The following is a 69685-nucleotide window of genomic DNA, read 5'->3' on the forward strand; positions in this document are numbered from 1 at the left end:
TTGAGGTGTTTGGGCCGGTCTCCAGTCCCTTCTATGTGTTGAGGTTTAACTCTCTCCTCCTCCAGGTATTTGAGGTGTTTGGGCCGGTCTCCAGTCCCTTCTATGTGTTGAGGTTTAACTCTCTCCTCCTCCAGGTATTTGAGGTGTTTGGGCCGGTCTCCAGTCCCTTCTATGTGTTGAGGTTTAACTCTCTCCTCCAGGTATTTGAGGTGTTTGGGCCGGTCTCCAGTCCCTTCTATGTGTTGAGGTTTAACTCTCTCCTCCTCCAGGTATTTGAGGTGTTTGGGCCGGTCTCCAGTCCCTTCTATGTGTTGAGGTTTAACGGTCTCCTCCCTCCTCCTCCAGGTATTTGAGGTGTTTGGGCCGGTCTCCAGTCCCTTCTATGTGTTGAGGTTTAACTCTCTCCTCCTCCAGGTATTTGAGGTGTTTGGGCCGGTCTCCAGTCCCTTCTATGTGTTGAGGTTTAACTCTCTCCTCCTCCAGGTATTTGAGGTGTTTGGGCCGGTCTCCAGTCCCTTCTATGTGTTGAGGTTTAACTCTCTCCTCCTCCAGGTATTTGAGGTGTTTGGGCCGGTCTCCAGTCCCTTCTATGTGTTGAGGTTTAACTCTCTCCTCCTCCAGGTATTTGAGGTGTTTGGGCCGGTCTCCAGTCCCTTCTATGTGTTGAGGTTTAACTCTCTCCTCCTCCAGGTATTTGAGGTGTTTGGGCCGGTCTCCAGTCCCTTCTATGTGTTGAGGTTTAACTCTCTCCTCCTCCAGGTATTTGAGGTGTTTGGGCCGGTCTCCAGTCCCTTCTATGTGTTGAGGTTTAACTCTCTCCTCCTCCAGGTATTTGAGGTGTTTGGGCCGGTCTCCAGTCCCTTCTATGTGTTGAGGTTTAACTCTCTCCTCCTCCAGGTATTTGAGGTGTTTGGGCCGGTCTCCAGTCCCTTCTATGTGTTGAGGTTTAACTCTCTCTCCTCCTCCAGGTATTTGAGGTGTTTGGGCCGGTCTCCAGTCCCTTCTATGTGTTGAGGTTTAACTCTCTCTCCTCCTCCAGGTATTTGAGGTGTTTGGGCCGGTCTCCAGTCCCTTCTATGTGTTGAGGTTTAACTCTCTCCTCCTCCAGGTATTTGAGGTGTTTGGGCCGGTCTCCAGTCCCTTCTATGTGTTGAGGTTTAACTCTCTCCTCCTCCAGGTATTTGAGGTGTTTGGGCCGGTCTCCAGTCCCTTCTATGTGTTGAGGTTTAACTCTCTCTCCTCCTCCAGGTATTTGAGGTGTTTGGGCCGGTCTCCAGTCCCTTCTATGTGTTGAGGTTTAACTCTCTCTCCTCCTCCAGGTATTTGAGGTGTTTGGGCCGGTCTCCAGTCCCTTCTATGTGTTGAGGTTTAACTCTCTCCTCCTCCAGGTATTTGAGGTGTTTGGGCCGGTCTCCAGTCCCTTCTATGTGTTGAGGTTTAACTCTCTCCTCCTCCAGGTATTTGAGGTGTTTGGGCCGGTCTCCAGTCCCTTCTATGTGTTGAGGTTTAAGTCCCTTCTATGTGTTGAGGTTTAACTCTCTCTCCTCCAGGTATTTGAGGTGTTTGGGCCGGTCTCCAGTCCCTTCTATGTGTTGAGGTTTAACTCTCTCCTCCTCCAGGTATTTGAGGTGTTTGGGCCGTTCTCCAGTCCCCTCTATGTGTTGAGGTTTAACTCTCTCTCCTCCAGGTATTTGAGGTGTTTGGGCCGGTCTCCAGTCCCTTCTATGTGTTGAGGTTTAACTCTCTCCTCCTCCAGGTATTTGAGGTGTTTGGGCTGGTCTCCAGTCCCTTCTATGTGTTGAGGTTTAACTCTCTCTCCTCCTCCAGGTATTTGAGGTGTTTGGGCCGGTCTCCAGTCCCTTCTATGTGTTGAGGTTTAACTCTCTCCTCCTCCAGGTATTTGAGGTGTTTGGGCCGGTCTCCAGTCCCTTCTATGTGTTGAGGTTTAACTCTCTCCTCCTCCAGGTATTTGAGGTGTTTGGGCCGGTCTCCAGTCCCTTCTATGTGTTGAGGTTTAACTCTCTCCTCCTCCAGGTATTTGAGGTGTTTGGGCCGGTCTCCAGTCCCTTCTATGTGTTGAGGTTTAACTCTCTCCTCCTCCAGGTATTTGAGGTGTTTGGGCCGGTCTCCAGTCCCTTCTATGTGTTGAGGTTTAACTCTCTCTCCTCCTCCAGGTATTTGAGGTGTTTGGGCCGGTCTCCAGTCCCTTCTATGTGTTGAGGTTTAACTCTCTCCTCCTCCAGGTATTTGAGGTGTTTGGGCCGGTCTCCAGTCCCTTCTATGTGTTGAGGTTTAACTCTCTCCTCCTCCAGGTATTTGAGGTGTTTGGGCCGGTCTCCAGTCCCTTCTATGTGTTGAGGTTTAACTCTCTCCTCCTCCAGGTATTTGAGGTGTTTGGGCCGGTCTCCAGTCCCTTCTATGTGTTGAGGTTTAACTCTCTCCTCCTCCAGGTATTTGAGGTGTTTGGGCCGGTCTCCAGTCCCTTCTATGTGTTGAGGTTTAACTCTCTCCTCCTCCAGGTATTTGAGGTGTTTGGGCCGGTCTCCAGTCCCTTCTATGTGTTGAGGTTTAACTCTCTCCTCCTCCAGGTATTTGAGGTGTTTGGGCCGGTCTCCAGTCCCTTCTATGTGTTGAGGTTTAACTCTCTCCTCCTCCAGGTATTTGAGGTGTTTGGGCAGTCCCTTCGGTCTCCAGTCCCTTCTATGTGTTGAGGTTTAACTCTCTCCTCCTCCAGGTATTTGAGGTGTTTGGGCCGGTCTCCAGTCCCTTCTATGTGTTGAGGTTTAACTCTCTCCTCCTCCAGGTATTTGAGGTGTTTGGGCCGGTCTCCAGTCCCTTCTATGTGTTGAGGTTTAACTCTCTCCTCCTCCAGGTATTTGAGGTGTTTGGGCCGGTCTCCAGTCCCTTCTATGTGTTGAGGTTTAACTCTCTCCTCCTCCAGGTATTTGAGGTGTTTGGGCCGGTCTCCAGTCCCTTCTATGTGTTGAGGTTTAACTCTCTCCTCCTCCAGGTATTTGAGGTGTTTGGGCCGGTCTCCAGTCCCTTCTATGTGTTGAGGTTTAACTCTCTCCTCCTCCAGGTATTTGAGGTGTTTGGGCCGGTCTCCAGTCCCTTCTATGTGTTGAGGTTTAACTCTCTCCTCCTCCAGGTATTTGAGGTGTTTGGGCCGGTCTCCAGTCCCTTCTATGTGTTGAGGTTTAACTCTCTCCTCCTCCAGGTATTTGAGGTGTTTGGGCCGGTCTCCAGTCCCTCCAGTCCCTTCAGGTATTTGATGTGTTGAGGTTTAACTCTCTCCTCCTCCAGGTATTTGAGGTGTTTGGGCCGGTCTCCAGTCCCTTCTATGTGTTGAGGTTTAACTCTCTCCTCCTCCAGGTATTTGAGGTGTTTGGGCCGGTCTCCAGTCCCTTCTATGTGTTGAGGTTTAACTCTCTCCTCCTCCAGGTATTTGAGGTGTTTGGGCCGGTCTCCAGTCCCTTCTATGTGTTGAGGTTTAACTCTCTCCTCCTCCAGGTATTTGAGGTGTTTGGGCCGGTCTCCAGTCCCTTCTATGTGTTGAGGTTTAACTCTCTCTCCTCCTCCAGGTATTTGAGGTGTTTGGGCCGGTCTCCAGTCCCTTCTATGTGTTGAGGTTTAACTCTCTCTCCTCCAGGTATTTGAGGTGTTTGGGCCGGTCTCCAGTCCCTTCTATGTGTTGAGGTTTAACTCTCTCCTCCTCCAGGTATTTGAGGTGTTTGGGCCGGTCTCCAGTCCCTTCTATGTGTTGAGGTTTAACTCTCTCCTCCAGGTATTTGAGGTGTTTGGGCCGGTCTCCAGTCCCTTCTATGTGTTGAGGTTTAACTCTCTCTCCTCCAGGTATTTGAGGTGTTTGGGCCGGTCTCCAGTCCCTTCTATGTGTTGAGGTTTAACTCTCTCCTCCTCCAGGTATTTGAGGTGTTTGGGCCGGTCTCCAGTCCCTTCTATGTGTTGAGGTTTAACTCTCTCCTCCTCCAGGTATTTGAGGTGTTTGGGCCGGTCTCCAGTCCCTTCTATGTGTTGAGGTTTAACTCTCTCCTCCTCCAGGTATTTGAGGTGTTTGGGCCGGTCTCCAGTCCCTTCTATGTGTTGAGGTTTAACTCTCTCCTCCTCCAGGTATTTGAGGTGTTTGGGCCGGTCTCCAGTCCCTTCTATGTGTTGAGGTTTAACTCTCTCTCCTCCTCCAGGTATTTGAGGTGTTTGGGCCGGTCTCCAGTCCCTTCTATGTGTTGAGGTTTAACTCTCTCCTCCTCCAGGTATTTGAGGTGTTTGGGCCGGTCTCCAGTCCCTTCTATGTGTTGAGGTTTAACTCTCTCTCCTCCTCCAGGTATTTGAGGTGTTTGGGCCGGTCTCCAGTCCCTTCTATGTGTTGAGGTTTAACTCTCTCCTCCTCCAGGTATTTGAGGTGTTTGGGCCGGTCTCCAGTCCCTTCTATGTGTTGAGGTTTAACTCTCTCCTCCTCCAGGTATTTGAGGTGTTTGGGCCGGTCTCCAGTCCCTTCTATGTGTTGAGGTTTAACTCTCTCTCCTCCAGGTATTTGAGGTGTTTGGGCCGGTCTCCAGTCCCTTCTATGTGTTGAGGTTTAACTCTCTCCTCCTCCAGGTATTTGAGGTGTTTGGGCCGGTCTCCAGTCCCTTCTATGTGTTGAGGTTTAACTCTCTCCTCCTCCAGGTATTTGAGGTGTTTGGGCCGGTCTCCAGTCCCTTCTATGTGTTGAGGTTTAACTCTCTCCTCCTCCAGGTATTTGAGGTGTTTGGGCCGGTCTCCAGTCCCTTCTATGTGTTGAGGTTTAACTCTCTCCTCCTCCAGGTATTTGAGGTGTTTGGGCCGGTCTCCAGTCCCTTCTATGTGTTGAGGTTTAACTCTCTCCTCCTCCAGGTATTTGAGGTGTTTGGGCCGGTCTCCAGTCCCTTCTATGTGTTGAGGTTTAACTCTCTCCTCCTCCAGGTATTTGAGGTGTTTGGGCCGGTCTCCAGTCCCTTCTATGTGTTGAGGTTTAACTCTCTCCTCCTCCAGGTATTTGAGGTGTTTGGGCCGGTCTCCAGTCCCTTCTATGTGTTGAGGTTTAACTCTCTCCTCCTCCAGGTATTTGAGGTGTTTGGGCCGGTCTCCAGTCCCTTCTATGTGTTGAGGTTTAACTCTCTCCTCCTCCAGGTATTTGAGGTGTTTGGGCCGGTCTCCAGTCCCTTCTATGTGTTGAGGTTTAACTCTCTCTCCTCCTCCAGGTATTTGAGGTGTTTGGGCCGGTCTCCAGTCCCTTCTATGTGTTGAGGTTTAACTCTCTCCTCCTCCAGGTATTTGAGGTGTTTGGGCCGGTCTCCAGTCCCTTCTATGTGTTGAGGTTTAACTCTCTCCTCCTCCAGGTATTTGAGGTGTTTGGGCCGGTCTCCAGTCCCTTCTATGTGTTGAGGTTTAACTCTCTCTCCTCCTCCAGGTATTTGAGGTGTTTGGGCCGGTCTCCCCAGTCCCTTCTATGTGTTGAGGTTTAACTCTCTCCTCCTCCAGGTATTTGAGGTGTTTGGGCCGGTCTCCAGTCCCTTCTATGTGTTGAGGTTTAACTCTCTCCTCCTCCAGGTATTTGAGGTGTTTGGGCCGGTCTCCAGTCCCTTCTATGTGTTGAGGTTTAACTCTCTCCTCCTCCAGGTATTTGAGGTGTTTGGGCCGGTCTCCAGTCCCTTCTATGTGTTGAGGTTTAACTCTCTCCTCCTCCAGGTATTTGAGGTGTTTGGGCCGGTCTCCAGTCCCTTCTATGTGTTGAGGTTTAACTCTCTCCTCCTCCAGGTATTTGAGGTGTTTGGGCCGGTCTCCAGTCCCTTCTATGTGTTGAGGTTTAACTCTCTCCTCCTCCAGGTATTTGAGGTGTTTGGGCCGGTCTCCAGTCCCTTCTATGTGTTGAGGTTTAACTCTCTCTCCTCCTCCAGGTATTTGAGGTGTTTGGGCCGGTCTCCAGTCCCTTCTATGTGTTGAGGTTTAACTCTCTCCTCCTCCAGGTATTTGAGGTGTTTGGGCCGGTCTCCAGTCCCTTCTATGTGTTGAGGTTTAACTCTCTCCTCCTCCAGGTATTTGAGGTGTTTGGGCCGGTCTCCAGTCCCTTCTATGTGTTGAGGTTTAACTCTCTCCTCCTCCAGGTATTTGAGGTGTTTGGGCCGGTCTCCAGTCCCTTCTATGTGTTGAGGTTTAACTCTCTCCTCCTCCAGGTATTTGAGGTGTTTGGGCCGGTCTCCAGTCCCTTCTATGTGTTGAGGTTTAACTCTCTCTCCTCCTCCAGGTATTTGAGGTGTTTGGGCCGGTCTCCAGTCCCTTCTATGTGTTGAGGTTTAACTCTCTCCTCCTCCAGGTATTTGAGGTGTTTGGGCCGGTCTCCAGTCCCTTCTATGTGTTGAGGTTTAACTCTCTCTCCTCCAGGTATTTGAGGTGTTTGGGCCGGTCTCCAGTCCCTTCTATGTGTTGAGGTTTAACTCTCTCCTCCTCCAGGTATTTGAGGTGTTTGGGCCGGTCTCCAGTCCCTTCTATGTGTTGAGGTTTAACTCTCTCTCCTCCAGGTATTTGAGGTGTTTGGGCCGGTCTCCAGTCCCTTCTATGTGTTGAGGTTTAACTCTCTCTCCTCCTCCAGGTATTTGAGGTGTTTGGGCTGGTCTCCAGTCCCTTCTATGTGTTGAGGTTTAACTCTCTCTCTCCTCCAGGTATTTGAGGTGTTTGGGCCGGTCTCCAGTCCCTTCTATGTGTTGAGGTTTAACTCTCTCCTCCTCCAGGTATTTGAGGTGTTTGGGCTGGTCTCCAGTCCCTTCTATGTGTTGAGGTTTAACTCTCTCCTCCCCCAGGTATTTGAGGTGTTTGGGCCGGTCTCCAGTCCCTTCTATGTGTTGAGGTTTAACTCTCTCCTCCTCCAGGTATTTGAGGTGTTTGGGCCGGTCTCCAGTCCCTTCTATGTGTTGAGGTTTAACTCTCTCCTCCTCCAGGTATTTGAGGTGTTTGGGCCGGTCTCCAGTCCCTTCTATGTGTTGAGGTTTAACTCTCTCTCCTCCTCCAGGTATTTGAGGTGTTTGGGCCGGTCTCCAGTCCCTTCTATGTGTTGAGGTTTAACTCTCTCCTCCTCCAGGTATTTGAGGTGTTTGGGCCGGTCTCCAGTCCCTTCTATGTGTTGAGGTTTAACTCTCTCCTCCTCCAGGTATTTGAGGTGTTTGGGCCGGTCTCCAGTCCCTTCTATGTGTTGAGGTTTAACTCTCTCTCCTCCTCCAGGTATTTGAGGTGTTTGGGCCGGTCTCCAGTCCCTTCTATGTGTTGAGGTTTAACTCTCTCCTCCTCCAGGTATTTGAGGTGTTTGGGCCGGTCTCCAGTCCCTTCTATGTGTTGAGGTTTAACTCTCTCCTCCTCCAGGTATTTGAGGTGTTTGGGCCGGTCTCCAGTCCCTTCTATGTGTTGAGGTTTAACTCTCTCCTCCTCCAGGTATTTGAGGTGTTTGGGCCGGTCTCCAGTCCCTTCTATGTGTTGAGGTTTAACTCTCTCCTCCTCCAGGTATTTGAGGTGTTTGGGCCGGTCTCCAGTCCCTTCTATGTGTTGAGGTTTAACTCTCTCCTCCTCCAGGTATTTGAGGTGTTTGGGCCGGTCTCCAGTCCCTTCTATGTGTTGAGGTTTAACTCTCTCCTCCTCCAGGTATTTGAGGTGTTTGGGCCGGTCTCCAGTCTCCAGTCCCTTCTATGTGTTGAGGTTTAACTCTCTCTCCTCCTCCAGGTATTTGAGGTGTTTGGGCCGGTCTCCAGTCCCTTCTATGTGTTGAGGTTTAACTCTCTCCTCCTCCAGGTATTTGAGGTGTTTGGGCCGGTCTCCAGTCCCTTCTATGTGTTGAGGTTTAACTCTCTCCTCCTCCAGGTATTTGAGGTGTTTGGGCCGGTCTCCAGTCCCTTCTATGTGTTGAGGTTTAACTCTCTCCTCCTCCAGGTATTTGAGGTGTTTGGGCCGGTCTCCAGTCCCTTCTATGTGTTGAGGTTTAACTCTCTCCTCCTCCAGGTATTTGAGGTGTTTGGGCCGGTCTCCAGTCCCTTCTATGTGTTGAGGTTTAACTCTCTCTCCTCCTCCAGGTATTTGAGGTGTTTGGGCCGGTCTCCAGTCCCTTCTATGTGTTGAGGTTTAACTCTCTCCTCCTCCAGGTATTTGAGGTGTTTGGGCCGGTCTCCAGTCCCTTCTATGTGTTGAGGTTTAACTCCTCTCTCCTCCTCCAGGTATTTGAGGTGTTTGGGCCGGTCTCCAGTCCCTTCTATGTGTTGAGGTTTAACTCTCTCCTCCTCCAGGTATTTGAGGTGTTTGGGCCGGTCTCCAGTCCCTTCTATGTGTTGAGGTTTAACTCTCTCCTCCTCCAGGTATTTGAGGTGTTTGGGCCGGTCTCCAGTCCCTTCTATGTGTTGAGGTTTAACTCTCTCTCCTCCTCCAGGTATTTGAGGTGTTTGGGCGGTCTCCGGTCCCCAGTCCCTTCTATGTGTTGAGGTTTAACTCTCTCCTCCTCCAGGTATTTGAGGTGTTTGGGCCGGTCTCCAGTCCCTTCTATGTGTTGAGGTTTAACTCTCTCCTCCTCCAGGTATTTGAGGTGTTTGGGCCGGTCTCCAGTCCCTTCTATGTGTTGAGGTTTAACTCTCTCCTCCTCCAGGTATTTGAGGTGTTTGGGCCGGTCTCCAGTCCCTTCTATGTGTTGAGGTTTAACTCTCTCTCCTCCTCCAGGTATTTGAGGTGTTTGGGCCGGTCTCCAGTCCCTTCTATGTGTTGAGGTTTAACTCTCTCCTCCTCCAGGTATTTGAGGTGTTTGGGCCGGTCTCCAGTCCCTTCTATGTGTTGAGGTTTAACTCTCTCTCCTCCAGGTATTTGAGGTGTTTGGGCCGGTCTCCAGTCCCTTCTATGTGTTGAGGTTTAACTCTCTCTCCTCCTCCAGGTATTTGAGGTGTTTGGGCCGGTCTCCAGTCCCTTCTATGTGTTGAGGTTCCAGGTAAGGTGTTTGGGCCGGTCTCCAGTCCCTTCTATGTGTTGAGGTTTAACTCTCTCCTCCTCCAGGTATTTGAGGTGTTTGGGCCGGTCTCCAGTCCCTTCTATGTGTTGAGGTTTAACTCTCTCCTCCTCCAGGTATTTGAGGTGTTTGGGCCGGTCTCCAGTCCCTTCTATGTGTTGAGGTTTAACTCTCTCCTCCTCCAGGTATTTGAGGTGTTTGGGCCGGTCTCCAGTCCCTTCTATGTGTTGAGGTTTAACTCTCTCCTCCTCCAGGTATTTGAGGTGTTTGGGCCGGTCTCCAGTCCCTTCTATGTGTTGAGGTTTAACTCTCTCCTCCTCCAGGTATTTGAGGTGTTTGGGCCGGTCTCCAGTCCCTTCTATGTGTTGAGGTTTAACTCTCTCCTCCTCCAGGTATTTGAGGTGTTTGGGCCGGTCTCCAGTCCCTTCTATGTGTTGAGGTTTAACTCTCTCCTCCTCCAGGTATTTGAGGTGTTTGGGCCGGTCTCCAGTCCCTTCTATGTGTTGAGGTTTAACTCTCTCCTCCTCCAGGTATTTGAGGTGTTTGGGCCGGTCTCCAGTCCCTTCTATGTGTTGAGGTTTAACTCTCTCCTCCTCCAGGTATTTGAGGTGTTTGGGCTCCAGGTATTTGAGGTGTCTCCAGTCCCTTCTATGTGTTGAGGTTTAACTCTCTCCTCCTCCAGGTATTTGAGGTGTTTGGGCCGGTCTCCAGTCCCTTCTATGTGTTGAGGTTTAACTCTCTCCTCCTCCAGGTATTTGAGGTGTTTGGGCCGGTCTCCAGTCCCTTCTATGTGTTGAGGTTTAACTCTCTCCTCCTCCAGGTATTTGAGGTGTTTGGGCCGGTCTCCAGTCCCTTCTATGTGTTGAGGTTTAACTCTCTCCTCCTCCAGGTATTTGAGGTGTTTGGGCCGGTCTCCAGTCCCTTCTATGTGTTGAGGTTTAACTCTCTCCTCCTCCAGGTATTTGAGGTGTTTGGGCCAGTCCCTTCCAGTCCCTTCTATGTGTTGAGGTTTAACTCTCTCCTCCTCCAGGTATTTGAGGTGTTTCCAGGGCCGGTCTGGGCCGGTCCAGTCCCTTCTATGTGTTGAGGTTTAACTCTCTCTCTCCTCCAGGTATTTGAGGTGTTTGGGCCGGTCTCCAGTCCCTTCTATGTGTTGAGGTTTAACTCTCTCCTCCTCCAGGTATTTGAGGTGTTTGGGCCGGTCTCCAGTCCCTTCTATGTGTTGAGGTTTAACTCTCTCCTCCTCCAGGTATTTGAGGTGTTTGGGCCGGTCTCCAGTCCCTTCTATGTGTTGAGGTTTAACTCTCTCCTCCTCCAGGTATTTGAGGTGTTTGGGCCGGTCTCCAGTCCCTTCTATGTGTTGAGGTTTAACTCTCTCTCCTCCTCCAGGTATTTGAGGTGTTTGGGCCGGTCTCCAGTCCCTTCTATGTGTTGAGGTTTAACTCTCTCCTCCTCCAGGTATTTGAGGTGTTTGGGCCGGTCTCCAGTCCCTTCTATGTGTTGAGGTTTAACTCTCTCCTCCTCCAGGTATTTGAGGTGTTTGGGCCGGTCTCCAGTCCCTTCTATGTGTTGAGGTTTAACTCTCTCCTCCTCCAGGTATTTGAGGTGTTTGGGCCGGTCTCCAGTCCCTTCTATGTGTTGAGGTTTAACTCTCTCCTCCTCCAGGTATTTGAGGTGTTTGGGCCGGTCTCCAGTCCCTTCTATGTGTTGAGGTTTAACTCTCTCCTCCTCCAGGTATTTGAGGTGTTTGGGCCGGTCTCCAGTCCCTTCTATGTGTTGAGGTTTAACTCTCTCCTCCTCCAGGTATTTGAGGTGTTTGGGCCGGTCTCCAGTCCCTTCTATGTGTTGAGGTTTCTCTCTCCTCCAGGTATTTGAGGTGTTTGGGCCGGTCTCCAGTCCCTTCTATGTGTTGAGGTTTAACTCTCCTCCTCCAGGTATTTGAGTGTTTGGGCCGGTTCCAGTCCCTTCTATGTGTTGAGGTTCTCTCTCCTCCTCCAGGTATTTGAGGTGTTTGGGCCGGTCTCCAGTCCCTTCTATGTGTTGAGGTTTAACTCTCTCCTCCTCCAGGTATTTGAGGTGTTTGGGCCGGTCTCCAGTCCCTTCTATGTGTTGAGGTTTAACTCTCTCCTCCTCCAGGTATTTGAGGTGTTTGGGCCGGTCTCCAGTCCCTTCTATGTGTTGAGGTTTAACTCTCTCCTCCTCCAGGTATTTGAGGTGTTTGGGCCGGTCTCCAGTCCCTTCTATGTGTTGAGGTTTAACTCTCTCTCTCCTCCAGGTATTTGAGGTGTTTGGGCCGGTCTCCAGTCCCTTCTATGTGTTGAGGTTTAACTCTCTCCTCCTCCAGGTATTTGAGGTGTTTGGGCCGGTCTCCAGTCCCTTCTATGTGTTGAGGTTTAACTCTCTCCTCCTCCAGGTATTTGAGGTGTTTGGGCCGGTCTCCAGTCCCTTCTATGTGTTGAGGTTTAACTCTCTCCTCCTCCAGGTATTTGAGGTGTTTGGGCCGGTCTCCAGTCCCTTCTATGTGTTGAGGTTTAACTCTCTCCTCCTCCAGGTATTTGAGGTGTTTGGGCCGGTCTCCAGTCCCTTCTATGTGTTGAGGTTTAACTCTCTCCTCCTCCAGGTATTTGAGGTGTTTGGGCCGGTCTCCAGTCCCTTCTATGTGTTGAGGTTTAACTCTCTCCTCCTCCAGGTATTTGAGGTGTTTGGGCCGGTCTCCAGTCCCTTCTATGTGTTGAGGTTTAACTCTCTCCTCCTCCAGGTATTTGAGGTGTTTGGGCCGGTCTCCAGTCCCTTCTATGTGTTGAGGTTTAACTCTCTCCTCCTCCAGGTATTTGAGGTGTTTGGGCCGGTCTCCAGTCCCTTCTATGTGTTGAGGTTTAACTCTCTCCTCCTCCAGGTATTTGAGGTGTTTGGGCCGGTCTCCAGTCCCTTCTATGTGTTGAGGTTTAACTCTCTCCTCCTCCAGGTATTTGAGGTGTTTGGGCCGGTCTCCAGTCCCTTCTATGTGTTGAGGTTTAACTCTCTCCTCCTCCAGGTATTTGAGGTGTTTGGGCCGGTCTCCAGTCCCTTCTATGTGTTGAGGTTTAACTCTCTCCTCCTCCAGGTATTTGAGGTGTTTGGGCCGGTCTCCAGTCCCTTCTATGTGTTGAGGTTTAACTCTCTCCTCCTCCAGGTATTTGAGGTGTTTGGGCCGGTCTCCAGTCCCTTCTATGTGTTGAGGTTTAACTCTCTCCTCCTCCAGGTATTTGAGGTGTTTGGGCCGGTCTCCAGTCCCTTCTATGTGTTGAGGTTTAACTCTCTCTCCTCCTCCAGGTATTTGAGGTGTTTGGGCCGGTCTCCAGTCCCTTCTATGTGTTGAGGTTTAACTCTCTCCTCCTCCAGGTATTTGAGGTGTTTGGGCCGGTCTCCAGTCCCTTCTATGTGTTGAGGTTTAACTCTCTCCTCCTCCAGGTATTTGAGGTGTTTGGGCCGGTCTCCAGTCCCTTCTATGTGTTGAGGTTTAACTCTCTCCTCCTCCAGGTATTTGAGGTGTTTGGGCCGGTCTCCAGTCCCTTCTATGTGTTGAGGTTTAACTCTCTCCTCCTCCAGGTATTTGAGGTGTTTGGGCCGGTCTCCAGTCCCTTCTATGTGTTGAGGTTTAACTCTCTCTCCTCCTCCAGGTATTTGAGGTGTTTGGGCCGGTCTCCAGTCCCTTCTATGTGTTGAGGTTTAACTCTCTCCTCCTCCAGGTATTTGAGGTGTTTGGGCCGGTCTCCAGTCCCTTCTATGTGTTGAGGTTTAACTCTCTCCTCCTCCAGGTATTTGAGGTGTTTGGGCCGGTCTCCAGTCCCTTCTATGTGTTGAGGTTTAACTCTCTCCTCCTCCAGGTATTTGAGGTGTTTGGGCCGGTCTCCAGTCCCTTCTATGTGTTGAGGTTTAACTCTCTCCTCCTCCAGGTATTTGAGGTGTTTGGGCCGGTCTCCAGTCCCTTCTATGTGTTGAGGTTTAACTCTCTCCTCCTCCAGGTATTTGAGGTGTTTGGGCCGGTCTCCAGTCCCTTCTATGTGTTGAGGTTTAACTCTCTCCTCCTCCAGGTATTTGAGGTGTTTGGGCCGGTCTCCAGTCCCTTCTATGTGTTGAGGTTTAACTCTCTCCTCCTCCAGGTATTTGAGGTGTTTGGGCCGGTCTCCAGTCCCTTCTATGTGTTGAGGTTTAACTCTCTCCTCCTCCAGGTATTTGAGGTGTTTGGGCCGGTCTCCAGTCCCTTCTATGTGTTGAGGTTTAACTCTCTCTCCTCCTCCAGGTATTTGAGGTGTTTGGGCCGGTCTCCAGTCCCTTCTATGTGTTGAGGTTTAACTCTCTCCTCCTCCAGGTATTTGAGGTGTTTGGGCCGGTCTCCAGTCCCTTCTATGTGTTGAGGTTTAACTCTCTCCTCCTCCAGGTATTTGAGGTGTTTGGGCCGGTCTCCAGTCCCTTCTATGTGTTGAGGTTTAACTCTCTCTCCTCCTCCAGGTATTTGAGGTGTTTGGGCCGGTCTCCAGTCCCTTCTATGTGTTGAGGTTTAACTCTCTCCTCCTCCAGGTATTTGAGGTGTTTGGGCCGGTCTCCAGTCCCTTCTATGTGTTGAGGTTTAACTCTCTCCTCCTCCAGGTATTTGAGGTGTTTGGGCCGGTCTCCAGTCCCTTCTATGTGTTGAGGTTTAACTCTCTCCTCCTCCAGGTATTTGAGGTGTTTGGGCCGGTCTCCAGTCCCTTCTATGTGTTGAGGTTTAACTCTCTCCTCCTCCAGGTATTTGAGGTGTTTGGGCCGGTCTCCAGTCCCTTCTATGTGTTGAGGTTTAACTCTCTCTCCTCCTCCTCCAGGTATTTGAGGTGTTTGGGCCGGTCTCCAGTCCCTTCTATGTGTTGAGGTTTAACTCTCTCTCTCCTCCAGGTATTTGAGGTGTTTGGGCCGGTCTCCAGTCCCTTCTATGTGTTGAGGTTTAACTCTCTCTCCTCCTCCAGGTATTTCCTCCAGTCCCTTCTATGTGTTGAGGTTTAACTCTCTCCTCCTCCTCCAGGTATTTGAGGTGTTTGGGCCGGTCTCCAGTCCCTTCTATGTGTTGAGGTTTAACTCTCTCCTCCTCCAGGTATTTGAGGTGTTTGGGCCGGTCTCCAGTCCCTTCTATGTGTTGAGGTTTAACTCTCTCTCCTCCTCCAGGTATTTGAGGTGTTTGGGCCGGTCTCCAGTCCCTTCTATGTGTTGAGGTTTAACTCTCTCCTCCTCCAGGTATTTGAGGTGTTTGGGCCGGTCTCCAGTCCCTTCTATGTGTTGAGGTTTAACTCTCTCCTCCTCCAGGTATTTGAGGTGTTTGGGCCGGTCTCCAGTCCCTTCTATGTGTTGAGGTTTAACTCTCTCCTCCTCCAGGTATTTGAGGTGTTTGGGCCGGTCTCCAGTCCCTTCTATGTGTTGAGGTTTAACTCTCTCTCCTCCTCCAGGTATTTGAGGTGTTTGGGCCGGTCTCCAGTCCCTTCTATGTGTTGAGGTTTAACTCTCTCCTCCTCCAGGTATTTGAGGTGTTTGGGCCGGTCTCCAGTCCCTTCTATGTGTTGAGGTTTAACTCTCTCCTCCTCCAGGTATTTGAGGTGTTTGGGCCGGTCTCCAGTCCCTTCTATGTGTTGAGGTTTAACTCTCTCCTCCTCCAGGTATTTGAGGTGTTTGGGCCGGTCTCCAGTCCCTTCTATGTGTTGAGGTTTAACTCTCTCTCTCCTCCTCCAGGTATTTGAGGTGTTTGGGCCGGTCTCCAGTCCCTTCTATGTGTTGAGGTTTAACTCTCTCCTCCTCCAGGTATTTGAGGTGTTTGGGCCGGTCTCCAGTCCCTTCTATGTGTTGAGGTTTAACTCTCTCTCCTCCTCCAGGTATTTGAGGTGTTTGGGCCGGTCTCCAGTCCCTTCTATGTGTTGAGGTTTAACTCTCTCCTCCTCCAGGTATTTGAGGTGTTTGGGCCGGTCTCCAGTCCCTTCTATGTGTTGAGGTTTAACTCTCTCCTCCTCCAGGTATTTGAGGTGTTTGGGCCGGTCTCCAGTCCCTTCTATGTGTTGAGGTTTAACTCTCTCTCTCCTCCAGGTATTTGAGGTGTTTGGGCCGGTCTCCAGTCCCTTCTATGTGTTGAGGTTTAACTCTCTCCTCCTCCTCCTCCAGGTATTTCCAGGTATTTGGTGCCGGTCTCCAGTCCCTTCTATGTGTTGAGGTTTAACTCTCTCCTCCTCCAGGTATTTGAGGTGTTTGGGCCGGTCTCCAGTCCCTTCTATGTGTTGAGGTTTAACTCTCTCCTCCTCCAGGTATTTGAGGTGTTTGGGCCGGTCTCCAGTCCCTTCTATGTGTTGAGGTTTAACTCTCTCCTCCTCCAGGTATTTGAGGTGTTTGGGCCGGTCTCCAGTCCCTTCTATGTGTTGAGGTTTAACTCTCTCCTCCTCCAGGTATTTGAGGTGTTTGGGCCGGTCTCCAGTCCCTTCTATGTGTTGAGGTTTAACTCTCTCCTCCTCCAGGTATTTGAGGTGTTTGGGCCGGTCTCCAGTCCCTTCTATGTGTTGAGGTTTAACTCTCTCCTCCTCCAGGTATTTGAGGTGTTTGGGCCGGTCTCCAGTCCCTTCTATGTGTTGAGGTTTAACTCTCTCTCCTCCTCCAGGTATTTGAGGTGTTTGGGCCGGTCTCCAGTCCCTTCTATGTGTTGAGGTTTAACTCTCTCCTCCTCCAGGTATTTGAGGTGTTTGGGCCGGTCTCCAGTCCCTTCTATGTGTTGAGGTTTAACTCTCTCCTCCTCCAGGTATTTGAGGTGTTTGGGCCGGTCTCCAGTCCCTTCTATGTGTTGAGGTTTAACTCTCTCCTCCTCCAGGTATTTGAGGTGTTTGGGCCGGTCTCCAGTCCCTTCTATGTGTTGAGGTTTAACTCTCTCTCCTCCTCCAGGTATTTGAGGTGTTTGGGCCGGTCTCCAGTCCCTTCTATGTGTTGAGGTTTAACTCTCTCTCCTCCTCCAGGTATTTGAGGTGTTTGGGCCGGTCTCCAGTCCCTTCTATGTGTTGAGGTTTAACTCTCTCCTCCTCCAGGTATTTGAGGTGTTTGGGCCGGTCTCCAGTCCCTTCTATGTGTTGAGGTTTAACTCTCTCTCTCCTCCAGGTATTTGAGGTGTTTGGGCCGGTCTCCAGTCCCTTCTATGTGTTGAGGTTTAACTCTCTCTCCTCCAGGTATTTGAGGTGTTTGGGCCGGTCTCCAGTCCCTTCTATGTGTTGAGGTTTAACTCTCTCCTCCTCCAGGTATTTGAGGTGTTTGGGCCGGTCTCCAGTCCCTTCTATGTGTTGAGGTTTAACTCTCTCTCTCCTCCAGGTATTTGAGGTGTTTGGGCCGGTCTCCAGTCCCTTCTATGTGTTGAGGTTTAACTCTCTCCTCCTCCAGGTATTTGAGGTGTTTGGGCCGGTCTCCAGTCCCTTCTTAACTCTCTCCTCCTCCAGGTATTTGAGGTGTTTGGGCCGGTCTCCAGTCCCTTCTATGTGTTGAGGTTTAACTCTCTCCTCCTCCAGGTATTTGAGGTGTTTGGGCCGGTCTCCAGTCCCTTCTATGTGTTGAGGTTTAACTCTCTCTCCTCCTCCAGGTATTTGAGGTGTTTGGGCCGGTCTCCAGTCCCTTCTATGTGTTGAGGTTTAACTCAGAGAGTGACATCGCAGAGAGAGGAGTGAAGCTGAAGGACTCCATGTTCTACGCCCCGTCTCTCACCGACTACACCCTCTACATCCTCACTGAGCAGCTACGACGGTCAGTACACTGACTACACCCTCTACATCCTCACTGAGCAGCTACGACGGTCAGTACACACTGACTACACCCTCTATATCCTCACTGAGCAGCTACGACGGTCAGTACACTGACTACACCCTCTATATCCTCACTGAGCAGCTACGACGGTCAGTACACTGACTACACCCTCTACTGAGCAGCTACGACGGTCAGTACACACTGACTACACCCTCTATATCCTCACTGAGCAGCTACGACGGTCAGTACACTGACTACACCCTCTATATCCTCACTGAGCAGCTACGACGGTCAGTACACTGACTACACCCTCTACATCCTCACTGAGCAGCTACGACGGTCAGTACACACTGACTACACCCTCTACATCCTCACTGAGCAGCTACGACGGTCAGTACACTGACTACACCCTCTACATCCTCACTGAGCAGCTACGACGGTCAGTACACTGACTACACCCTCTACATCCTCACTGAGCAGCTACGACGGTCAGTACACACTGACTACACCCTCTATATCCTCACTGAGCAGCTACGACGGTCAGTACACTGACTACACCCTCTACATCCTCACTGAGCAGCTACGACGGTCAGTACACTGACTACACCCTCTATATCCTCACTGAGCAGCTACGACGGTCAGTACACTGACTACACCCTCTATATCCTCACTGAGCAGCTACGACGGTCAGTACACTGACTACACCCTCTACATCCTCACTGAGCAGCTACGACGGTCAGTACACACTGACTACACCCTCTACTATCCTCACTGAGCAGCTACGACGGTCAGTACACTGACTACACCCTCTACATCCTCACTGAGCAGCTACGACGGTCAGTACACACTGACTACACCCTCTACATCCTCACTGAGCAGCTACGACGGTCAGTACACTGACTACACCCTCTATATCCTCACTGAGCAGCTACGACGGTCAGTACACTGACTACACCCTCTACATCCTCACTGAGCAGCTACGACGGTCAGTACACTGACTACACCCTCTACATCCTCACTGAGCAGCTACGACGGTCAGTACACTGACTACACCCTCTATATCCTCACTGAGCAGCTACGACGGTCAGTACACACATGTATAATTGAAGCTGATGTGTGTGTGTGTGTGTGTGTGTGTGTGTGGTGTGTGTGTGTGTGTGTGTGTGTGTGTGTTTAGGTTGAAAGGCTCCGACGCCTCCTGGAAGAACGACCAGGAACCACCACCAGAGGTGAGGAACACACATTACCCATAATGCCACACCGGCCCTAGGCTACCTGCCGCCCAACGCTCTAACCGCTAGGCTACCTGCCGCCCAACGCTCTAACCGCTAGGCTACCTGCCGCCCAACGCTCTAACCGCTAGGCTACCTGCCCCCAACGCTCTAACCGCTAGGCTACCTGCCGCCCAACGCTCTAACCGCTAGGCTACCTGCCGCCCAACGCTCTAACCGCTAGGCTACCTGCCCCCCAACGCTCTAACCGCTAGGCTACCTGCCCCCAACGCTCTAACCGCTAGGCTACCTGCCGCCCAACGCTCTAACCGCTAGGCTACCTGCCCCCCAACGCTCTAACCGCTAGGCTACCTGCCGCCCAACGCTCTAACCGCTAGGCTACCTGCCGCCCAACGCTCTAACCGCTAGGCTACCTGCCCCCAACGCTCTAACCGCTAGGCTACCTGCCGCCCAACGCTCTAACCGCTAGGCTACCTGCCGCCCAAAGGCTTCTCAGTGTGGATGAGGGTAGGATGTTGATGTGTTGCTTATTGAATATATTTATACTAAACAGTATGTAGTATGATTAGTACAAAGTGCATATAATTTTTGTAAGATTTCAGGGACACACACACTTGTATTGTGATGGTGCATCTAAGATGTCAAGACATGTCCTGTCCCCTCTTGTTTCTCCTCTGTCCTGTGTCTCCTCTGCCCTGTCCTCTCGTCTCCCCTCTGTCCCCTCTCTGTCCTGTCCCCTCTCGTTTCTCCTCTGTCCTGTCCCCTCTCGTTTCTCCTCTGTCCCCTCTCGTTTCTCCTCTGTCCCCTCTCGTCTCTCCTCTGTCCTGTCCTCTGTCCTGTCCTCTTGTGTCCCCTCTCTCCAGGCGTTAGACTTCAGTGATGATGAGGCAGAACAGAAGATGAAAAGGAAGAAGAAGAAGGGGAATGTTCAGAAGAGTGAGAGAGAAAGAGGACAGAGAGCTGACCAACAACCAGGTCAGACACACAACACACACTGTTTCTGGCCAACTCTGAATCCTCACAACCAGGTCAGACACACAACACACACTGTTTCTGGCCAACTCTGAATCCTCACAACCAGGTCAGACACACTGTTTCTGGCCAACTCTGAATCCTCACAACCAGGTCAGACACACAACACACACTGTTTCTGGCCAACTCTGAATCCTCACAACCAGGTCAGAGACACAACACACACTGTTTCTGGCCAACTCTGAATCCTCACAACCAGGTCAGACACACAACACACACTGTTTCTGGCCAACTCTGAAACCTGTGAATTTCGTTCGGTTCATGTCAGGACGATGTCTGGGGTGTGTTGAAGGCCATTGGTGGAACCCGGAGAATCTGATGGTCTCGTCGGCTTGACCTCCTTTTGACACCAGCAATTCGAGCCAATCACCACAGAGCACAGGGGCGTTCCCAAAGCATATTGTTGGTGACCACGTGGACAGAAAGCACACAGTCTGTATTCGATGGGAAGGAAATGTTGTGGGTGACAGTGCAAAGCATCAGATAAGGGGAGAATGGGGCTGTGTCACACTGTCAACACCAGTAGGGCCATAGGTTATCTTATCATAGATAACTATGATGCTAATTTCCACATGACTTGACCTAGCAAACCATGATGCTAATTTCCACATGACTTGACCTAGCAAACTATGATGCTAATTTCCACATGACTTGACCTAGCAAACTCTGATGCTAATTTCCACATGACTTAACCGAGCAAACTCTGATGCTAATTTCCACGTGACTTGACCTAGCAAACTATGATGCTAATTTCCACATGACTTGACCTAGCAAACTCTGATGCTAATTTCCACATGACTTAACCGAGCAAACTATGATGCTAATTTCCACATGACTTGACTAGCAAACTATGATGCTAATTTCCACATGACTTGACCTAGCAAACTATGATGCTAATTTCCACATGACTTGACCTAGCAAACTATGATGCTAATTTCCACATGACTTGACCTAGCAAACTATGATGCTAATTTCCACATGACTTGACCTAGCAAACTATGATGCTAATTTCCACATGACTTGACCTAGCAAACTTTGATGCTAATTTCCACATGACTTGACCTAGTTCAAACTATGATTCCAGCATAATTTCACATCCTATAAAATAGCAAACTATGATGCTAATTTCCACATGACTTGACCTAGCAAACTATGATGCTAATTTCCACATGACTTGACCTAGCAAACTATGATGCTAATTTCCACATGACTTGAGACACCAACATATGATACCCCAGTTCCCCATATTCTTATTCAGTTAGACTGGGTATTGGGCTGTACAGCACTCTGTAGATTGGGAGAGACACCAACATGTGGAACCCCTGCCCCAGTCTCCCTATTCAGTTATTAGACTGGGTATTGGGCTGTACAGCACTCTGTAGATTGGGAGAGACACCAACATGTGGAACCCCTACCCCAGTCTCCCTATTCAGTTATTAGACTGGGTATTGGGCTGTACAGCACTCTGTAGATTGGGAGAGACACCAACATGTGGAACCCCAGTCCCCAGTCCCTATTCAGTTATTAGACTGGGTATTGGGCTGTACAGCACTCTGTAGATTGGGAGAGACACCAACATGTGGAACCCCAGTCTCCCCTATTCAGTTATTAGACTGGGTATTGGGCTGTACAGCACTCTGTAGATTGGGAGAGACACCAACATGTGGAACCCCAGTCTCCCCTATTCAGTTATTAGACTGGGTATTGGGCTGTACAGCACTCTGTAGATTGGGAGAGACACCAACATGTGGAACCCCAGTCTCCCCTGTTCAGTTATTAGACTGGGTATTGGGCTGTACAGCACTCTGTAGATTGGGAGAGACACCAACATGTGGAACCCCCTGCCCCAGTCTCCCTATTCAGTTATTAGACTGGGTATTGGGCTGTACAGCACTCTGTAGATTGGGAGAGACACCAACATGTGGAACCCCTGCCCCAGTCTCCCCATGTGGAACCCCCTATGTGGCCCCAGTCTCCCCTATTCAGTTATTAGACTGGGTATTGGGCTGTACAGCACTCTGTAGATTGGGAGAGACACCAACATGTGGAACCCCTGCCCCAGTCTCCCCTATTCAGTTATTAGACTGGGTATTGGGCTGTACAGCACTCTGTAGATTGGGAGAGACACCAACATGTGGAACCCCTGCCCCAGTCTCCCCTATTCAGTTATTAGACTGGGTATTGGGCTGTACAGCACTCTGTAGATTGGGAGAGACACCAACATGTGCCCCAGTCTCCCTATTCAGTTATTAGACTGGGTATTGGGCTGTACAGCACTCTGTAGATTGGGAGAGACACCAACATGTGGAACCCCAGTCTCCCTATTCAGTTATTAGACTGGGTATTGGGCTGTACAGCACTCTGTAGATTGGGAGAGACACCAACATGTGGAAACCCCAGTCTCCCTATTCAGTTATTAGACTGGGTATTGGGCTGTACAGCACTCTGTAGATTGGGAGAGAGACCAACATGTGGAACCCCAGTCTCCCTATTCAGTTATTAGACTGGGTATTGGGCTGTACAGCACTCTGTAGATTGGGAGAGACACCAACATGTGTGTGTGTGTGACGTCATTTTCTTTCTCTTCCAGATAGAGATTCCGTCACCAGACCACAGATGTCCCAGAGGCCTTTGCAACAGAGTCGTCCACCCCGCCGTGACAACTGGGGTCCCCCACCCCGATACGAAGGGGCTCCGTACTACACACACCAGCCCCACTACCCCTACCCTCCCCCCTACCAGCCCCAGTCCTTCCCCCTCTACCCTCCCCCTCCTCCCCCCCACATGTCCTTCCCCTGGTCCCCTCCCCCCTCTCACCCCTACCACAACCTCCCCTTCTCTCACCTCCCCCCTCCTCCCCCACCGCCCACTGGCCCCTATCCTCCTCAGTGAGGACACACACACACACACACACACACACACACACACACACACACACACACACACAACAACTCGTGACTGGACACCTCACCTCCTTGACACTCATCAGCGTTGTTTGACCAAATCAACACATTAAAGTATATTTTTACTGTCTGCATTTCATGTCTGTTTTAATAGTTTCTGTTCTTAAATCCCCGGTAGTAGAGACTATTGTAGTGATGATGATAACAGGGTTAACTAACCCTACAGTTTAATTAACAAAATATGATCCTGTTCTGGTCCATAACCTCATCATGTACCCTCCTCTCTGAGGGCTATATGATCCTGTTCTGGTCTATAACCTCATCATGTACCCTCCTCTCAGAGGGCTATATGATCCTGTTCTGGTCCATAACCTCATCATGTACCCTCCTCTCTGAGGGCTATATGATCCTGTTCTGGTCCATAACCTCATCATGTACCCTCCTCTCAGAGGGCTATATGATCCTGTTCTGGTCCATAACCTCATCATGTACCCTCCTCTCAGAGGGCTATATGATCCTGTTCTGGTCCATAACCTCATCATGTACCCTCCTCTCTGAGGGCTATATGATCCTGTTCTGGTCCATAACCTCATCATGTACCCTCCTCTCTGAGGGCTATATGACCCTGTTCTGGTCCATAACCTCATCATGTACCCTCCTCCTCTGAGGGCTATATGATCCTGTTCTGGTCCATAACCTCATCATGTACCCTCCTCTCTGAGGGCTATATGATCCTGTTCTGGTCCATAACCTCATCATGTACCCTCCCTCTCAGAGGGCTATATGATCCTGTTCTGGTCCATAACCTCATCATGTACCCTCCTCCTCTGAGGGCTATATGATCCTGTTCTGGTCCATAACCTCATCATGTACCCTCCTCTCTGAGGGCTATATCCCCTGTTCTGGTCCATAACCTCATCATGTACCCTCCTCCTCTGAGGGCTATATGATCCTGTTCTGGTCCATAACCTCATCATGTACCCTCCTCTCTGAGGGCTATATGATCCTGTTCTGGTCCATAACCTCATCATGTACCCTCCTCTCTGAGGGCTATATGACCCTGTTCTGGTCCATAACCTCATCATGTACCCTCCTCTCTGAGGGCTATATGACCCTGTTCTGGTCCATAACCTCATCATGTACCCTCCTCTCAGAGGGCTATATGATCCTGTTCTGGTCCATAACCTCATCATGTACCCTCCTCTCTGAGGGCTATATGACCCTGTTCTGGTCTATAACCTCATCATGTACCCTCCTCTCAGAGCTGTTGGCTATATGATCCTGTTCTGGTCCATAACCTCATCATGTACCCTCCTCCTCTGAGGGCTATATGACCCTGTTCTGGTCCATAACCTCATCATGTACCCTCCTCCTCTGAGGGCTATATGGCCCTGTTCTGGTCCATAACCTCATCATGTACCCTCCTCTCTGAGGGCTATATGATCCTGTTCTGGTCCATAACCTCATCATGTACCCTCCTCTCAGAGGGCTATATGATCCTGTTCTGGTCCATAACCTCATCATGTACCCTCCTCTCTGAGGGCTATATGATCCTGTTCTGGTCCATAACCTCATCATGTACCCTCCTCTCTGAGGGCTATATGATCCTGTTCTGGTCCATAACCTCATCATGTACCCTCCTCTCTGAGGGCTATATGATCCTGTTCTGGTCCATAACCTCATCATGTACCCTCCTCTCTGAGGGCTATATGATCCTGTTCTGGTCCATAACCTCATCATGTACCCTCCTCCTCTGAGGGCTATATGATCCTGTTCTGGTCCATAACCTCATCATGTACCCTCCTCTCTGAGGGCTATATGATCCTGTTCTGGTCCATAACCTCATCATGTACCCTCCTCTCTGAGGGCTATATGATCCTGTTCTGGTCCATAACCTCATCATGTACCCTCCTCTCTGAGGGCTATATGATCCTGTTCTGGTCCATAACCTCATCATGTACCCTCCTCTCAGAGGGCTATATGATCCTGTTCTGGTCCATAACCTCATCATGTACCCTCCTCTCTGAGGGCTATATGATCCTGTTCTGGTCCATAACCTCATCATGTACCCTCCTCTCTGAGGGCTATATGATCCTGTTCTGGTCCATAACCTCATCATGTACCCTCCTCTCTGAGGGCTATATGATCCTGTTCTGGTCCATAACCTCATCATGTACCCTCCTCTCTGAGGGCTATATGATCCTGTTCTGGTCCATAACCTCATCATGTACCCTCCTCTCAGAGGGCTATATGATCCTGTTCTGGTCCATAACCTCATCATGTACCCTCCTCTCTGAGGGCTATATGATCCTGTTCTGGTCCATAACCTCATCATGTACCCTCCTCTCTGAGGGCTATATGATCCTGTTCTGGTCCATAACCTCATCATGTACCCCTCCTCTCTGAGGGCTATATGATCCTGTTCTGGTCCATAACCTCATCATGTACCCTCCCTCTGAGGGCTATATGATCCTGTTCTGGTCCATAACCTCATCATGTACCCTCCTCTCTGAGGGCTATATGACCCTGTTCTGGTCCATAACCTCATCATGTACCCTCTCTCTGAGGGCTATATGATCCTGTTCTGGTCCATAACCTCATCATGTACCCTCCTCTCTGAGGGCTATATGATCCTGTTCTGGTCCATAACCTCATCATGTACCCTCCTCTCTGAGGGCTATATGATCCTGTTCTGGTCCATAACCTCATCATGTACCCTCCTCTCTGAGGGCTATATGATCCTGTTCTGGTCCATAACCTCATCATGTACCCTCCTCCTCTGAGGGCTATATGACCCTGTTCTGGTCCATAACCTCATCATGTACCCTCCTCCTCTGAGGGCTATATGACCCTGTTCTGGTCCATAACCTCATCATGTACCCTCCTCTCTGAGGGCTATATGATCCTGTTCTGGTCCATAACCTCATCATGTACCCTCCTCCTCTGAGGGCTATATGATCCTGTTCTGGTCCATAACCTCATCATGTACCCTCCTCTCAGAGGGCTATATGATCCTGTTCTGGTCCATAACCTCATCATGTACCCTCCTCTCTGAGGGCTATATGATCCTGTTCTGGTCCATAACCTCATCATGTACCCTCCTCTCTGAGGGCTATATGATCCTGTTCTGGTCCATAACCTCATCATGTACCCTCCTCCTCTGAGGGCTATATGATCCTGTTCTGGTCCATAACCTCATCATGTACCCTCCTCCTCTGAGGGCTATATGATCCTGTTCTGGTCCATAACCTCATAATGTACCCTCCTCTCAGAGCTGTTGGCTATATGATCCTGTTCTGGTCCATAACCTCATCATGTACCCTCCTCCTCTGAGGGCTATATGATCCTGTTCTGGTCCATAACCTCATCATGTACCCTCCTCTCTGAGGGCTATATGATCCTGTTCTGTCCATAACCTCATCATGTACCCTCCCCTCTGAGGGCTATATGATCCTGTTCTGTCCATAACCTCATCATGTACCCTCCTCTCTGAGGGCTATATGATCCTGTTCTGGTCCATAACCTCATCATGTACCCTCCTCTCTGAGGGCTATATGATCCTGTTCTGGTCCATAACCTCATCATGTACCCTCCTCTCTGAGGGCTATATGATCCTGTTCTGGTCCATAACCTCATCATGTACCCTCCTCCTCTGAGGGCTATATGATCCTGTTCTGGTCCATAACCTCATCATGTACCCTTCTCTGAGGGTGATCCTGGTCCATAACCTCATCATGTACCCTCCTCTCAGAGCTGAGGGCTATATGACCCTGTTCTGGTCCATAACCTCATCATGTACCCTCCTCCTCAGAGGGCTATATGATCCTGTTCTGGTCTATAACCTCATCATGTACCCTCCTCTCTGAGGGCTATATGATCCTGTTCTGGTCCATAACCTCATCATGTACCCTCCTCCTCTGAGGGCTATATGACCCTGTTCTGGTCCATAACCTCATCATGTACCCTCCTCTCTGAGGGCTATATGATCCTGTTCTGGTCCATAACCTCATCATGTACCCTCCTCTCTGAGGGCTATATGATCCTGTTCTGGTCCATAACCTCATCATGTACCCTCCTCTCTGAGGGCTATATGATCCTGTTCTGGTCCATAACCTCATCATGTACCCTCCTCTCTGAGGGCTATATGATCCTGTTCTGGTCCATAACCTCATCATGTACCCTCCTCTCTGAGGGCTATATGACCCTGTTCTGGTCCATAACCTCATCATGTACCCTCCTCTCTGAGGGCTATATGATCCTGTTCTGGTCCATAACCTCATCATGTACCCTCCTCTCTGAGGGCTATATGATCCTGTTCTGGTCCATAACCTCATCATGTCCTCTCTGAGGGCTATATGATCCTGTTCTGGTCCATAACCTCATCATGTACCCTCCTCCTCTGAGGGCTATATGATCCTGTTCTGGTCCATAACCTCATCATGTACCCTCCTCTCTGAGGGCTATATGATCCTGTTCTGGTCCATAACCTCATCATGTACCCTCCTCCTCTGAGGGCTATATGACCCTGTTCTCATATTTGTATGTATTATCGATCCCCATTAGTACCTGGTTAAATTAAAAACAAAGTGGTGCAAAACCCTATGAAACTTGTTCAACGCTCAATTCAGCTGGACTCTGGTGACAAATAAAATAAACTATTAAATTGTCTGTTGGTCAATAATTCAGTATTTAGTGGTCAGGCTAATAATTCAGTATTTAGTGGTCAGGCTAATAATTCAGTATTTAGTGGTCAGGCTAATAATTCAGTATTTAGTGGTCAGGCTAATAATTCAGTATTTAGTGGTCAGGCTAATAATTCAGTATTTAGTGGTCAGGCTAATAATTCAGTATTTAGTGGTCAGGCTAATAACTAAATATTTGGCGTTCCTCGAACGGACACGACGAGCGAATTCGACGTTGCAAAGCCACGCCCACAGCGCGCTGTGATTGGACAAAGGGACTGTACTTCCGTATACACAAAGCACAGATGACGTTGCAGTCCGTCCACTAGTCTCTTCCGCCTCATATCAGTTGTCCGTCCTCTGTCCCATGACGGCGAATAACTCATCCTCCAAAACCGTCTGGCGTCATTTACCAACACATTTATTACGAACAAGATGAGTGAAGCTGTCGACACCACGACGTTGTGTCTCTTCGATGTGGACGGGACGCTGACTGCCGCCCGACAGGTAAGTAGACCAACGATGGGTCCTACGCTACTGTTACCGATAGATCCCACGGTACTGCTACCGATAGATCCTACTCCCACGGTACTGTTACCGATAGTTCCTACTGTACTCTACTGTGCTACCGATAGATCCCACGGTACTGCTACCGATAGATCCCACGGTACATTTACCGATAGATCCCACGGTACTGTTACCGATAGATCCCACGGTACTGTTACCGATAGATCCCACGGTACTGTTACCGATAGATCCCACGGTACTGCTACCGATAGTTCCTACTGTACTGTTACCGATAGATCCCACGGTACTGCTACCGATAGATCCCACGGTACTGTTACCGATAGTTCCTACTGTACTGCTACCGATAGATCCCACGGTACATTTACCGATAGATCCCACGGTACTGTTACCGATAGATCCCACGGTACTGTTACCGATAGATCCCACGGTACATTTACCGATAGTTCCTACGGTACTGCTACCGATAGTTCCTACTGTACTGTTACCGATAGATCCCACGGTACTGCTACCGATAGATCCCACGGTACTGCTACCGATAGATCCCACGGTACTTCTACCGATAGATCCCACGGTACTTCTACCGATAGATCCCACTGTACTGCTACCGATAGATCCCACGGTACTGCTACCGATAGGTCCCCTTCTACAGTCCACTAACCTAACGAACAGACTGGTAAAAGAACTCAACGTTAACGTTAGTTCACACCTACCAGCATTTGTCCAATATAAACTCGTTTTCTTTACGAAACGTTTGGAATAAACTGTTTCTGTTGCAAAACGGGGTAATGAATAGAAAGAACCCTGTTCACTAACCCTGTTCACTAACCCTGAATAACTCAGACAGGTAAAACGGACCGTTGTTAGTAAAGACTCCAGGCAATAGACAGAGAGAGTGCTATGGTTTAGCTATATGAGTCAGTCACCAGGTGAATGATATAGACCGTGTCCGTGGTCGAGGCAGGACCGCGTCAGCGTTGTTAGTAAAGACTCCAGGCAATAGACAGAGAGAGTGCTATGGTTTAGCTATATGAGTCAGTCACCAGGTGAATGATATAGACCGTGTCCGTGGTCGAGGCAGGACCGCGTCCGTGGTCAGGCAATAGACAGGAGTGCTATGGTCCGTGGTCGTCACCAGGTGAAGGACGTCCGTGGTCGAGGCAGGACCGCGTCCGTGGTCAGGTGGACTCTAGTGGTGCGTCCGTGGTCGAGGGATGTAGGACCGCGTCCGTGGTCGAGGCAGGAGACGATTGCAGGACCGCGTCCGTGGTCGAGGCAGGACCGCGTCCGTGGTCGAGGCAGGACCGCGTCCGTGGTCGGGGCAGGACCGCGTCCGCGGTCGAGGCAGGACCGTGGTTGAGGCATGACCGTGGCTGAGGCATGACCGTGTCAGCGGTTGAGGCAGGACCGTGTCCGTGGTCAGGCAGGACCAGTGGAATATTGAGGCATGACCGTGTCAGTGGTCGAGGCATGACCGTGTCCGCGGTCGAGGCATGACCGTGTCAGCGGTCGAGGCATGACCGTGTCAGCGGTCGAGGGTCAGCGGTCGAGGCAGGACCGCGTCAGCGGTCGAGGCAGGACCGTGGTCAGCGTCCGAGGCAGGACCGTCCGAGGCAGGACCGTGTCCGGGGTCGAGGCAGGACCGGGTTCGAGGCAGGACCTGGTCGTTCTCGAGGCAGGTCGAGGCAGGACCGCGTCCGGGGTCGAGGCAGGACCGTGTGATTGACTGGTTGTTGTAGCAGTGTACTAGCGTGTATTGGTGTGTTTCAGAGGGTGACTCCCGGGATGGAGGACTTTCTGCAGCGTCTGCGGCGGCGTGTTCGAGTCGGCGTGGTGGGGGGGTCGGACTTCATCAAGATCAAAGAACAACTGGGAGATGATGGTGAGTGTCTGTGTGGGAGTTAAGGTGTGTCTGGGAGGGAGGGGGTTATAAGTTGTGTCTGGGAGGGAGGGGGTTAAGGTGTGTCTGGGAGGGAGGGGGTTAAGGTGTGTCTGGGAGGGAGGGAGGGAGGGGGTTATAAGTTGTGTCTGGGAGGGAGGGGGTTAAGGTGTGTCTGGGTGAGTTAGAGATAATATATTTAAAAGCAATATACCACAACCCACCCAGGGTCCTTATTGCTATTATAAACTGGTTACCAACATACATAGAACAGTAAACAAGAATGTTTTGCATCCTACCTGTGGTGTATTGTAGAGATGTAGGACTCTAGTGGTATACTGTAGCGATGTAGGACTCTAGTGGTATATTGTAGGACTCTAGTGGTGTATTTTAGAGATGTAGGACTCTAGTGGAGTATTGTAGGGATGTAGGTCTCTAGTGGTATGATGTAGGACTCTAGTGGTGTATTGTAGAGATGTAGGACTCTAGTGGTGTATTGTAGAGATGTAGGACTCTAGTGGTGTATTGTAGAGATGTGGGACTCTAGTGGTATATTGTAGCGATGTAGGACTCTAGTGGAGTATTGTAGAGATGTAGGACTAGTGGTGTATTGTAGAGATGTATGACTCTAGTGGAGTATTGTAGAGATGTAGGACTAGTGGTGTATTGTAGAGATGTAGGACTCTAGTGGAGTATTGTAGAGATGTAGGACTAGTGGTGTATTGTAGAGATGTAGGACTCTAGTGGTATACTGTAGAGATGTGGGACTCTAGTGGTGTATTGTAGGGATGTAGGTCTCTAGTGGTATATTGTAGAGATGTAGGACTCTAGTGGTGTATTGTAGAGATGTAGGACTCTAGTGGTGTATTGTAGAGATGTGGGACTCTAGTGGTATATTGTAGCGATGTAGGACTCTAGTGGAGTATTGTAGAGATGTAGGACTAGTGGTGTATTGTAGAGATGTATGACTCTAGTGGAGTATTGTAGAGATGTAGGACTAGTGGTGTATTGTAGAGATGTAGGACTCTAGTGGTATACTGTAGAGATGTGGGACTCTAGTGGTATATTGTAGATGTAGGACTCTAGTGGAGTATTGTAGAGATGTAGGACTCTAGTGGTGTATTGTAGGATGTGGGACTCTAGTGGTATATTGTAGGATGTAGGTCTAGGGAGTATTGTAGAGATGTAGGACTAGTGGTGTATTGTAGAGATGTATGACTCTAGTGGAGTATTGTAGAGATGTATGACTCTAGTGGAGTATTGTAGAGATGTAGACTCAGTGGAGTATTGTAGAGATGTAGGACCTAGTGGTGTATTGTAGAGATGTAGGACTCTAGTGGTATACTGTAGAGATGTGGGACTCTAGTGGTATATTGTAGCGATGTAGGACTCTAGTGGTATATTGTAGCGATGTAGGACTCTAGTGTATAGTATGTTGTAGAGATGTAGGACTAGTGGTGTATTGTAGAGATGTATGACTCTAGTGGAGTATTGTAGAGATGTAGGACTAGTGGTGTATTGTAGAGATGTAGGACTCTAGTGGAGTATTGTAGAGATGTAGGACTCTAGTGGTGTATTGTAGAGATGTAGGACTCTAGTGGTATACTGTAGAGATGTAGGACTCTAGTGGTATATTGTAGGGATGTAGGACTCTAGTGGTATATTGTAGCGATGTAGGACTCTAGTGGTGTATTGTAGAGATGTAGGACTCTAGTGGTGTATTGTAGGGATGTAGGACTCTAGTGGTGTATAGGGATGTAGGACTCTAGTGGTGTATTGTAGGGATGTAGGACTCTAGTGGAATATTGTAGGGATGTAGGACTCTAGTGGAATATTGTAGGGATGTAGGACTCTAGTGGTGTATTGTAGAGATGTCGGACTCTAGTGGAGTATTGTAGGGATGTAGGACTCTAGTGGAATATTGTAGGGATGTAGGACTCTAGTGGAATATTGTAGGGATGTGAACTCTAGTGGTATGTTGTAGGACTCTAGTGGTGTATTGTAGAGATGTAGGACTCTAGTGGAATATTGTAGGGATGTAGGACTCTAGTGGTGTATTGTAGAGATGTAGGACTCTAGTGGAGTATTGTAGGGTTGTAGGACTCTAGTGGAATATTGTAGGGATGTAGGACTCTAGTGGTATGTTGTAGGACTCTTATGGTGTATTGTAGGGATGTAGGACTCTAGTGGAATATTGTAGGGATGTAGGATTCTAGTGGTGTATTGTAGGGATGTAGGACTCTAGTGGTGTATTGTAGGAATGTAGGACTCTAGTGGTATATTGTAGGACTAGTGGTGTATTGTAGAGATTTAGGACTCTCATGGAATATTGTAGGGATGTAGGATTCTAGTGGAATATTGTAGAGATGTAGGACTCTAGTGGAATATTGTAGGGATGTAGGATTCTAGTGGAATATTGTAGGGATGTAGGGATGTAGGACTCTAGTGGTGTATTGTAGGGATGTAGGACTCTAGTGGTATATTGTAGGGATGTAGGACTCTAGTGGAATATTTTAGGGATGTAGGACTCTAGTGTATATTGTAGGACTCTATGGTGTATTGTAGAGATGTAGGACTCTAGTGGTGTATTGTAGAGATGTAGGACTCTAGTGGAATATTGTAGGGATGTAGGACTCTAGTGGAATATTGTAGGGATGTAGGACTCTAGTGGTATATTGTAGGACTCTAGTGGTGTATTGTAGAGATGTAGGACTCTAGTGGAATATTGTAGGGATGTAGGACTCTAGTGGTATATTGTAGGACTCTAGTGGTGTATTGTAGAGATGTAGGACTCTAGTGGAATATTGTAGGGATGTAGGACTCTAGTGGTATATTGTAGGACTCTAGTGGTGTATTGTAGAGATGTAGGACTCTAGTGGAATATTGTAGAGATGTAGGACTCTCGTGGAATATTGTAGGGATGTAGGACTCTACTGGGATGTAGGACTCTACTATTCTAGGGATGTAGGACTCTAGTGGTGTATTGTAGGGATGTAGGACTCTAGTGGTGTATTGTAGAGATGTAGGACTCTAGTGGTGTATTGTAGAGATGTAGGACTCTAGTGGTGTATTGTAGAGATGTAGGACTCTAGTGTTCCATTTGTACATGTGCATTTGCAAGACACAACAAAAAAGAAGCCAAGCATCACACAGTTCTGCTCCCTAAATTCCCTTCCCCCGTGTCTCACTCAATTGTGTTCCGACCTGTCCCTCTACATGCGCGCTGAGTATAGAAATAAAAGCCTATAATTACAGGAATAAATGCCTATAAATAAAAGCCTATAAATACAGAAATAAAAGCCTATAATTGCAGAAATAAAAGCCTATAATTACAGGAATAAATGCCTATAAAAACAGAAATAAAAGCCCATAATTACAGGAATAAATGCCTATAAAAACAGAAAAAGCCTATAATTACAGGAATAAATGCCTATAAAAACAGAAATAAAAGCCTATAATTACAGGAATAAATGCCTATAAAAACAGAAATAAAAGCCCATAATTACAGGAATAAATGCCTATAAAAACAGAAATAAAAGCCTATAAAAACAGAAATAAAAGCCCATAATTACAGGAATAAATGCCTATAAAAACAGAAATAAAAGCCCATAATTACAGGAATAAGGGACGGGGTTCTTCGGCATTTATTCCAACTTTGAAGCATGGGGGTGGCAGCGTCATGTTGTGGGGGTGCTTTGCTGTAGGAGGGACTGATGCACTTCACAAAATAGATGGCATCATGTGGATGGAAAATTCTGTGTATATATTGAAGCAATATCTCAAGACATCAGTCAGGAAGTTAAAGCTTGGTCGCAAATGGGTCTTCCAAATGGACAATGAACCCAAGCATACTTCCAAAAAGGGCATCAAAGTCAAGGTATTGGAATGGCCATCACAAAGCCCTGACCTCAATCCTCTAGAAAGTTTGTGGTCAGAACTGAAAAAGCGTGTGCGAGCATGGTGGCCTACAAACCTGACTCGGTTACACCAGCTCTTTCAGGAGGAATGGGCCAAAATTCACTCAACTTATTGTGGGAAGCTTGTGGAAGGCTACCTGAAACATTTGACCCAAGTTAAAACAATTTAAAGGCAAACTGAGTTGAAATATATTTGGCTACGGTATATGTAAACTTCCGACATTAACTGTGTTATGCAATGTTGTGTGCTGTTGGCATATAGATACATAAGCACATGGTTTTTCCAGCCTTGTGTTCTGAAAATAGTATTTTTTTTTCATTGGAGTACTAGTATAACGAATAATGCTGTACTGCTGTCTGATATACTGTAAACACGGCTGGGATGCTGTTAAACTAGCCAGTTTACTCCACCAATCAGGCCTTTATGGCCAGACGGAAGCCACTCCTCAGTAAAAGGCACATGACAGCCCGCTTGGAGTTTAACAAAAGACACCTAAAGGACTCTGACCACGAGAAACAAGATTCTCCGGTCTGATGAATTCAAGATTGAACTCTTTGGCCTGAATGCCAAGCACCATGTCTGTAGGAAACCTGGCACCATCCCTACGGTGAAGCATGGTGGTGGCAGCATCATGCTGTGGGGGGAGAGCCAGAGCTGGACTCAATCAGGACAAGTCTCTGAATGTCCTCGAGTGGCCCAGCCAGAGCCCGGACTTGAACCCCATCGAACATCACAAGTTTAGTATAAGACTGTAACATAACAAGATGTGGAGAAAGTCAAGATGGCTGAATACTTTAGTTTAGTATAAGACTGTAACATAACTAGATGGCTGAATACTTTAGTTTAGTATGAGACTGTAACATAACAAGATGTGGAGAAAGTCAAGATGGCTGAATACTTTAGTTTAGTATAAGACTGTAACATAACAAGATGGCTGAATACTTTAGTTTAGTATAAGACTGTAACATAACAAGATGGCTGAATACTTTAGTTTAGTATAAGACTGTAACATAACAAGATGTGGAAAAAGTCAAGATGGCTGAATACTTTAGTTTAGTATAAGACTGTAACATAACAAGATGGCTGAATACTTTAGTTTAGTATGAGACTGTAACATAACAAGATGTGGAAAAAGTCAAGATGGCTGAATACTTTAGTTTAGTATGAGACTGTAACATAACAAGATGTGGAGAAAGTCAAGATGGCTGAATACTTTAGTTTAGTATAAGACTGTAACATAACTAGATGGCTGAATACTTTAGTTTAGTATAAGACTGTAACATAACAAGATGTCTGAATACTTTAGTTTAGTATAAGACTGTAACATAACAAGATGGCTGAATACTTTAGTTTAGTATGAGACTGTAACATAACAAGATGTGGAAAAAGTCAAGATGGCTGAATACTTTAGTTTAGTATGAGACTGTAACATAACAAGATGTCTGAATACTTTAGTTTAGTATAAGACTGTAACATAACAAGATGGCTGAATACTTTAGTTTAGTATAAGACTGTAACATAACAAGATGGCTGAATACTTTAGTTTAGTATAAGACTGTAACATAACAAGAGAGAAAGTCAAGATGGCTGAATACTTTAGTTTAGTATGAGACTGTAACATAACTAGATGTCTGAATACTTTAGTTTAGTATAAGACTGTAACATAACTAGATGGCTGAATACTTTAGTTTAGTATAAGACTGTAACATAACAAGATGGCTGAATACTTTAGTTTAGTATAAGACTGTAACATAACAAGATGTGGAAAAAGTCAAGATGGCTGAAACATTCGGAAAGTATTCAGCATTCAGGACCCAAACTAACCAGTTTATCATAAATATAAATTAATATAATATATAGAATATAACACAGAATATATACAGAATCCCTGATCAACCAATAACTTCTCACTATGGAATCAAGATCAGCGAATCAACAGTGTGTGTGTGTGTGTGTGTGTGTGTGTGTGTGTGTGTGTGTGTGTGTGTGTGTGTGTGTGTGTGTGGTGTGTGACCTTTACAGAGAAGAGCTGAGAAGGTCAGAGCAGCTAAATACAACCTGACAGATCAGTTGACACACACACACACACACACACACACACACACACACACACACACACACACACACACACACTAAACCATCATTGATCTTCACTGCATTAACTGAGTCATTCACAACGGGTGAGTTTTAGTTAGTCAATAGTTTACTATATTAAATAGTTTACCACAACACACACACACACACTGTGTAGTAATGTGGGCATGTGTGTGTCGTAGTGGTCGAGAAGGTGGACTATCTGTTTGCTGAAAACGGATTGGTGGCCTATCAGAATGGACAGCTGGTTGCAGTACAGGTAAGACCCTGACCTCTAACCTTTGATGCTCCCATGTGGTTTATTGACCAAGATGGACATGTTGTAGTCACTGGTTGTTTCAGAGGATCCAGGGCTGTGATTGGTTGTTTCAGAGTATCCAGGCGTACATGGGGGAGGATCTTCTTCAAGACTTCATCAACTTCTGTCTCAACTACCTGGCCAAGATTACACTACCCAGGAAGAGGTACTCTCTCTCTCTCTCACACCATCTCTGTCTGTCTCTCAACTACCTGGCCTAGATTACACTACACAGGAAGAGGTACACACACTCACACCCCGTCTCTCTACCCTCTCACACACACTCACCCCGTCTCTCACTCTCACTCTCTCTCTCTCTCTCTCTCTCTCACACACACTCACCCCTGTCTCTCTCTCTCTCTCTCTCTCACACACACTCACCCCTCTCTCTCTCTCTCTCTCACACACACTCACCCCGTCTCTCTCTCTCTCTCTCTCTCTCTCTCTCTCTCACACACTCACCCCTGTCTCTCTCTCTCTCTCTCTCTCTCACACACTCACCCCGTCTCTCTCCCTCTCACACACACTCACCCCGTCTCTCTCTCCCTCTCTCACACACTCACCCCTGTCTCTCTCTCTCTCTCACACACACTCACCCCTGTCTCTCTCTCTCTCACACACACTCACCCCGTCTCTCTCCCTCTCTCACACTCACCCCTGTCTCTCTCTCTCTCTCACACACGCTCACCCCGTCTCTCTCCTCTCTCACACGCTCACCCCACCTCTGTCTGTGTCTCCTCAGGGGGACGTTTATAGAGTTCCGTAATGGAATGTTGAACGTGTCACCGGTCGGGCGGAGCTGTAGTCAGGAGGAGAGGATAGAGTTCTACCAGCTGGACCAAGTATGGAGGGATGATGATGTCTGTCAGTCAGTCTGTGTCGTTAGGTCACTTTGATTGACCGCTGTCTCTCAACAGAAAGAACGAATCAGAGAGAAGTTTGTTGCCGTTCTTCAAGAGGAGTTTAAAGGCAAAGGACTGACCTTCTCTATAGGTGAGTCTGACCTCTGACCCTAAACACTTCTCTATAGGTGAGTCTGACCTCTAAACCCTGACCTCGAACCCTAAGGACTTCTCTATAGGTGAGTCTGACCTCGAACCCTGACCTCTAACCTAAGGACTTCTCTATAGGTGAGTCTGACCTCTAAACCCTGACCTCGAACCCTAAGGACTTCTCTATAGGTGAGTCTGACCTCTAAACCCTGACCTCTAACCCTAAGGACTTCTCTATAGGTGAGTCTGACCTCTACACCCTGACCTCTAACCCTAAGGACTTCTCTATAGGTGAGTCTGACCTCTAAACCCTGACCTCGAACCCTAAGGACTTCTCTATAGGTGAGTCTGACCTCTAAACCCTGACCTCGAACCCTAAGGACTTCTCTATAGGTGAGTCTGACCTCTAAACCCTGACCTCGAACCCTAAGGACTTCTCTATACGTGAGTCTGACCTCTAAACCCTGACCTCGAACCCTAAGGACTTCTCTATAGGTGAGTCTGACCTCTAAACCCTGACCTCGAACCCTAAGGACTTCTCTATAGGTGAGTCTGACCTCTAAACCGTGACCTCGAACCCTAAGGACTTCTCTATAAGTGAGTTTGACCTCTGACCCTAAACACTTCTCTATAGGTGAGTCTGACCTCTAATCTCCTTCTCTCCCCCCACTCTTCCTCGCTCCAACAGGTGGTCAGATCAGTTTTGATGTGTTCCCAGAGGGCTGGGACAAGCGTTACTGTCTGGGCCTGGTAGAGAAAGACTCCTATAAAACCATACACTTCTTTGGAGACAAAACTAAACCTGTAAGTAGCTTTATGATGACAACCGTGTTATGGCTTTATAATGATGACAACCGTGTTATAGCTTTATGACGACAACCGTGTTATAGCTTTATGATGACAACCGTGTTATAGCTTTATGATGACAACCGTGTTATAGCTTTATGATGACAACCGTGTTATAGCTTTATAATGACAACCGTGTTATAGCTTTATGATGACAACCGTGTTATAGCTTTATGATGATGACAACCGTGTTATAGCTTTATGATGACAACCGTGTTATAGCTTTATAATGACAACCGTGTTATAGCTTTATGATGACAACCGTGTTATAGCTTTATAATGACAACCGTGTTATAGCTTTATGATGACAACCGTGTTATGGCTTTATAATGACAACCGTGTTATAGCTTTATAATGACAACCGTGTTATAGCTTTATGATGACAACCGTGTTATAGCTTTATGATGACAACCGTGTTATAGCTTTATAATGACAACCGTGTTATAGCTTTATAATGACAACCGTGTTATAGCTTTATGATGACAACCGTGTTATAGCTTTATAATGACAACCGTGTTATAGCTTTATGATGACAACCGTGTTATAGCTTTATAATGACAACCGTGTTATAGCTTTATAATGACAACCGTGTTATGGCTTTATAATGACAACCGTGTTATAGCGTTATAATGACAACCGTGTTATAGCTTTATGATGAGGTGAGTTATAGCTTTATGATGACAACCGTGTTATAGCTTTATAATGACCGTGTTATAGCTTTATAATGACAACCGTGTTATAGCTTTTTATGATGACAACCGTGTTATAGCTTTATGATGACAACCGTGTTATAGCTTTATGACAATGACAACCGTGTTATAGCTTTATGATGACAACCGTGTTATAGCTTTATAATGACAACCGTGTTATAGCTTTATAATGACAACCGTGTTATAGCTTTATAATGACAACCGTGTTATAGCTTTATAATGACAACCGTGTTATAGCTTTATAATGACAACCGTGTTATAGCTTTATAATGACAACCGTGTTATAGCTTTATGATGACAACCGTGTTATAGCTTTATGATGACAACCGTGTTATAGCTTTATAATGACAACCGTGTTATAGCTTTATGATGACAACCGTGTTATAGCTTTATGATGACAACCGTGTTATAGCTTTATAATGACAACCGTGTTATAGCTTTATAATGACAACCGTGTTATAGCTTTATGATGACAACCGTGTTATAGCTTTATGATGACAACCGTGTTATAGCTTTATGATGACAACCGTGTTATAGCTTTATAATGACAACCGTGTTATAGCTTTATAATGACAACCGTGTTATAGCTTTATAATGACAACCGTGTTATAGCTTTATGATGACAACCGTGTTATAGCTTTATAATGACAACCGTGTTATAGCTTTATGACGACAACCGTGTTATAGCTTTATAATGACAACCGTGTTATAGCTTTATGATGACAACCGTGTTATAGCTTTATAATGACAACCGTGTTATGGCTTTATAATGACAACCGTGTTATGGCTTTATAATGACAACCGTGTTATAGCTTTATAATGACAACCGTGTTATAGCTTTATGATGACAACCGTTATAGCTTTATAATGCTTTATGATGACAACCGTGTTATGGCTTTATGATGACAACCGTGTTATGGCTTTATAATGACAACCGTGTTATAGCTTTATGATGACAACCGTGTTATAGCTTCATGACGACAACCGTAGTTATGGCTTTATGATGACAACCGTGTTATAGCTTTATAATGACGACCGTGTTATAGCTTTATAATGACGACCGTGTTATAGCTTTATAATGACAACCGTGTTATAGCTTTATAATGACAACCGTGTTATGGCTTTATAATGACAACCGTGTTATAGCTTTATAATGACAACCGTGTTATAGCTTTATGATGACAACCGTGTTATAGCTTTATAATGACAACCGTGTTATAGCTTTATAATGACAACCGTGTTATAGCTTTATAATGACAACCGTGTTATAGCTTTATGATGACAACCGTGTTATAGCTTTATAATGACAACCGTGTTATAGCTTTATGATGACAACCGTGTTATAGCTTTATGATGACAACCGTGTTATAGCTTTATAATGACAACAACCGTGTTATAGCTTTATAATGATGACAACCGTGTTATGGCTTTATAATGACGACAACCGTGTTATAGCTTTATGATGACAACAACCGTGTTATAGCTTTATGATGACAACAACCGTGTTATAGCTTTATGATGACAACCGTGTTATAGCTTTATGATGACAACCGTGTTATAGCTTTATGATGACAACCGTGTTATAGCTTTATATGCTGTTATAATGACAACCGTGTTATAGCTTTATGATGACAACCGTGTTATAGCTTTATGATGACAACCGTGTTATAGCTTTATGATGACAACCGTGTTATAGCTTTATAATGACAACCGTTGCTTTATAGCTTTAGCTTTAATGACAACCGTGCTTTATATGCTTTATAGACAACCTGTTATATAATGACAACCGTGTTATAGCTTTATAATGACAACCGTGTTATAGCTTTATGATGACAACCGTGTTATAGCTTTATAATGACAACCGTGTTATAGCTTTTATGATGACAACCGTGTTATAGCTTTATAATGACAACCGTGTTATAGCTTTATGATGACAACCGTGTTATAGCTTTATGATGACAACCGTGTTATAGCTTTATAATGACAACCGTGTTATAGCTTTATAATGACAACCGTGTTATAGCTTTATAATGACAACCGTGTTATGGCTTTATAATGACAACCGTGTTATAGCTTTATAATGACAACCGTGTTATAGCTTTATAATGACAACCGTGTTATAGCTTTATAATGACAACCGTGTTATAGCTTTATGATGACAACCGTGCTTTATAGCTTTATGATGACAACCGTGTTATAGCTTTATAATGACAACCGTGTTATAGCTTTATGATGACAACCGTGTTATAGCTTTATAATGACAACCGTGTTATAGCTTTATAATGACAACCGTGTTATAGCTTTATGATGATGACAACCGTGTTATAGCTTTATAATGACAACCGTGTTATAGCTTTATAATGACAACCGTGTTATAGCTTTATGATGATGACAACCGTGTTATAGCTTTATGATGACAACCGTGTTATAGCTTTATAATGACAACCGTGTCATAGCTTTATGACGATGACAACCGTGTTATAGCTTTATGAAACGATATGATATATTAATGTTGACACTGCTTTAGGGGGGAAACTACAGTATATGATATATTAATGTTGACACTGCTTTAGGGGGGAAACTACAGTATATGATATATTAATGTTGACACTGCTTTAGGGGGGAAACTACAGTATATGATATATTAATGTTGACACTGCTTTAGGGGGGAAACTACAGTATATGATATATTAATGTTGACACTACTTTAGGGGGGAAACTACAGTATATGATATATTAATGTTGACACTGCTTTAGGGGGGAAACTACAGTATATGATATATTAATGTTGACACTGCTTTAGGGGGGACACTACAGTATATGATATATTAATGTTGACACTGCTTTAGGGGGGAAACGACTATGAGATCTATGCAGATCCCAGAACCATCGGACATGAAGTCACCTGCCCTGAAGATACACAACGTATCTGTCAAGACCTGTTCTTCAACTGACACACCGCAGTAATCAGATGTCTGAAGTGCCAAAGAGACGTCCTGCCCGACCATGTGATCGTCAGGTCTTTATGGAATTCATCAGGGAGTTCCCTGATGCATACAACACCACTTTGGTGACACCCCTGTTTAGTAAACGAATGGTTTTGACCGCTGGGAACGATGGAAAATGAAGCTTCTTCCAACCGTGTCTTTCTGCACAGGAACTTTATCCACTTCCTGGAACCATGAAAAACTGCTATTGGTTAAACTATATTGACATTGTTTGGGGTTTTAGGCTGGGTTTCTGTGTATCATTTTCTGGCATCGGCTGTTGTAAAAAGGGCTTTATGAATAAATCTGATTGAAAACCCCTCCTAAAGTTAATATTTAGACTGGTATTATCATTTTTAGTTTACAGTTATTGCCCTGGTTGAAACATGTTTTGATACAGTGTTCTCTAATGAACATGACCCTGGTTGATACAGTGTTCTCTAATGAACATGACAGGACCCTGGTTGATACAGTGTTCTCTAATGAACATGACCCTGGTTGAAACATGTTTTGATACAGTGTTCTCTAATGAACATGACCCTGGTTGAAACAGTGTTCTCTAATGAACATGACCCTGGTTGAAACAGTGATCTCTAATGAACATGACCCTGGTTGATAGTGTTCTCTAATGAACATGACCCTGGTTGAAACAGTGTTCTCTAATGAACAGGACCCTGGTTGATACAGTGTTCTCTAATGAACATGACCCTGGTTGATACAGTGTTCTCTAATGAACATGACCCTGGTTGATACAGTGTTCTCTAATGAACATGACCCTGGTTGATACAGTGTTCTCTAATGAACATGACCCTGGTTGATACAGTGTTCTCTAATGAACATGACCCTGGTTGAAACAGTGTTCTCTAATGAACATGACCCTGGTTGAAACAGTGTTCTCTAATGAACATGACAGGACCCTGGTTGAAACAGTGTTCTCTAATGAACAGGACCCTGGTTGATACAGTGTTCTCTAATGAACATGACCCTGGTTGATACAGTGTTCTCTAATGAACATGACCCTGGTTGAAACCGTGTTCTCTAATGAACAGGACCCTGGTTGAAACAGTGTTCTCTAATGAACATGACCCTGGTTGAAACAGTGTTCTCTAATGAACATGACCCTGGTTGATACAGTGTTCTCTAATGAACATGACCCTGGTTGAAACCGTGTTCTCTAATGAACAGGACCCTGGTTGAAACAGTGTTCTCTAATGAACATGACCCTGGTTGATACAGTGTTCTCTAATGAACATGATGAAACAGTGTTCTCTAATGAACATGACCCTGGTTGAAACAGTGTTCTCTAATGAACATGACCCTGGTTGAAACAGTGTTCTCTAATGAACATGACCCTGGTTGAAACAGTGTTCTCTAATGAACATGACCCTGGTTGAAACAGTGTTCTCTAATGAACATGACCCTGGTTGAAACAGTGTTCTCTAATGAACATGACCCTGGTTGAAACAGTGTTCTCTAATGAACATGACCCTGGTTGAAACAGTGTTCTCTAATGAACATGACCCTGGTTGAAACAGTGTTCTCTAATGAACATGACCCTGGTTGAAACAGTGTTCTCTAATGAACATGACCCTGGTTGAAACAGTGTTCTCTAATGAACATGACCCTGGTTGAAACAGTGTTCTCTAATGAACATGACCCTGGTTGAAACAGTGTTCTCTAATGAACATGACCCTGGTTGAAACAGTGTTCTCTAATGAACATGACCCTGGTTGAAACAGTGTTCTCTAATGAACATGACCCTGGTTGAAACAGTGTTCTCTAATGAACATGACCCTGGTTGAAACAGTGTTCTCTAATGAACATGACCCTGGTTGATACAGTGTTCTCTAATGAACAGGACCCTGGTTGATACAGTGTTCTCTAATGAACATGACCCTGGTTGAAACAGTGTTCTCTAATGAACAGGACCCTGGTTGATACAGTGTTCTCTAATGAACATGACCCTGGTTGAAACAGTGTTCTCTAATGAACATGACAGGACCCTGGTTGATACAGTGTTCTCTAATGAACATGACCCTGGTTGATACAGTGTTCTCTAATGAACATGACCCTGGTTGAAACAGTGTTCTCTAATGAACATGACCCTGGTTGAAACAGTGTTCTCTAATGAACATGACAGGACCCTGGTTGAAACAGTGTTCTCTAATGAACATGACCCTGGTTGATACAGTGTTCTCTAATGAACATGACCCTGGTTGAAACAGTGTTCTCTAATGAACATGACCCTGGTTGATACAGTGTTCTCTAATGAACATGACCCTGGTTTGAAACAGTGTTCTCTAATGAACATGACCCTGGTTGATACAGTGTTCTCTAATGAACATGACCCTGGTTGAAACAGTGTTCTCTAATGAACATGACCCTGGTTGAAACAGTGTTCTCTAATGAACATGACCCTGGTTGAAACAGTGTTCTCTAATGAACATGACCCTGGTTGATACAGTGTTCTCTAATGAACATGACCCTGGTTGATACAGTGTTCTCTAATGAACATGACCCTGGTTGATACAGTGTTCTCTAATGAACATGACCCTGGTTGATACAGTGTTCTCTAATGAACATGACCCTGGTTGAAACAGTGTTCTCTAATGAACATGACCCTGGTTGATACAGTGTTCTCTAATGAACATGACCCTGGTTGAAACAGTGTTCTCTAATGAACATGACCCTGGTTGATACAGTGTTCTCTAATGAACATGACCCTGGTTGAAACAGTGTTCTCTAATGAACATGACCCTGGTTGAAACAGTGTTCTCTAATGAACATGACCCTGGTTGAAACAGTGTTCTCTAATGAACATGACCCTGGTTGATACAGTGTTCTCTAATGAACATGACCCTGGTTGAAACAGTGTTCTCTAATGAACATGACCCTGGTTGAAACAGTGTTCTCTAATGAACATGACCCTGGTTGATACAGTGTTCTCTAATGAACATGACCCTGGTTGAAACAGTGTTCTCTAATGAACATGACCCTGGTTGATACAGTGTTCTCTAATGAACATGACCCTGGTTGAAACAGTGTTCTCTAATGAACATGACCCTGGTTGAAACAGTGTTCTCTAATGAACATGACCCTGGTTGATGAACAGTGTTCTCTAATGAACATGACCCTGGTTGAAACAGTGTTCTCTAATGAACATGACCCTGGTTGATACAGTGTTCTCTAATGAACATGACCCTGTTGAAACAGTGTTCTCTAATGAACATGACCCTGGTTGATACAGTGTTCTCTAATGAACATGACATGACCCTGGTTGAAACAGTGTTCTCTAATGAACATGACCCTGGTTGAAACAGTGTTCTCTAATGAACATGACCCTGGTTGATACAGTGTTCTCTAATGAACATGACCCTGGTTGATACAGTGTTCTCTAATGAACATGACCCTGGTTGATACAGTGTTCTCTAATGAACATGACCCTGGTTGAAACAGTGTTCTCTAATGAACATGACCCTGGTTGAAACAGTGTTCTCTAATGAACATGACCCTGGTTGAAACAGTGTTCTCTAATGAACATGATGACACATGACATGACCCTGGTTGAAACAGTGTTCTCTAATGAACATGACCCTGGTTGAAACAGTGTTCTCTAATGAACATGACCCTGGTTGAAACAGTGTTCTCTAATGAACATGACCCTGGTTGAAACAGTGTTCTCTAATGAACACTAATGAACATGACCCTGGTTGATACAGTGTTCTCTAATGAACATGACCCTGGTTGAAACAGTGTTCTCTAATGAACATGACCCTGGTTGAAACAGTGTTCTCTAATGAACATGACCCTGGTTGAAACAGTGTTCTCTAATGAACATGACCCTGGTTGAAACAGTGTTCTCTAATGAACATGACCCTGGTTGAAACAGTGTTCTCTAATGAACATGACCCTGGTTGAAACAGTGTTCTCTAATGAACATGACCCTGGTTGAAACAGTGTTCTCTAATGAACATGACCCTGGTTGAAACAGTGTTCTCTAATGAACATGACCCTGGTTGAAACAGTGTTCTCTAATGAACATGACCCTGGTTGAAACAGTGTTCTCTAATGAACATGACCCTGGTTGATACAGTGTTCTCTAATGAACAGGACCCTGGTTGAAACAGTGTTCTCTAATGAACATGACCCTGGTTGAAACAGTGTTCTCTAATGAACATGACAGGACCCTGGTTGATACAGTGTTCTCTAATGAACATGACCCTGGTTGATACAGTGTTCTCTAATGAACATGACCCTGGTTGAAACAGTGTTCTCTAATGAACATGACCCTGGTTGAAACAGTGTTCTCTAATGAACATGACAGGACCCTGGTTGATACAGTGTTCTCTAATGAACATGACCCTGGTTGATACAGTGTTCTCTAATGAACATGACCCTGGTTGAAACAGTGTTCTCTAATGAACATGACCCTGGTTGATACAGTGTTCTCTAATGAACATGACCCTGGTTGAAACAGTGTTCTCTAATGAACATGACCCTGGTTGAAACAGTGTTCTCTAATGAACAGGACCCTGGTTGATACAGTGTTCTCTAATGAACATGACCCTGGTTGAAACAGTGTTCTCTAATGAACAGGACCCTGGTTGATACAGTGTTCTCTAATGAACATGACCCTGGTTGAAACAGTGTTCTCTAATGAACATGACCCTGGTTGATACAGTGTTCTCTAATGAACAGGACCCTGGTTGATACAGTGTTCTCTAATGAACATGACCCTGGTTGATACAGTGTTCTCTAATGAACATGACCCTGGTTGAAACAGTGTTCTCTAATGAACATGACCCTGGTTGAAACAGTGTTCTCTAATGAACATGACCCTGGTTGAAACAGTGTTCTCTAATGAACATGACCCTGGTTGAAACAGTGTTCTCTAATGAACATGACCCTGGTTGATACAGTGTTCTCTAATGAACATGACCCTGGTTGATACAGTGTTCTCTAATGAACATGACCCTGGTTGATACACATGACCCTGGTTGAAACAGTGTTCTCTAATGAACATGACCCTGGTTGAAACAGTGTTCTCTAATGAACATGACCCTGGTTGAAACAGTGTTCTCTAATGAACATGACCCTGGTTGATACAGTGTTCTCTAATGAACATGACCCTGGTTGAAACAGTGTTCTCTAATGAACATGACCCTGGTTGAAACAGTGTTCTCTAATGAACATGACAGGACCCTGGTTGATACAGTGTTCTCTAATGAACATGACCCTGGTTGAAACAGTGTTCTCTAATGAACATGACCCTGGTTGATACAGTGTTCTCTAATGAACATGACCCTGGTTGAAACAGTGTTCTCTAATGAACATGACCCTGGTTGAAACAGTGTTCTCTAATGAACATGACAGGACCCTGGTTGAAACAGTGTTCTCTAATGAACATGACCCTGGTTGAAACAGTGTTCTCTAATGAACATGACCCTGGTTGAAACAGTGTTCTCTAATGAACATGACCCTGGTTGATACAGTGTTCTCTAATGAACATGACCTGGTTGATGACAGTGTTGAAACAGTGTTCTCTAATGAACAGGACCCTGGTTGAAACAGTGTTCTCTAATGAACATGACCCTGGTTGAAACAGTGTTCTCTAATGAACATGACCCTGGTTGAAACAGTGTTCTCTAATGAACATGACCCTGGTTGATACAGTGTTCTCTAATGAACATGACCCTGAAACAGTGTTGAACAGTGTTCTCTAATGAACATGACCCTGGTTGATACAGTGTTCTCTAATGAACATGACCCTGGTTGAAACAGTGTTCTCTAATGAACATGACCCTGGTTGAAACAGTGTTCTCTAATGAACATGACCCTGGTTGAAACAGTGTTCTCTAATGAACATGACCCTGGTTGATACAGTGTTCTCTAATGAACATGACCCTGGTTGAAACAGTGTTCTCTAATGAACATGACCCTGGTTGATACAGTGTTCTCTAATGAACATGACCCTGGTTGATACAGTGTTCTCTAATGAACATGACCCTGGTTGATACAGTGTTCTCTAATGAACATGACCCTGGTTGAAACAGTGTTCTCTAATGAACATGACCCTGGTTGAAACAGTGTTCTCTAATGAACATGACCCTGGTTGAAACAGTGTTCTCTAATGAACATGACCCTGGTTGATACAGTGTTCTCTAATGAACAGGACCCTGGTTGAAACAGTGTTCTCTAATGAACATGACCCTGGTTGAAACAGTGTTCTCTAATGAACATGACCCTGGTTGATACAGTGTTCTCTAATGACCCTGGTTGACAGTGTAATGAACATGACCCTGGATTTGAAACAGTGTTCTCATGACATGACCCTGGTTGAAACAGTGTTCTCTAATGAACATGACCCTGGTTGAAACAGTGTTCTCTAATGAACATGACCCTGGTTGAAACAGTGTTCTCTAATGAACATGACCCTGGTTGAAACAGTGTTCTCTAATGAACATGACCCTGGTTGAAACAGTGTTCTCTAATGAACATGACCCTGGTTGATAGTGTTCTCTAATGAACATGACAGGACCCTGGTTGATACAGTGTTCTCTAATGAACAGGACCCTGGTTGAAACAGTGTTCTCTAATGAACATGACCCTGGTTGATACAGTGTTCTCTAATGAACATGACCCTGGTTGAAACAGTGTTCTCTAATGAACAGGACCCTGGTTGAAACAGTGTTCTCTAATGAACATGACAGGACCCTGGTTGAAACAGTGTTCTCTAATGAACATGACCCTGGTTGAAACAGTGTTCTCTAATGAACATGACCCTGGTTGAAACAGTGTTCTCTAATGAACATGACCCTGGTTGATACAGTGTTCTCTAATGAACATGACCCTGGTTGAAACAGTGTTCTCTAATGAACAGGACCCTGGTTGAAACAGTGTTCTCTAATGAACATGACCCTGGTTGATACAGTGTTCTCTAATGAACATGACCCTGGTTGAAACAGTGTTCTCTAATGAACATGACCCTGGTTGATACAGTGTTCTCTAATGAACATGACCCTGGTTGAAACAGTGTTCTCTAATGAACATGACCCTGGTTGAAACAGTGTTCTCTAATGAACATGACCCTGGTTGAAACAGTGTTCTCTAATGAACATGACCCTGGTTGATAGTGTTCTCTAATGAACATGACAGGACCCTGGTTGATACAGTGTTCTCTAATGAACAGGACCCTGGTTGAAACAGTGTTCTCTAATGAACATGACCCTGGTTGATACAGTGTTCTCTAATGAACATGACCCTGGTTGAAACAGTGTTCTCTAATGAACAGGACCCTGGTTGATACAGTGTTCTCTAATGAACATGACAGGACCCTGGTTGAAACAGTGTTCTCTAATGAACATGACATGACCCTGGTTGAAACAGTGTTCTCTAATGAACATGACCCTGGTTGAAACAGTGTTCTCTAATGAACATGACAGGACCCTGGTTGATACAGTGTTCTCTAATGAACATGACCCTGGTTGATACAGTGTTCTCTAATGAACAGGACCCTGGTTGAAACAGTGTTCTCTAATGAACATGACCCTGGTTGATACAGTGTTCTCTAATGAACATGACCCTGGTTGAAACAGTGTTCTCTAATGAACATGACCCTGGTTGAAACAGTGTTCTCTAATGAACATGACAGGACCCTGGTTGATACAGTGTTCTCTAATGAACATGACCCTGGTTGATACAGTGTTCTCTAATGAACAGGACCCTGGTTGATACAGTGTTCTCTAATGAACAGGACCCTGGTTGATACAGTGTTCTCTAATGAACAGGACCCTGGTTGAAACAGTGTTCTCTAATGAACATGACCCTGGTTGAAACAGTGTTCTCTAATGAACATGACCCTGGTTGAAACAGTGTTCTCTAATGAACATGACCCTGGTTGATACAGTGTTCTCTAATGAACATGACCCTGGTTGAAACAGTGTTCTCTAATGAACATGACCCTGGTTGAAACAGTGTTCTCTAATGAACATGACCCTGGTTGAAACAGTGTTCTCTAATGAACATGACCCTGGTTGATACAGTGTTCTCTAATGAACATGACCCTGGTTGAAACAGTGTTCTCTAATGAACATGACCCTGGTTGAAACAGAAACAGTGTTCTCTAATGAACATGACCCTGGTTGATACAGTGTTCTCTAATGAACAGGACCCTGGTTGATACAGTGTTCTCTAATGAACAGGACCCTGGTTGATACAGTGTTCTCTAATGAACAGGACCCTGGTTGAAACAGTGTTCTCTAATGAACATGACCCTGGTTGAAACAGTGTTCTCTAATGAACATGACCCTGGTTGAAACAGTGTTCTCTAATGAACATGACCCTGGTTGATACAGTGTTCTCTAATGAACATGACCCTGGTTGAAACAGTGTTCTCTAATGAACATGACCCTGGTTGATACAGTGTTCTCTAATGAACATGACAGGACCCTGGTTGAAACAGTGTTCTCTAATGAACATGACCCTGGTTGATACAGTGTTCTCTAATGAACATGACCCTGGTACAGTGATGAACAGTGTTCTCTAATGAACATGACCCTGGTTGAAACAGTGTTCTCTAATGAACATGACCCTGGTTGAAACAGTGTTCTCTAATGAACATGACCCTGGTTGAAACAGTGTTCTCTAATGAACATGACCCTGGTTGATACAGTGTTCTCTAATGAACATGACAGGACCCTGGTTGAAACAGTGTTCTCTAATGAACATGACCCTGGTTGAAACAGTGTTCTCTAATGAACATGACCCTGGTTGATACAGTGTTCTCTAATGAACATGACCCTGGTTGAAACAGTGTTCTCTAATGAACATGACCCTGGTTGATACAGTGTTCTCTAATGAACATGACCCTGGTTGATACAGTGTTCTCTAATGAACATGACCCTGGTTGAAACAGTGTTCTCTAATGAACAGGACCCTGGTTGAAACAGTGTTCTCTAATGAACATGACCCTGGTTGATACAGTGTTCTCTAATGAACATGACCCTGGTTGATACAGTGTTCTCTAATGAACATGACAGGACCCTGGTTGAAACAGTGTTCTCTAATGAACATGACCCTGGTTGAAACAGTGTTCTCTAATGAACATGACCCTGGTTGAAACAGTGTTCTCTAATGAACATGACCCTGGTTGAAACAGTGTTCTCTAATGAACATGACCCTGGTTGAAACAGTGTTCTCTAATGAACATGACCCTGGTTGAAACAGTGTTCTCTAATGAACATGACAGGACCCTGGTTGATACAGTGTTCTCTAATGAACATGACCCTGGTTGATACAGTGTTCTCTAATGAACATGACCCTGGTTGAAACAGTGTTCTCTAATGAACATGACCCTGGTTGAAACAGTGTTCTCTAATGAACAGGACCCTGGTTGAAACAGTGTTCTCTAATGAACATGACATGACCCTGGTTGAAACAGTGTTCTCTAATGAACATGACAGGACCCTGGTTGAAACAGTGTTCTCTAATGAACATGACCCTGGTTGAAACAGTGTTCTCTAATGAACATGACCCTGGTTGATACAGTGTTCTCTAATGAACAGGACCCTGGTTGATACAGTGTTCTCTAATGAACATGACCCTGGTTGAAACAGTGTTCTCTAATGAACAGGACCCTGGTTGATACAGTGTTCTCTAATGAACATGACCCTGGTTGAAACAGTGTTCTCTAATGAACAGGACCCTGGTTGAAACAGTGTTCTCTAATGAACATGACCCTGGTTGATACAGTGTTCTCTAATGAACATGACCCTGGTTGATACAGTGTTCTCTAATGAACATGACCCTGGTTGATACAGTGTTCTCTAATGAACATGACCCTGGTTGAAACAGTGTTCTCTAATGAACATGACAGGACCCTGGTTGATACAGTGTTCTCTAATGAACATGACCCTGGTTGATACAGTGTTCTGTAATGAACATGACCCTGGTTGATACAGTGTTCTCTAATGAACATGACATGACCCTGGTTGAAACAGTGTTCTCTAATGAACAGGACCCTGGTTGAAACAGTGTTCTCTAATGAACAGGACCCTGGTTGAAACAGTGTTCTCTAATGAACAGGACCCTGGTTGAAACAGTGTTCTCTAATGAACATGACCCTGGTTGAAACAGTGTTCTCTAATGAACAGGACCCTGGTTGAAACAGTGTTCTCTAATGAACATGACCCTGGTTGAAACAGTGTTCTCTAATGAACATGACCCTGGTTGAAACAGTGTTCTCTAATGAACATGACCCTGGTTGAAACAGTGTTCTCTAATGAACATGACCCTGGTTGAAACAGTGTTCTCTAATGAACAGGACCCTGGTTGATACAGTGTTCTCTAATGAACATGACCCTGGTTGAAACAGTGTTCTCTAATGAACATGACCCTGGTTGATACAGTGTTCTCTAATGAACATGACCCTGGTTGATACAGTGTTCTCTAATGAACATGACCCTGGTTGATACAGTGTTCTCTAATGAACATGACCCTGGTTGAAACAGTGTTCTCTAATGAACAGGACCCTGGTTGATACAGTGTTCTCTAATGAACATGACCCTGGTTGATACAGTGTTCTCTAATGAACATGACCCTGGTTGAAACAGTGTTCTCTAATGAACAGGACCCTGGTTGAAACAGTGTTCTCTAATGAACATGACCCTGGTTGAAACAGTGTTCTCTAATGAACATGACCCTGGTTGATACAGTGTTCTCTAATGAACATGACAGGACCCTGGTTGAAACAGTGTTCTCTAATGAACATGACCCTGGTTGAAACAGTGTTCTCTAATGAACATGACCCTGGTTGAAACAGTGTTCTCTAATGAACATGACCCTGGTTGAAACAGTGTTCTCTAATGAACATGACCCTGGTTGAAACAGTGTTCTCTAATGAACATGACCCTGGTTGATAGTGTTCTCTAATGAACATGACAGGACCCTGGTTGATACCGTGTTCTCTAATGAACAGGACCCTGGTTGAAACAGTGTTCTCTAATGAACATGACCCTGGTTGATACAGTGTTCTCTAATGAACATGACCCTGGTTGAAACAGTGTTCTCTAATGAACAGGACCCTGGTTGATACAGTGTTCTCTAATGAACATGACAGGACCCTGGTTGAAACAGTGTTCTCTAATGAACATGACATGACCCTGGTTGAAACAGTGTTCTCTAATGAACATGACCCTGGTTGAAACAGTGTTCTCTAATGAACATGACCCTGGTTGATACAGTGTTCTCTAATGAACATGACCCTGGTTGAAACAGTGTTCTCTAATGAACATGACCCTGGTTGAAACAGTGTTCTCTAATGAACAGGACCCTGGTTGATACAGTGTTCTCTAATGAACATGACCCTGGTTGATACAGTGTTCTCTAATGAACATGACAGGACCCTGGTTGAAACAGTGTTCTCTAATGAACAGGACCCTGGTTGATACAGTGTTCTCTAATGAACATGACCCTGGTTGATACAGTGTTCTCTAATGAACATGACCCTGGTTGAAACAGTGTTCTCTAATGAACAGGACCCTGGTTGAAACAGTGTTCTCTAATGAACATGACCCTGGTTGAAACAGTGTTCTCTAATGAACATGACCCTGGTTGAAACAGTGTTCTCTAATGAACATGACCCTGGTTGATACAGTGTTCTCTAATGAACATGACCCTGGTTGAAACAGTGTTCTCTAATGAACAGGACCCTGGTTGAAACAGTGTTCTCTAATGAACATGACCCTGGTTGAAACAGTGTTCTCTAATGAACATGACCCTGGTTGATACAGTGTTCTCTAATGAACATGACCCTGGTTGATACAGTGTTCTCTAATGAACATGACCCTGGTTGAAACAGTGTTCTCTAATGAACATGACCCTGGTTGATACAGTGTTCTCTAATGAACATGACCCTGGTTGATACAGTGTTCTCTAATGAACATGACCCTGGTTGATACAGTGTTCTCTAATGAACATGACCCTGGTTGAAACAGTGTTCTCTAATGAACAGGACCCTGGTTGAAACAGTGTTCTCTAATAGGATGAACTAATGAACAGGACCCTGGTTGAAACAGTGTTCTCTAATGAACAGGACCCTGGTTGAAACAGTGTTCTCTAATGAACATGACCCTGGTTGAAACAGTGTTCTCTAATGAACATGACCCTGGTGAAACAGTGATACAGTGTTCTCTAATGAACATGACCCTGGTTGAAACAGTGTTCTCTAATGAACAGGACCCTGGTTGAAACAGTGTTCTCTAATGAACATGACCCTGGTTGATACAGTGTTCTCTAATGAACATGACCCTGGTTGAAACAGTGTTCTCTAATGAACATGACCCTGGTTGATACAGTGTTCTCTAATGAACAGGACCCTGGTTGAAACAGTGTTCTCTAATGAACATGACCCTGGTTGAAACAGTGTTCTCTAATGAACATGACCCTGGTTGAAACAGTGTTCTCTAATGAACATGACCCTGGTTGAAACAGTGTTCTCTAATGAACATGACCCTGGTTGAAACAGTGTTCTCTAATGAACATGACCCTGGTTGAAACAGTGTTCTCTAATGAACATGACCCTGGTTGAAACAGTGTTCTCTAATGAACAGGACCCTGGTTGAAACAGTGTTCTCTAATGAACAGGACCCTGGTTGAAACAGTGTTCTCTAATGAACATGACAGGACCCTGGTTGATACAGTGTTCTCTAATGAACATGACCCTGGTTGATACAGTGTTCTCTAATGAACATGACCCTGGTTGATACAGTGTTCTCTAATGAACATGACCCTGGTTGAAACAGTGTTCTCTAATGAACAGGACCCTGGTTGATACAGTGTTCTCTAATGAACATGACAGGACCCTGGTTGAAACAGTGTTCTCTAATGAACATGACATGACCCTGGTTGAAACAGTGTTCTCTAATGAACATGACCCTGGTTGAAACAGTGTTCTCTAATGAACATGACCCTGGTTGATACAGTGTTCTCTAATGAACATGACCCTGGTTGAAACAGTGTTCTCTAATGAACAGGACCCTGGTTGAAACAGTGTTCTCTAATGAACAGGACCCTGGTTGATACAGTGTTCTCTAATGAACATGACCCTGGTTGATACAGTGTTCTCTAATGAACAGGACCCTGGTTGATACAGTGTTCTCTAATGAACATGACCCTGGTTGATACAGTGTTCTCTAATGAACATGACCCTGGTTGATACAGTGTTCTCTAATGAACATGACCCTGGTTGAAACAGTGTTCTCTAATGAACATGACCCTGGTTGAAACAGTGTTCTCTAATGAACATGACCCTGGTTGAAACAGTGTTCTCTAATGAACAGGACCCTGGTTGAAACAGTGTTCTCTAATGAACATGACCCTGGTTGACATGACAGTGTTCTCTAATGAACAGGACCCTGGTTGAAACAGTGTTCTCTAATGAACATGACCCTGGTTGAAACAGTGTTCTCTAATGAACATGACCCTGGTTGATACAGTGTTCTCTAATGAACATGACCCTGGTTGAAACAGTGTTCTCTAATGAACAGGACCCTGGTTGAAACAGTGTTCTCTAATGAACATGACCCTGGTTGAAACAGTGTTCTCTAATGAACATGACAGGACCCTGGTTGATACAGTGTTCTCTAATGAACATGACCCTGGTTGATACAGTGTTCTCTAATGAACATGACCCTGGTTGAAACAGTGTTCTCTAATGAACATGACAGGACCCTGGTTGATACAGTGTTCTCTAATGAACATGACCCTGGTTGAAACAGTGTTCTCTAATGAACATGACCCTGGTTGAAACAGTGTTCTCTAATGAACATGACCCTGGTTGATACAGTGTTCTCTAATGAACATGACCCTGGTTGAAACAGTGTTCTCTAATGAACAGGACCCTGGTTGATACAGTGTTCTCTAATGAACATGACCCTGGTTGAAACAGTGTTCTCTAATGAACATGACCCTGGTTGAAACAGTGTTCTCTAATGAACAGGACCCTGGTTGATACAGTGTTCTCTAATGATGACATGACCCTGGTTGAAACAGTGTTCTCTAATGAACATGACCCTGGTTGAAACAGTGTTCTCTAATAAACATGACCCTGGTTGAAACAGTGTTCTCTAATGAACATGACCCTGGTTGAAACAGTGTTCTCTAATGAACAGGACCCTGGTTGATACAGTGTTCTCTAATGAACATGACCCTGGTTGAAACAGTGTTCTCTAATGAACAGGACCCTGGTTGATACAGTGTTCTCTAATGAACATGACCCTGGTTGAAACAGTGTTCTCTAATGAACATGACCCTGGTTGAAACAGTGTTCTCTAATGAACAGGACCCTGGTTGATACAGTGTTCTCTAATGAACATGACCCTGGTTGAAACAGTGTTCTCTAATGAACATGACCCTGGTTGAAACAGTGTTCTCTAATGAACAGGACCCTGGTTGAAACAGTGTTCTCTAATGAACATGACATGACCCTGGTTGAAACAGTGTTCTCTAATGAACATGACAGGACCCTGGTTGAAACAGTGTTCTCTAATGAACATGACCCTGGTTGATACAGTGTTCTCTAATGAACATGACCCTGGTTGAAACAGTGTTCTCTAATGAACATGACCCTGGTTGAAACAGTGTTCTCTAATGAACATGACCCTGAAACAGTGTTCTCTAATGAACATGATACAGTGTTCTCTAATGAACATGACCCTGGTTGAAACAGTGTTCTCTAATGAACATGACCCTGGTTGAAACAGTGTTCTCTAATGAACATGACCCTGGTTGATACAGTGTTCTCTAATGAACATGACCCTGGTTGAAACAGTGTTCTCTAATGAACATGACCCTGGTTGATACAGTGTTCTCTAATGAACATGACCCTGGTTGATACAGTGTTCTCTAATGAACATGACCCTGGTTGAAACAGTGTTCTCTAATGAACATGACAGGACCCTGGTTGAAACAGTGTTCTCTAATGAACATGACCCTGGTTGAAACAGTGTTCTCTAATGAACATGACCCTGGTTGAAACAGTGTTCTCTAATGAACATGACCCTGGTTGATACAGTGTTCTGTAATGAACATGACATGACCCTGGTTGAAACAGTGTTCTCTAATGAACATGACCCTGGTTGAAACAGTGTTCTCTAATGAACAGGACCCTGGTTGATAGTGTTCTCTAATGAACATGACCCTGGTTGATACAGTGTTCTCTAATGAACAGGACCCTGGTTGAAACAGTGTTCTCTAATGAACATGACATGACCCTGGTTGAAACAGTGTTCTCTAATGAACATGACCCTGGTTGATACAGTGTTCTGTAATGAACATGACATGACCCTGGTTGAAACAGTGTTCTCTAATGAACATGACCCTGGTTGAAACAGTGTTCTCTAATGAACATGACCCTGGTTGATACAGTGTTCTCTAATGAACAGGACCCTGGTTGAAACAGTGTTCTCTAATGAACATGACCCTGGTTGATACAGTGTTCTCTAATGAACATGACCAATCATTGTGGATGTGTTCCATGGCTTCTGGTTGGGAAATGTACGTACGGTCACTGGGGACGACGTCATTAATGAAGCCGGTGACTGTTGTGGTAAACTCAATGTTATCGGATGGTTAACAAATGTGACCGACCTCCCCGATTCGGTCTTATGTAGCAACATTTGAAATTGTGTTTTGTACATTGGATAAATGTAGAGACTGAGGTAGAGAATGGTACATCATACACTACAGGTGAGGAACAATGGGGAAGTAATTCTGCTTTGAAAGTTGATAAACTTGTAACCCCACTTTTAGAAAATGGCCCTTGAATGTTTTGGTAACTACTGGAGAGCTCTGTCTACACCCTCTTAAGCATTAGCCCCACCCATCTCTTTAAGGATTCACATATGAGGCCATGTGCTAAACCGAGTGAGTAGTGTAGTAAACAACCAAAGATTAAGACTAATAGTGGTCAAAGTAGTCACCTACAATAAGGAAAAACTCTAGGTAAAAAACATTGTCTAGACATGTCTAGACATGTTCATGAAATACAATAGATGGCTGTAATCACACCTGGCTAACTTGATGGGTCCTGTATTCATCTGGTGAAGTGTTCTGTTTCGACATCTAGCTAACTAAACAATTAACCGGCATAATCCCAACTCCTACTACTGTTAGGTTCTAAATATCAGAGTAAGAACTCAACGGACACTGAAAGCTTAAACCAAGTTTATTCATCCCAAATGATCGAACAGCTGAACCAACAAAATCATTCACACAGCACTGACATTTAACCCTTCCTCCTATGCATCTGAACAGCCAATCCCCATCTCTGTCATGCTGACTGGCAGAACCTTGGTGATATCTGTTCTAACTCACTTCATCTGACCTTCTAACCCCAAATGGGCTACCAGACTGTCTCTCCTCCCCAACTCACGGTGACTGGTACCAGACTGTCTCTTCTCCTCCCAGAGTGATCCAGACTGATGGCTAACAATAACATATCCTGTCATAATGTAAACCTTCCCCGATGGCTAACAACATCTCTGACATATCCTGACATTACCTTTATACATTACCCTACCTGACATATCCTGAGTGTAAACCTTATACATACCTCTACCTCTCTCTGACATAATGTAAACCTTATACATTACCCTACGTCTCTCTGACATAATGTAAACCTTATACATTACCCTCCCTCTGACATAATGTAAACCTTATACATTACCCTACGTCTCTGACATAATGTAAACCTTATCAATTACCCTCCCTCTCTCTCACATATCCTGACATAATGTAAACCTTATACATTACCCTACGTCTCTCTGACATAATGTAAACCTTATACATTAGCCTACCTCTCTCTGACATATCCTGACATAATGTAAACCTTATACATTACCCTACCTCTCTCTGACATAATGTAAACCTTATACATTACCCTCCCTCCCTCTGACATAATGTAAACCTTATACATTACCCTACGTCTCTGACATAATGTAAACCTTATCAATTACCCTCCCTCTCTCTCTCACATATCCTGACATAATGTAAACCTTATACATTACCCTACCTCTCTCTGACATATCCTGACATAATGTAAACCTTATACATTACCCTACGTCTCTCTGACATAATGTAAACCTTATACATTACCCTCCCTCCCTCTGACATAATGTAAACCTTATACATTACCCTACGTCTCTGACATAATGTAAACCTTATCAATTACCCTCCCTCTCTCTCACATATCCTGACATAATGTAAACCTTATACATTACCCTACCTCTCTCTGACATATCCTGACATAATGTAAACCTTATACATTACCCTACCTCTCTCTGACATATCCTGACATAATGTAAACGTTACCCTCCCTCCCTCAGTGAATAAGTATATTTCATATTCTCAGAACCCAACCTGTTATATAATTATTCAACATGTCAAATGGCCACGAAACCTTTCATAGAGCTGAAAGCCCACGCATTCTCTTCAACAAATATACAGTCATGTTGATCTTAGAAGTGTTTACTTTGGCCAGATCAACAGGTAGTATTGACTCTACAGTTAACCCTCTTCATCCACTGGCTGTAACATTACATTATATAACTCTACAGCTAAACCTCTTCATCCACTGGTATCACATTAGATAGCTTCATAAAAAATAGTATCCCTTTGAGATGAATTCATGGAAATAGACAAATAATTTGATCAAACATTAAAATATTAAGAGACTAACTAGAAATGATTTCCATAGAAACTAGGTGAAAAGACAGTTCCCTTTTGGAGTACAGTAACCATCCTGGTTCCCTGAGTGTCTGGCGGAAAGTCATAACACCTTAGACCAGGTGTGTGTCACACCTTGGAGAAGGCTGTCAGCAGGGCTCCAGCGAGAACCAATGAGAACGCCATGCCCAGGATGAGGAAGTTACACCAACCCTGAGGACGAGAGGAGAGGTCATTTAAGCAATAGAAGCGATTGACCATATCGGGCATTATTGCTTAATTATGCCACGGCATTGTTGAATACTATTCAATTCTGATTGGCTAGAAGGGCATTCTAAGGGGTAATACCAGACGGACAGGTAGTAAAGATGTTGGACACCTCTGAAGGTGGCAGCTAGCATTATTTTACTGTTGTTGCAGCATCTGAGGACCTAAGGAGGTGAACATTCACTTCTCCTTCTCCTATCTGAGGACCTAAGGAGGTGAACATTCTCTTCTCCTTTTCCTATCTGAGGTGAACATTCTCTTCTCCTATCTGAGGACCTAAGGAGGTGAACATTCACTTCTCCTTTTCCTATCTGAGGTGAACATTCTCTTCTCCTATCTGAGGACCTAAGGAGGTGAACATTCTCTTCTCCTTTTCCTATCTGAGGTGAACATTCTCTTCTCCTATCTGAGGACCTAAGGAGGTGAACACTTCTCCTTTTCTATCTTCTCCTTCTCCTATCTGAGGACCTAAGGAGGTGAACATTCTATCTGAGGTTCTCCTATCTGAGGACCTAAGGAGGTGAACATTCTCTTCTACTTCTCCTATCTGAGGACCTAAGGAGGTGAACATTCTCTTCTCCTTCTCCTATCTGAGGACCTAAGGAGGTGAACATTCACTTCTCCTTCTGCTATCTGAGGACATAAGGAGGTGAACATTCACTTCTCCTATCTGAGGACCTAAGGAGGTGAACATGCACTTCTCCTTCTCCTATCTGAGGACCTGAGGTGAACATTCACTTCTCCTTCTCCTATCTGAGGACCTAAGGAGGTGAACATTCACTTCTCCTATCTGAGGACCTAAGGAGGTGAACATTCACTTCTCCTTCTCCTATCTGAGGCCCTGTGGAGGTGAACATTCACTTCTCCTATCTGAGGACTTAAGGAGGTGAACATTCACTTCTCCTATCTGAGGACATAAGGAGGTGAACATTCACTTCTCCTGCTATCTGAGGACATAAGGAGGTGAACATTCACTTCTCCTATCTGAGGACCTAAGGAGGTGAACATTCACTTCTATCTGAGGACAGGAGGTGAACATTCACTTCTCCTTCTCCTATCTGAGGACATAAGGTGAACATTCACTTCTTCTCCTATCTGAGGACCTAAGGAGGTGAACATTCACTTATCCTATCTGAGGACCTAAGGAGGTGAACATTCACTTCTCCTATCTGAGGACAGGAGGTGAACATTCACTTCTCCTTCTGCTATCTGAGGACCTAAGGAGGTGAACATTCTGAGGACCTTGCTATCTGAGGACTTCTCTATCTGAGGACCTAAGGAGGTGAACATTCACTTCTCCTTCTCCTTCCTATCTGAGGACTTCTCCTTCTGCTATCTGAGGACCTAAGGAGGTGAACATTCACTTCTCCTGCTATCTGAGGACCTAAGGAGGTGAACATTCACTTCTCCTTCTGCTATCTGAGGACCTAAGGAGGTGAACATTCACTTCTCCTTCTATCTGAGGACATAAGGAGGTGAACATTCACTTCTGCTATCTGAGGACCTAAGGAGGTGAACATTCACTTCTCCTTCTGCTATCTGAGGACCTAAGGAGGTGAACATTCACTTCTCCTTCTCCTATCTGAGGACCTAAGGAGGTGAACATTCACTTCTCCTTCTGCTATCTGAGGACATAAGGAGGTGAACATTCTCTTCTCCTTCTCCTATCTGAGGACCTAAGGAGGTGAACATTCACTTCTCCTTCTCCTCTCTAAGGAGGTGCTATCTGAGGACCTAAGGAGGTGAACATTCACTTCTCCTTCTGCTATCTCTGAGGACCTAAGGAGGTGAACATTCACTTCTCCTGCTATCTGAGGACCTAAGGAGGTGAACATTCACTTCTCCTTCTGCTATCTGAGGACCTAAGGAGGTGAACATTCACTTCTCCTTCTGCTATCTGAGGACATAAGGAGGTGAACATTCTCTTCTCCTTCTCCTATCTGAGGACCTAAGGTGAACATTCACTTCTCCTTCTCCTATCTGAGGACCTAAGGAGGTGAACATTCACTTCTCCTATCTGAGGACCTAAGGAGGTGAACATTCACTTCTCCTTCTGCTATCTGAGGACCTAAGGAGGTGAACATTCACTTCTCCTGCTATCTGAGGACCTAAGGAGGTGAACATTCACTTCTCCTGCTATCTGAGGACCTAAGGAGGTGAACATTCACTTCTCCTTCTCCTATCTGAGGACATAAGGAGGTGAACATTCACTTCTCCTTCTGCTATCTGAGGACATAAGGAGGTGAACATTCACTTCTCCTTCTGCTATCTGAGGACCTAAGGAGGTGAACATTCACTTCTCCTGCTATCTGAGGACCTAAGGAGGTGAACATTCTTCTCCTTCTCCTATCTGAGGACCTAAGGAGGTGAACATTCACTTCTCCTTCTCCTATCTGAGGACCTAAGGAGGTGAACATTCACTTCTCTTTCCTTTAATTTGTTCTTAACTGACTTGCCTCGTTAAATAAATAAAATCCTCCCATGTTTCTCATTTGACCAGCTGTTTTCAGCAACTGGTATTGTTGAAGTCGGTTTACATTTTACATTACATTTAAGTCATTTAGCAGACGCTCTTATCCAGAGCGACTTACAAATTGGTGCATTCACCTTATGACATCCAGTGGAACAGCCACTTTACAATAGTGCATCTAAATATTTTAAGGGGGGTGAGAAGGATTACTTTATCCTATCCTAGGTATTCCTTAAAGAGGTGGTGTCTCCGGAAGGTGGTGATTGACTCCGCTGTCCTGGCGTCGTGAGGGAGTTTGTTCCACCATTGGGGGCCAGAGCAGCGAACAGTTTTGACTGGGCTGAGCGGGAACTGTACTTCCTCCTCAGTGGTAGGGAGGCGAGCAGGCCAGAGGTGGATGAACGCAGTGCCCTTGTTTGGGGCCTGATCAGAGCCTGGAGGTACTGAGGTGCCGTTCCCCTCACAGCTCCGTAGGCAAGCACCATGGTCTTGTAGCGGATGCGAGCTTCAACTGGAAGCCAGGGGGAGAGAGGAGGAGCGGGGTGACGTGAGAGAACTTGGGAAGGTTGAACACCAGACGGGCTGCGGCGTTCTGGATGAGTTGTAGGGTTTAATGGCACAGGCAGGGAGCCCAGCCAACAGCGAGTTGCAGTAATCCAGACGGGAGATGACAAGTGCCTGGATTAGGACCTGCGCCGCTTCCTGTGTGAGGCAGGGTCGTACTCTGCGGATGTTGTAGAGCATGAACCTACAGGAACGGGCCACCGCCTTGATGTTAGTTGAGAACGACAGGGTGTTGTCCAGGATCACGCCAAGGTTCTTAGCGCTCTGGGAGGAGGACACAATGGAGTTGTCAACCGTGATGGCGAGATCATGGAACGGGCAGTCCTTCCCCGGGAGGAAGAGCAGCTCCGTCTTGCCGAGGTTCAGCTTGAGGTGGTGATCCGTCATCCACACTGATATGTCTGCCAGACATGCAGAGATGCGATTCGCCACCTGGTCATCAGAAGGGGGAAAGGAGAAGATTAATTGTGTGTCGTCTGCATAGCAATGATAGGAGAGACCATGTGAGGATATGACAGAGCCAAGTGACTTGGTGTATAGCGAGAATAGGAGAGGGCCTAGAACAGAGCCCTGGGGACACCAGTGGTGAGAGCGCGTGGTGAGGAGACAGATTCTCGCCACGCCACCTGGTAGAGCGACCTGTCACGTAGGACGCAATCCAAGCGTGGGCCGCGCCCGGAGATGCCCAACTCGGGAGAGGGTGGAGAGGAGGATCTGATGGTTCACAGTATCGAAGGCAGCCGATAGGTCTAGAAGGATGAGAGCAGAGGAGAGAGAGTTAGCTTTAGCGGTGCGGAGCGCCTCCGTGATACAGAGAAGAGCAGTCTCAGTTGAATGACTAGTCTTGAAACCTGACTGATTTGGATCAAGAAGGTCATTCTGAGAGAGATAGCGGGAGAGCTGGCCAAGGACAGCACGTTCAAGAGTTTGAGAGAAAAGAAAGAAGGGATACTGGTCTGTAGTTGTTGACATCGGAGGGATCGAGTGTAGGTTTTTTCAGAAGGGGTGCAACTCTCGCTCTCTTGAAGACGGAAGGGACGTAGCCAGCGGTCAGGGATGAGTTGATGAGCGAGGTGAGGTAAGGGAGAAGGTCTCGGAAATGGTCTGGAGAAGAGAGGAGGGGATAGGGTCAAGCGGGCAGGTTGTTGGGCGGCCGGCCGTCACAAGACGCGAGATTTCATCTGAGAGAGAGGGGAGAAAGAGGTCAGAGCACAGGGTAGGGCAGTGTGAGCAGAACCAGCGGTGTCGTTTGACTTAGCAAACGAGGATCGGATGTCGTCAACCTTCTTTTCAAAATGGTTGACGAAGTCATCTGCAGAGAGGGAGGAGGGGGAGGGGGGAGGAGGATTCAGGAGGGAGGAGAAGGTGGCAAAGAGCTTCCTAGGGTTAGAGGCAGATGCTTGGAATTTAGAGTGGTAGAATGTGGCTTTAGCAGCAGAGACAGAGGAGGAAAATGTAGAGAGGAGGGAGTGAAAGGATGCCAGGTCCGCAGGGAGGCGAGTTTTCCTCCATTTCCGCTCGGCTGCCCGGAGCCCTGTTCTGTGAGCTCGCAATGAGTCGTCGAGCCACGGAGCGGGGAGGGAGGACCGAGCCGGCCTGGAGGATAGGGGACATAGAGAGTCAAAGGATGCAGAAAGGGAGGAGAGGAGGCAGAATCAGGAGATAGGTTGGAGAAGGTTTGAGCAGAGGGAAGAGATGATAGGATGGAAGAGGAGAGAGTAGCGGGGGAGAGAGAGCGAAGGTTGGGACGGCGCGATACCATCCGAGTAGGGACAGTGTGGGAAGTGTTGGATGAGAGCGAGAGGGAAAAGGATACAAGGTAGTGGTCGGAGACTTGGAGGGGAGTTGCAGTGAGGTTAGTGGAAGAACAGCATCTAGTAAAGATGAGGTCGAGCGTATTGCCTGCCTTGTGAGTAGGGGGGGGGTGAGAGGGTGAGGTCAAAAGAGGAGAGGAGTGGAAAGAAGGAGGCAGAGAGGAATGAGTCAAAGGTAGACGTGGGGAGGTTAAAGTCGCCCAGAACTGTGAGAGGTGAGCCGTCCTCAGGAAAGGAGCTTATCAAGGCATCAAGCTCATTGATGAACTCTCCGAGGGAACCTGGCGGGCGATAAATGATAAGGATGTTAAGCTTGAAAGGGCTGATAACTGTGACAGCATGGAATTCAAAGGAGGCGATAGACAGATGGGTAAGGGGAGAAAGAGAGAATGACCACTTGGGAGAGATGAGGATCCCGGTGCCACCACCCCGCTGGCCAGAAGCTCTCGGGGTGTGCGAGAACACGTGGGCGGACGAAGAGAGAGCAGTAGGAGTAGCAGTGTTATCTGTGGTGATCCATGTTTCCGTCAGTGCCAAGAAGTCGAGGGACTGGAGGGAGGCATAGGCTGAGATGAACTCTGCCTTGTTGGCCGCAGATCGGCAGTTCCAGAGGCTACCGGAGACCTGGAACTCCACGTGGGTCGTGCGCGCTGGGACCACCAGATTAGGGTGGCCGCGGCCACGCGGTGTGGAGCGTTTGTATGGTCTGTGCAGAGAGGAGAGAACAGGGATAGACAGGCTACAGAAGAGGCTACGCTAATGCAAGGAGATTGGAATGACAAGTGGACTACACGTCTCGAATGTTCAGAAAGTTAAGCTTACGTAGCAAGAATCTTATTGACTAAAATGATACAGTACTGCTGAAGTAGGCTAGCTGGCAGTGGCTGCGTTGTTGACACTACACTAATCAAGTCGTTCCGTTGAGTGTAATAGTTTCTACAGTGCTGCTATTCGGGGGCTAGCTAGCAGTGTTGATTACGTTACGTTGCGTTAAAAGAACGACAATAGCTGGCTAGCTAACCTAGAAAATCGCTCTAGACTACACAATTATCTTTGATACAAAGACGGCTATGTAGCTAGCTATGTAGCTAGCTACGATCAAACAAATTAAACCGTTGTGCTGTAATGAAATGAAATGAAAATGTGATACTACCTGTGGAGCGAAGCGGAATGCGACCGGGTTGTTGAGTGCGGAAGTTCTATTCGGTAGACGTTGGCTAGCTAGCAGTGTCTCCTACGTTAAGGATGACAAATAGCTGGCTAGCTAACCTCGGTAAATTAAGATAATCACTCTAAGACTACACACTCTAAACTACACAATTATCTTGGATACGTAGACAGCAAAGACAACTATGTAGCTAGCTAACACTACACTAATCAAGTCGTTCAGTTGAGTGTAATAGTTTCTACAGTGCTGCTATTCGGTAGACGGTGGACGTTGGCTAGCTGCTGGGCAGATAGCAGTGTAGACTACGTTAGGACGACGAAATACGATAATTACGCAATTATCTTTGATACAAAGACGGCTATGTAGCTAGCTAAGAAGAAATTGCTAAGATTAGACAAATCAAACCGTTGTACTATAATGAAATGTAATGAAAAGTTATACTACCTGCGGACCGAAGTGCGGATGCGACCGCTCGCTCCAACCCGGAAGTTCAGAAGGTGTCCTATTGACGTATTTACTAGCCTAGTGTTTGATATGAGATCATCTGTCATGAACAGTGTCCTGACGAGAGAGAAGCTTTTCTACGGCGAAATCGCGTCTCATCAGCTCATTGTTTTGATCTGTTTTATTTGCACCAAAGAAAACAAGTGAGGTTGGAAGGCCAAGGACTTATGAAGTCCAGCAACCTAATAAATGGGTTAGTCTTTATATAAATGACTAGTGGGGCGTTGTCCCAACCATGTAGTCTTATTTACAAGATATATATATATAAATGACTAGTGGGCGTCGTCCCAACCACGTAGTCTTATTTACAAGATATAGTACAGTCAGCGTTTATCCCACCACTTCTCAACCTCATATTCATCATCTCCAGCACCAAACCAGTCTCCATGTGAAAACTGTTTATATGATCTGTGGCTAAACGGCCCTAAAGAACACTTCTCTGTGACATCACAGGCCAGGACCTAAAGAACGCTTCTCTGTGACATCACAGGCCAGGACCTAAAGAACGCTTCTCTGTGACATCACAGGCCAGGACCTAAAGAACGATTCTCTGTGACATCACAGGCCAGGATCTAAAGAACGCTTCTCTGTGACATCACAGGCCAGGACCTAAAGAACGCTTCTCTGTGACATCACAGGCCAGGCACCAAAGAACGCTTCTCTGTGACATCACAGGCCAGGACCTAAAGAACGCTTCTCTGTGACATCACAGGCCAGGACCTAAAGAACGCTTCTCTGTGACATCACAGGCCAGGACCTAAAGAACGCTTCTCTGTGACATCACAGGCCAGGACCTAAAGAACGATTCTCTGTGACATCACAGGCCAGGATCTAAAGAACGCTTCTCTGTGACATCACAGGCCAGGACCTAAAGAACGCTTCTCTGTGACATCACAGGCCAGGACCTAAAGAACGCTTCTCTGTGACATCACAGGCCAGGACCTAAAGAACGCTTCTCTGTGACATCACAGGCCAGGACCTAAAGAACGCTTCTCTCTGACATCACAAGCCAGGATCTAAAGAATGCTTCTCTGTGACATGCTTCTCATAAATCATTTGACATTTTCGAAATTGATCAAATATCAAATCTAGTGTAAAGGCATTTTAGAAGCTTTGCCTCCGTAGCTAATACCGGACACTCACTCTTCATCGCGCAGGCTTCTAAACTCCCCACTCCATTTAATGCCAAGATGTATTTTTTATTATACTTTTGTAATGTTTTTTTTGTGACATTAATCATAATTACAGTCTATCAGGTTGCGTGATTTACTCAGTGGATTTATTTTTTATAAAAATGAGTACATGGACAGAGAATTGTGTAGTTGGTACTAAAATGTGAGCATGTTGGTAGGTCTGATACCAGTCAAATGCGAGCATGTTGGTAGGTCTGATACCAGTCAAATGCGAGCATGTTGGTAGGTCTGATACCAGTCAAATGCGAGCATGTTGGTAGGTCTGATACCAGTCAAATGCGAGCATGTTGGTAGGTCTGATACCAGTCAAATGCGAGCATGTTGGTAGGTCTGATACCAGTCAAATGCGAGCATGTTGGTAGGTCTGATACCAGTCAAGTTGACACCACCTACTCAAGGATTTTTCTTTATTTTGACTATTTTCTACATTGTAGAATAATAGTGAAGATCAGCACTATGAAATAACACATGGAATCATGTAGTAACCAAAAAAAAAAAGTGTTAAACAAATTAAAATATATTTGATATATTTGAGATTCTTCAAATAGCCACCCTTTTACCTTGATGACAGCATGGCATTCTCTCAACCAGCTTCATGAGTTAGTCACCAGGAATGCATTTCAATTAACAGGTGTGCCTTCTTAATGCGTTTGAGATATTTGTAACTCACAACTGAAAAAGGTCAACATGTTTCTATAAGTTTGCTTTGGTAATATATGTGGTAACATATTGTTGAATAGAACAGTTACCTACCTTAACCTCCTTAAAGACCACCACTCCCCAAAGAGCTGCAATCAGACCAGGACCCTACAGAGACACAGTAAAGTGGGGCGGCAGGGTAGCCTAGTTAGAGCGTTGGACTAGTAACTGGAAGGTTGCAAGTTCAAACCCCCGAACTGACTTGCCTAGTTAAATAAAGGTAAAATAAATAACGCCGTAGCATCAACACAGTACCGCTGTAGTATTAATATAGTACCGCTGTAGTATTAATATAATACCGCTGTAGTATTAATATAATACCGCTGTAGTATTAATATAATACCGCTGTAGTATTAATATAATACCGCTGTAGTATTAATATAATACCGCTGTAGTATTAATATAATACCGCTGCAGTAGTAACACAGTACCGCTGTAGTATTAATATAATACCGCTGTAGTATTAACATAATACCGCTGTAGTATTAATATAATACCGCTGTAGTATTAATATAGTACCGCTGTAGTATTAATATAGTACCGCTGTAGTATTAATATAGTACCGCTGTAGTATTAATATAGTACCGCTGTAGTATTAACACAGCACCGCTGTAGTATTAATATAATACCGCTGTAGTATTAATATAGTACCGCTGTAGTATTAATATAATACCGCTGTAGTATTAATATAGTACCGCTGTAGTATTAATATAATACCGCTGTAGTATTAATATAGTACCGCTGTAGTATTAACACAGCACCGCTGTAGTATTAATATAATACCGCTGTAGTATTAACACAGCACCGCTGTAGTATTAATATAATACCGCTGCAGTATTAATATAATACCGCTGTAGTATTAATATAATACCGCTGTAGTATTAACACAGCACCGCTGTAGTATTAATATAATACCGCTGTAGTATTAACATAATACCGCTGTAGTATTAATATAGTACCGCTGTAGTATTAATATAATACCGCTGTAGTATTAATATAGTACCGCTGTAGTATTAATATAATACCGCTGCAGTATTCATAATACCGCTGTAGTATTAATATAATACCGCTGCAGTATTAATATAGTACCGCTGTAGTATTAACACAGCACCGCTGTAGTATTAATATAGTACCGCTGTAGTATTAATATAATACCGCTGTAGTATTAACATAATACCGCTGTAGTATTAACATAGTACCGCTGCAGTATTAATATAATACCGCTGTAGTATTAATATAGTACCGCTGTAGTATTAACATAATACCACTGTAGTATTAACATAATACCGCTGTAGTATTAATATAGTACCGCTGTAGTATTAATATAGTACCGCTGTAGTATTAATATAATACCGCTGTAGTATTAATATAATACCGCTGTAGTATTAACATAATACCGCTGTAGTATTAATATAGTACCGCTGTAGTATTAATATAATACCGCTGTAGTATTAATATAATACCGCTGTAGTATTAACACAGCACCGCTGTAGTATTAATATAATACCGCTGCAGTATTAATATAATACCGCTGTAGTATTAACACAGCACCGCTGTAGTATTAATATAATACCGCTGTAGTATTAATATAGTACCGCTGTAGTATTAACATAATACCGCTGTAGTATTAACATAATACCGCTGTAGTATTAATATAATACCGCTGTAGTATTAATATAATACCGCTGTAGTATTAACATAATACCGCTGTAGTATTAATATAATACCGCTGTAGTATTAATATAATACCGCTGTAGTATTAACACAGCACCGCTGTAGTATTAATATAATACCGCTGTAGTATTAATATAATACCGCTGTAGAATTAACACAGCACCGCTGTAGTATTAATATAATACCGCTGTAGTATTAACACAGCACCGCTGTAGTATTAATATAATACAGCTGTAGTATTAATATAGTACCGCTGTAGTATTAATATAATACCGCTGTAGTATTAATATAATACCGCTGTAGTATTAACATAATACCGCTGTAGTATTAACATAATACCGCTGTAGTATTAATATAGTACCGCTGCAGTATTAATATAGTACCGCTGTAGTATTAACACAGCACCGCTGTAGTATTAATATAATACCGCTGTAGTATTAATATAGTACCGCTGTAGTATTAATATAATACCGCTGTAGTATTAATATAATACCGCTGTAGTATTAATATAATACCGCTGTAGTATTAACAATACCGCTGTAGTATTAATATAGTACCGCTGCAGTATTAATATAGTACCGCTGTAGTATTAACACAGCACCGCTGTAGTATTAATATAATACCGCTGTAGTATTAATATAATACCGCTGTAGTATTAATATAATACCGCTGTAGTATTAATATAATACCGCTGTAGTATTAATATAATATAATACCGCTGTAGTATTAATATAATATAATA

At 45.3% G+C, this 69685-nt stretch overlaps 4 protein-coding genes and 6 long non-coding RNA genes across 62 annotated transcripts in view; 4 read left to right on the plus strand and 6 right to left on the minus strand.

The window, feature by feature from the left end:
* Positions 1-11003: 11003 nt before the first annotated feature.
* On the plus strand, positions 11004-16340 carry LOC127927093 (uncharacterized). Its single transcript, XR_008126104.1, has 4 exons — positions 11004-11279; positions 13846-13915; positions 14668-15088; positions 16069-16340. It is a non-coding gene; the product is annotated as an uncharacterized LOC127927093 (long non-coding RNA).
* Positions 16341-16709: 369 nt separating this feature from the next.
* On the plus strand, positions 16710-22072 carry LOC127927088 (H/ACA ribonucleoprotein complex non-core subunit NAF1-like). Its single transcript, XM_052512831.1, has 6 exons — positions 16710-16771; positions 16864-16920; positions 17054-17161; positions 17949-18000; positions 18867-18978; positions 21626-22072. Exons 1-6 carry the CDS (start codon positions 16710-16712, stop codon positions 21925-21927), a joined length of 693 nt encoding a protein of 230 aa, XP_052368791.1. The 3' UTR covers positions 21928-22072.
* Positions 18009-18487, minus strand: LOC127927094 (uncharacterized). Its single transcript, XR_008126105.1, has 4 exons — positions 18447-18487; positions 18293-18416; positions 18170-18262; positions 18009-18108 (listed from the first exon to the last, which is right to left on the minus strand). It is a non-coding gene; the product is annotated as an uncharacterized LOC127927094 (long non-coding RNA).
* Positions 19531-20242, minus strand: LOC127927091 (uncharacterized). Of its 3 annotated transcripts, none has more exons than XR_008126102.1 (4): positions 20178-20242; positions 20024-20097; positions 19766-19875; positions 19531-19654 (listed from the first exon to the last, which is right to left on the minus strand). It is a non-coding gene; the product is annotated as an uncharacterized LOC127927091 (long non-coding RNA). The 3 variants fall into 3 exon arrangements; XR_008126100.1 differs by having other exon boundaries at positions 19542-19691; XR_008126101.1 differs by having other exon boundaries at positions 19542-19691; positions 19729-19875.
* A 95-nt stretch (positions 22073-22167) lies between the features above and the next one.
* Positions 22168-26808, minus strand: LOC127927089 (uncharacterized). Of its 50 annotated transcripts, none has more exons than XM_052512870.1 (13): positions 26372-26808; positions 25890-26267; positions 25781-25834; positions 25408-25569; positions 24916-25023; positions 24050-24319; positions 23780-23941; positions 23347-23454; positions 23237-23291; positions 22962-23015; positions 22581-22635; positions 22419-22526; positions 22168-22364 (listed from the first exon to the last, which is right to left on the minus strand). In XM_052512870.1, exons 1-10 carry the CDS (start codon positions 26431-26433, stop codon positions 22989-22991), a joined length of 1386 nt encoding a protein of 461 aa, XP_052368830.1. In that variant the 5' UTR covers positions 26434-26808; the 3' UTR covers positions 22168-22364; positions 22419-22526; positions 22581-22635; positions 22962-22988. The 50 variants fall into 50 exon arrangements, with proteins under 50 accessions (XP_052368830.1, XP_052368831.1, XP_052368815.1 ...); XM_052512871.1 differs by lacking the exon at positions 22581-22635 and adding an exon at positions 22853-22907; XM_052512855.1 differs by lacking the exons at positions 22962-23015; positions 23237-23291 and adding an exon at positions 23070-23123 and having other exon boundaries at positions 22581-22689.
* A 111-nt stretch (positions 26809-26919) lies between these two features.
* On the plus strand, positions 26920-41202 carry pmm2 (phosphomannomutase 2). 2 transcript variants are annotated; one of them, XM_052512882.1, is made up of 8 exons: positions 26920-27127; positions 28916-29027; positions 35219-35295; positions 35379-35500; positions 36077-36176; positions 36252-36327; positions 37015-37130; positions 40732-41202. In XM_052512882.1, the coding sequence occupies exons 1-8, from the start codon at positions 27056-27058 to the stop codon at positions 40834-40836; spliced, it is 780 nt and encodes a 259-aa protein (XP_052368842.1). In that variant the 5' UTR covers positions 26920-27055; the 3' UTR covers positions 40837-41202. The 2 variants fall into 2 exon arrangements, with proteins under 2 accessions (XP_052368842.1, XP_052368843.1); XM_052512883.1 differs by having other exon boundaries at positions 26923-27127; positions 35409-35500.
* Positions 36340-36904, minus strand: LOC127927092 (uncharacterized). Its single transcript, XR_008126103.1, has 4 exons — positions 36782-36904; positions 36592-36730; positions 36447-36540; positions 36340-36397 (listed from the first exon to the last, which is right to left on the minus strand). It is a non-coding gene; the product is annotated as an uncharacterized LOC127927092 (long non-coding RNA).
* A 17174-nt stretch (positions 41203-58376) lies between the features above and the next one.
* LOC127927095 (transmembrane protein 144-like) overlaps positions 58377-69685 on the minus strand; it is a 32217-nt gene continuing 20908 nt past the window's right edge. The window contains exons 10-11 of the mRNA XM_052512884.1: positions 67324-67377; positions 58377-58803 (exon numbers count right to left, since the gene is read on the minus strand). Of these exons, the coding sequence (XP_052368844.1) occupies positions 58720-58803; positions 67324-67377 (138 nt within the window). The 3' untranslated portion in view covers positions 58377-58719. The remainder of the gene's footprint in view (positions 58804-67323; positions 67378-69685) is intronic.
* LOC127927087 (uncharacterized) lies at positions 59050-61160 on the plus strand. The gene is made up of 6 exons (XR_008126099.1): positions 59050-59173; positions 59367-59543; positions 59744-59780; positions 60250-60541; positions 60811-61013; positions 61100-61160. It is a non-coding gene; the product is annotated as an uncharacterized LOC127927087 (long non-coding RNA).
* On the minus strand, positions 59127-60816 carry LOC127927086 (uncharacterized). Its single transcript, XR_008126098.1, has 5 exons — positions 60637-60816; positions 60362-60404; positions 60242-60284; positions 59370-60074; positions 59127-59271 (listed from the first exon to the last, which is right to left on the minus strand). It is a non-coding gene; the product is annotated as an uncharacterized LOC127927086 (long non-coding RNA).

Source organism: Oncorhynchus keta, unplaced genomic scaffold, assembly GCF_023373465.1.
Source record: "Oncorhynchus keta strain PuntledgeMale-10-30-2019 unplaced genomic scaffold, Oket_V2 Un_contig_9363_pilon_pilon, whole genome shotgun sequence".
Classification (NCBI taxonomy): Eukaryota; Metazoa; Chordata; class Actinopteri; order Salmoniformes; family Salmonidae; genus Oncorhynchus; species Oncorhynchus keta.

Excerpts from the sequence above, each read along its gene's own strand:
- LOC127927088 (XM_052512831.1), top strand. The coding sequence starts at position 16,710 with ATGTTCTACGCCCCGTCTCTCACCGACTACACCCTCTACATCCTCACT. Across the intron at positions 16,772-16,863 it reads CTCACTGAGCAGCTACGACG|CTACGACGGTCAGTACACTG; the intron begins GTCAGTACACTG and ends CTCACTGAGCAG. Across the intron at positions 18,979-21,625 it reads GAGAGCTGACCAACAACCAG|ATAGAGATTCCGTCACCAGA; the intron begins GTCAGACACACA and ends TTTCTCTTCCAG.
- LOC127927089 (XM_052512832.1), bottom strand. The coding sequence starts at position 26,433 with ATGATGAGGTTATGGACCAGAACAGGATCATATAGCCCTCAGAGAGGA. Across the intron at positions 24,320-24,915 it reads AGAGGAGGGTACATGATGAG|GTTATGGACCAGAACAGGAT; the intron begins GTTATGGACCAG and ends GTACATGATGAG. Across the intron at positions 23,124-23,346 it reads AGAGGAGGGTACATGATGAG|GTTATGGACCAGAACAGGAT; the intron begins GTTATGGACCAG and ends GTACATGATGAG.
- pmm2 (XM_052512882.1), top strand. The coding sequence starts at position 27,056 with ATGAGTGAAGCTGTCGACACCACGACGTTGTGTCTCTTCGATGTGGAC. Across the intron at positions 27,128-28,915 it reads CGCTGACTGCCGCCCGACAG|AGGGTGACTCCCGGGATGGA; the intron begins GTAAGTAGACCA and ends GGTGTGTTTCAG. Across the intron at positions 36,177-36,251 it reads AGTTCTACCAGCTGGACCAA|AAAGAACGAATCAGAGAGAA; the intron begins GTATGGAGGGAT and ends GTCTCTCAACAG.